General features: G+C 29.5%; 4 protein-coding genes across 4 annotated transcripts; 2 read left to right on the forward strand and 2 right to left on the reverse strand.

The window, feature by feature from the left end:
• Window positions 1-353: 353 nt before the first annotated feature.
• On the reverse strand, window positions 354-1,433 carry LOC107404829 (dehydration-responsive element-binding protein 1B). Its single transcript, XM_016011832.4, has one exon. It carries the CDS (start codon window positions 1,305-1,307, stop codon window positions 600-602), a length of 708 nt encoding a protein of 235 aa, XP_015867318.2. The 5' UTR covers window positions 1,308-1,433; the 3' UTR covers window positions 354-599.
• A 13,908-nt stretch (window positions 1,434-15,341) lies between these two features.
• On the reverse strand, window positions 15,342-16,443 carry LOC107434885 (ethylene-responsive transcription factor ERF027). The gene has a single exon (XM_016046393.4). It carries the CDS (start codon window positions 16,425-16,427, stop codon window positions 15,417-15,419), a length of 1,011 nt encoding a protein of 336 aa, XP_015901879.3. The 5' UTR covers window positions 16,428-16,443; the 3' UTR covers window positions 15,342-15,416.
• A 3,781-nt stretch (window positions 16,444-20,224) lies between these two features.
• On the forward strand, window positions 20,225-22,879 carry LOC107434873 (sugar transport protein 1). Its single transcript, XM_016046378.4, has 4 exons — window positions 20,225-20,393; window positions 20,771-21,096; window positions 21,260-21,889; window positions 22,260-22,879. The coding sequence occupies exons 1-4, from the start codon at window positions 20,264-20,266 to the stop codon at window positions 22,701-22,703; spliced, it is 1,530 nt and encodes a 509-aa protein (XP_015901864.2). The 5' UTR covers window positions 20,225-20,263; the 3' UTR covers window positions 22,704-22,879.
• A 13,158-nt stretch (window positions 22,880-36,037) lies between these two features.
• Window positions 36,038-38,017, forward strand: LOC107404832 (protein DETOXIFICATION 49). Its single transcript, XM_048464324.2, has one exon. It carries the CDS (start codon window positions 36,154-36,156, stop codon window positions 37,726-37,728), a length of 1,575 nt encoding a protein of 524 aa, XP_048320281.2. The 5' UTR covers window positions 36,038-36,153; the 3' UTR covers window positions 37,729-38,017.
• The last annotated feature ends 34,072 nt before the right edge of the window (window positions 38,018-72,089 follow it).

Consider the following 72,089-nt stretch of genomic DNA (forward strand, 5'->3'; position numbering starts at 1 on the left):
TTGGGATTTTGGTATTTTAATGCTCATTAGTAACAATACTTTATTAAATCTCATGAGATTATACATTCTAATAATGATTGGTTATATAGTCTAAATCTTTTAACTCGGTTTGAATGTTATCTAAATTGAATATATAATTCCAAAAAGACTAAATTCTTTGAACGTAACACAAAATTTTTTATTAAGTTAGTTTGACATCCATGGAACTTTTTGTAGTGATATGTGTTAGTCGTCGAACGTGTTTACGGACTGCAATAATTACAAAATTGTATCATAATTTTGTCTGTTTGTATCATTTTATATTTTTTCAAGAAGACCACATTCTTTTTTGGCCAACAAGGAAGAGGAACACATTTATACTAATAAAAAATATGCTTGTATTTACCATTAAAAACAATTTCATGATTTCTTCTCTTTTTCTAAAAACCCCTATACGTCCAATACAATACAACGCAAATTTGAATATCTCCAATCCAAAGAAAATTTGAACATCTTAAGAATGGGAAACAATCACAAATCTTAATAAAAAAAAAAAAAAAAACAAGTGAAATTATTAAGTCACACTAATCCTAGTTATTCTTACTATCATGTACAACAAATCAAAAGGAATAACTCCAAAGTGAAACTTCTTCAGCATTTGCATCATCATCCCAATTGATTAAATCATTAGTCAAATAATGAGGTGGTGAAAGTAGAAGACCTTCTGCCATATCCGTAATCAACCTTGGCATATCAAAAACAGTCTCTTCATCCATATAAAACGTTTTCTCTTTCGTCTCCATTTCCTTCGTGGTTGTTGACTCTTCTTCTGCAGTAGTGCACTCACCACAAGCACCACCGAACTCCTTCGGCCGGAACTCTTCGGCGGCCTCGTTGGCTGCCTTCCTTATCTCCTTAGCATCCTTCGAAGCCGGAACCGGTAACCTCCATGCAGAGTCCGCGAAGTTCAGACAAGCCGATTTCCCTCTGAATGCCAAAGCAGCTACATCATGTGCTCTAGCAGCCATGTCAGCAGTCGGATAAGTCCCTAACCATATCCTCGTCTTCTTGTTTGGTTCCCGGAGTTCACAAACCCACTTGTTGTTGTTCCTCCGACGAACTCCTCGATAAACCGGATGCCTAGTCTCCTTAAAAACCCTCCTTCCGGCTCTCTTCTTGGGCATATTCGAAGCCAATATAACTTCTTCATCTGAATGAGAAGCTCGACCTCCGGCAGTCGTTCCGGCGTCCGACATCGATGATGTCTCCGGGGCGTCATTCGCGGAGTAGAACGGGTACGGGTCCGAAAAATGGGTAAGAAGTTCCATTATTTCACTTTTTTTTTTTCAGAAAATGATTAGAACAGAAAATAGAAGATTTTCTAAATGGAGTAAGTGTTTTGAAAGGATTAGAGATTTAGTTCCAGAAATGGGATTTTGTTTTAAAAAAATTGGGAAGTGAAGTGAGAGTGTTTATATAGTTTTAGAGAGCGTTGGATACGTGGGACACGTGGGGTGCGAATTGGACACGGAATGGCAGCCTGTCATGGTTCACACAAGGAGTCCAACCTGAGTGTTTCCTTTTTGTCAGTTAATTTTGAGTTTGACTTGGTAAGAGTAAGCTATGTTTCCCTTGTTTTATTTATTTCTTCTTTGAGTGAACTTAGTGTATACCACGTGTCCTTTGCTGCTGACGTCGCTTTTTTTTTTTTTGGATTATAGCTGCTGATGTTGCTTAACTGGTGACTATGTTTTAGTACTTATGTCCTTGCTGGAAACATTAAAAAGATATTAATAATAATATGCCACGTTTTCTTTCTTTTTTTCGTAGAATTTTATGATGTGTGCCTGCCAGCTCAGCAGCCTCAGCTACTGTTAATTAAATTTCCTTTTTTTTTTTTTTTGGATTTTGCATATCTTTTAATTTGATATTTTAAAAGCAGTATATAATTGAGTTTTAGGATTATGAAAAAAATAAAAATAAAAATGAAACTGATTGCTGTCTTTCGCATGAATCTTTTTTATTTCATTTTTAATTCTTTTTCAATGATTTTTTTTTATTTGTGAACGTCATGAGGTCGGTAAAGAAGTGCTTTTTCGGCGCCGTAACATCTTTGATGCCGTCTGTTTTTGTGTCTTCTTTTTATTTATTTATTTATTTTAGTAATTGATTTTTTTTTTTCAATTTTGTGTTTAATAAAATAAGCGTGTTAATATACTCAAAAAACAAATGTAAGTGTGTTTCTATGTGCTAAAAAAATTTGAACAGATTTTTGAAAAACAATTATAAATAGTTTAAACAGTTTATAAACATGATTGCAGTTCATTTAAATCTATTTAAATGGTAAAAAATAATGATATAGTGGTAAATTAAATCTTTTTAGTGGTTAGGATAATCTGTTAATTCTCTAAAATTAGAACCGGCTCCTTTAAAGGTCTTTTTCTTTTTCTTTTTCTTTTTTTTAAAGAAATTATATTCAGATACTCCATTAAATTTTATATAAAAAGATAAAAATTCTGAAAATTTTACCAAAATATTTATAAAGTAATGAAAAATTATTATTTTATTGATTAAAATATTAATATAATAAAATTAAGAATAAATAAGTAAACTTTTAGATAAATAACTTTAATTAAAAATAAAACAGTACATGATATCATCTTATATCATTTAGTAAACATCTTTTTGATACCCTTAACTAGTAGTTATTCATATATATATATATATATATATATATATATATATATATATATATATGTAAATCCAACAAAAATGAGGTTAGTTAAATTTATGTTTATTTACTATTGGATACTCATTATTGATTAAGAATTAGATTAAAGAAATCATAGAATATTCCATATTTGAAAATTTGTTGACAAACTATTATAACAATTAAACTACTTATCTATATAGGGACCGCCAAGAGCTTTATAGATGATCCCATATTTGAATCTTTTGATTTTTAATATTATAATCGTAAGGTGGTAATTTTGTTATTTTTAATTTATTATAACTTACTTGAAAGTCAAATAAAATTTTATTTCTTCTAGAATTTTAAAAAGTTTTGGTCACGTTTTAATTCCAGGTAGAACAAACAACGGCATACTAAGGATTGAATGATGATGATGATTATGATAATGATAATGATGATACAATGATGGAAAAACTAAGTTTTTTTTTTTTTAATAAACAAAAAGCTACAATTATCTGCAATTGCTTGCTAATTTGGTATGCCATTTTAAAAAATAAATAAATAAAAATAAAAGGCACAACTTATCTATTTTGTTGTTCCAATGGGAAGGGACAAAATTTGCCAATGACATTTTTAATGGTGCTAAAAATACAATTGACAGAATTTACAAATAGACCCCACAATAAAAAAAAGTTTTGTTGAACCCATATATACCTATTGAAAATTAAATAATTAAAATAATATTTAAATATGATTTAAATATGAATCATAATATTTAAATGTGAATCCCATATATATATATATATATATATATATATATATATATATATATATATATATTTTACTTATTATGCACGTTCTTTCTTTCTTCAATATGAACCTCATAATTTGATTAAAATACAATTTAGAATTTGACAACACTATTTTTATTATTATTATTTTTTTATCATTTATCATCGAAATAATAATATCAAAAATTAACTTTTTAAATTGGAGAATTTTTATGATGCCAAATTTTCACAACGACAAGACAGTGAAATGAAATTTGGAATTTGATAATTGAAGTGCTGGTTTGACAGCACTCAGGAAGTCACGACAGAAGTAGATATTCGGTGAACGTAGTGTGTGAAAATACAGAGACAGCTTATGAGACTCGGAAAGAACACGCGCACAACGTGGAAATTTCCGTTTTGATATTATATTTCAGGCTTCGTTAAGCAAAGCAGCGAAGCCCATCGTCATGAGGAGAACGTAATGAAGCGTGAAGAGGAAACCCCCTCCTTCCCCTCTTTTTTAGAAATCTTATGGGCTAAGGAGATAAGATTCTGGGCCAGTAAGCAATGCGTGTGTTTATGGGTTTTGATGACACGCTCTAATTTCAACTCTGGATCCAACTGAGGCAACACGGAAAACCCACCGTCTCTCACTGTATCAAAGAGAAAATTACAATAAAAGAAAAAAAAAAAAAATCAATTCCAAAACCATGTAAAAATAGAGGGTAACATCTTTTCAGACTCTGATTTGGATCTTTACATATGTTTATTTATTTGGATAGAGTTGTCAATGTTTGAACTTAAAATCTCAAGAATCTTATCTATAAATTTATCATTTCTCTTTTAGGCTTAAACCATATATAAGTGAGAGTTTTAAAAGAATTATAAATGATATGAGATATATCTTTCTTAATGTCCTAGATTCAAAACATAACAACTCTTCTCAGAAACGAAAACAAATACAAGGATCCAAAACACATGAGGGAATTATTACAAAGTATTTTAAAAAATTGCTTTCAAATGTCTAGAATGAATGTCAAGTTGATATAGATTACACATTTTAAGTTTTTTATAAAAGTAAAATTTTTTTAAAATTAATATTTTCTAAAAGAAAATAAAAAATTAATAGTCTTTTTTCATAATACTATTGGAGAACAATTTTTAATTTAACTATACAGTTATATCACCTAAATATTAATACTATTAATTTCTATACCATATACATTGTAATCTACATTTACCATTAGATATGTTTAATTTTCTAATGCCCATTTACACCAAATAAGAAATTGGTCTAAAGATACACTCAAACTTTAGAATTCTTGCTAATAAATGATCATAATAAATAACTAAAGACAACCAATTTTATCTTAGCCCATATATCTTTACCATAATTATGTTTGACCTATTAGGATAACCAGTAAGACATAATCGACATTATGATATTAAGCTAAAGTCTTTTATCACAACAATTGGATTTTCTTGGATTTGTTTAGCTGGATTTAGTTTTCAGAAATTAAGCTTAAATGGTTGATATGATAGTTTTTTAGTATTTTTATTCATATTGATAATAAACACATTGTATGCACGTATTTATAGATATGGTCAGTTCTCAACATATGTTAATGTGTTAAGTGCTAATATGTAACTGATATTTCCTAAAAGAGAAAAATTAATAGAATATGTAGTTAATTAATAACCTTTTTGTATAATAGTATTAGAAAACAATTTTTCATTTACCTTTACAGTTATGCCACCTAAATATCAATACTATTAATTTCTATACCATATACACAGTAATCTATATTCACCTTTATATACCAACTTACACCAAAGAAGAAATTGGTCTAAAGGTACACTCGAACTCTAGAATTCTTGCTGATAAATGATCATAATAAATAACTAAAGACGGCCAATTTTATCTTATCCATATATCTTAATTATGATTATGTTTGACCTATTAGGATTTAACCATTAAGATATAATTGACATCATAATATTAAACTAAAGTTTATTATCACAGCAGTTGGATTTTTTTGGATTTATTTAGCTAGATTGAGCTTATCTTCTAAAATTAAATTTGAATTTTATGTTTCAGAAATTAAATTTGAATGATTGATATGATAGTTTTTTATTACTTTATTTTTTTTCATATTGATAATAAACACATTATATACACTTATTTATAGTTATGGTCAGTTTTCAACGTAAACGTTAAAGCATGTTAATGTGTTAAGTGCTAAGATGTTGACAAATATCATCTTATTATTTAATATATAGATATAAGGATGTATTAATTTAATCATGAGGATATAACTCATAATTTTCGAATGTTTATCTATCCTTGGATATGTTCAATCAAAGGCTAAGATGATTTATCAAAAGAAATTTGTCAAATATCTTGTAGATTAAATGCTCCTCTATATATATATATATATATATATATAGGATATATATATAGGAAGAGTATGCGCAATGCGTAGCATACTCTTCTTTTAAATTCTCTATGAAATTGTCTTTTTTATTTTAATTAAATTTATTTAATTATTTGTTGTTTGACTTTTTATATTGTACTCAAATATATATAAAATCAAATTTTGCTTTGAAATAAATTTTAAAAAATATACTTTTTTTTTTTAATATTGATAACAATAAATTGAACATAATAAAAAAGGGTACATTGTTATAGTCACAAAATTGCAATCTTTATTACATTTAATAACTCTCAAATAATTGATAAAATGATATATGGTAATAATTTTGAAATAAATTTAAAATAAAAAATATTTGATTTTATTTTATTTACTAAATAAATCAAATAAGTCAAACACATAAAATATATTTGTATATATATAGTTTCCTTAATTAAATATATTTTAAATATTTTTACATATACAAATATAGTTATATGAAAATAAATAAGGATATCTTTTTATTTGAATATAAAAAATATTATATCATAAATAATAATTGTTAAGATACCAAATTATAAGTTTATGCTCAAAAAAAATTATTTGATCTTATTTTATTTACCAATTAATATATATTTTTATTATTATATTATAATATTATATAATTGATTGAAAAAATATAAGAGTATTTTATCTTTTATGGTTGTACCTGAAAATATATAAAATTAATTTTTGTTTTGAAATAAATTTAAAATAAATATACTTTTTATTAATATTGATAACAATAAATTGAACATAATAAAAAAGGGTACATTATTATAGTCACAGATTGCTATTGCACTCAATTAACTCTCAAACAATAGATAAAATGATATATGTAATAATTTTGAAATAAATTTAAAATAAACAAAATATTTAATTTTATTTTATTTATCAAATAAATCAAATATATTTGTCTATAAATTAGTAAGTGACATTTTTCGGTTATTTAAAATTCGGTATTGAATATTTTGTTGGTTTTTATTCTCTCATATTTTTGTAGTTACTAAAGTTTTTATTTTTTATTATTAATTTAAATTTAATTTTTTTTGAATAGATCCTAATCATAATCATCTTAATTATAAGCATAGACTTGAACCATGCTATAGGTTTTTGATTGAAGTTGACGATGCTGAATCAAAATATGCTGGAAACTAATTGAAAAGAAAAAAATGCTTCTAACAAAGATTCATCACTGATTATAGATTCATCTTTATCTATTAATTTTTTCAAGATGATGAAGAATAAAAAGATAAAAAAAAAAAGACGTAAGAGATTATTTAGGCTGAGGACATATAAGAAATAACAATACGATTGTTCTTTCTTCAACATGTTAAACGAAGGTTTGAAGCATCTTGAAAGAGGAAAAAATGAGTCTCTTTCACAATTGTCCAGATTATGCCATATGAGTTCAACTTTAGGTACCCAAAAAAAAAAAAAAAATGTTCATCTAATATAATATAATGTAACCGACCCAACTATTTACACTCTATAAAAAAAAGTTCATCTAATATAATATAATGTAACCGACCCAACTATTTACACTCTATAGCCAGTGTAATTTTTATTTGTCTTTTTCGTTTCTTTTTATTTTTCTACCTTGTTAGAATAGAAATTTTTTTTGAAAATATAAAAACTAAAAAATAAAAAATAAATTGAAACTTTGATTCCACCAATCACTTTTGCTGCTATTCAACTCTGGCAACTCGAATATAAGATCTCACATCGGTTGGAAAGGGGAACGAAACATGCCTTATAAGGGGCTGTGGATACCTTTCCCTTGAGAGATCTTTTAAAACCGTGCGGGCGGGGTCCAAAGCGGATAATATATCATGCGGGTGGATTGGGCTATTATAGTTGGTATCAGAGTCAGAACCCGAATCGGTGTGCCAGCGAAGACACTGGGCCTCAAAGGGGGTGGATTGTGAGATCCCATATCAGTTGGAAAGGGGAACGAAGCATGCCTTATAAAAGGTTGTTGATACTTTTCCCTTGAGATGCCTTTTAAAACCATACGGATGGGGCCCAAAGTGGATAATATTTTATGTGGGTGGACTGGACTGTTACACGAAGTTGGTTATAGAACTCACAATGTTATGGTTCTCTTTGTTGTCTTCTTTGTAACTCTAATAAAATATATAACAATTTGATTCAATCTAATTGAAATGAATGAAAGAAAAAGATAACAAATTTATATGGTTTTTGATTTCATTCAAAGACCGAAGATTTATCATTTTTTCTATGCGTTAGTTGTGATAAACTATTAGCACAAATAGGCTTTCAATGTAAGTTTATAATTATATCATTTATTATAGAAGACAGTGTGTATATATATAGATTAGTAATAATATATTATATATATATATATATATATATATATATATATATATATATATAATATTTTACTAATGATTATTGACATGCATATTAATTGTAGGTCATAATCAAATTATATATAATATTAAAATAATATATATATAATACATCAGAAATTATATATAATTTGATACTGATTTATATCATAATGTACAAGTTAACATATATGGTAGTAAAAAATGCATATATTTAATACAATAAAATTAATTATATGCAATGAATCAAAATATACATTTGAATTTGATTTTGAATTATATAGATAGAAAATATTATAAACACATTTGAATTTGAATTAAATTATATAAATATATTTGAATTTCAATTTGAATTTAAATTTTACAGATGGAAAAAATTAAATAAGTAAATATTTTTTAAATCCATAAATAATTTACCTTAAAAGGTAAAAATATGTTTATAGGATAAATAATAATAATAATAATAATAATAATAATAATAATAATAATAATAATAAAAAATAAATAAATAAATTATATTATATTATAAATATTTAATATATGAAAATTAATTATTTGCAAAGAATTAAAAAAAAATTGAATTTTATAGATAGAAAATATTGTTAAAATTCATTTTAATTTTAATTAAATTATATAAACGCATTTGAATTTGAATAGATGGAAAAAAATTAGATAGAAAAATTCTATAAATGAAAAAAATTATATAGGTAAATATTTTTAATTTTGAACTCTATGATTGAATAATATTATACATAGAATCCAAATTTATAATTCTTAACAAACCTTTATTCTATAGATTGAAAAGAAAAAAATATTCAAATATACTTATTAATAATAAAACTTTTAAATAAGTTTTCAAATACAATTAATTATTATAGATTATTTTTAAAATTATCTATTATGCTAATACATGCCTTGCATCATACAAATATGAATGCTAGTATTTATATAAATGAAGTTTTGATTTAGTGGACTATTTGACTTACCTTATAATGCATGATAATGATGTGGTGCAATACTAAATGGGTGCAAAAAAAGAAATACAATTTTTTTTTTAAAGAAAAATCTAATGTTATTTACATGATATGCGACAATTTAATAGATTTAATAGATTGCGATTAAAAAGTTCACTTTTCCTTAAGAACTAGTTTTTGTATTAATATTGCCATGTAAATTTAACCAATTCTACACTTAAATGGTTAATTATAAAATAAATTAGGTGATCCATTAAATCATAACTTTATATATAAATTAGGAAATTCCACAAAGAGGCAAATCCGTTAATGTTCACATGAACTTCGGAGTGTAAGGTTGTTTTGTTGAACCCTAAATCAAATGTGAAACCACTTAAATTTCATAAAATCCTTCTTTTCTTTGGTGATTAAAATCCAAAGAGAGTAATCATGTTGGGAAAGATACGTGCAATGATGAAATTCAAAATTTTATTCTTTAACAATGTCCTACAACAATGATTTCAATTACTGAAAACTTAAAGTTATATTGATAACCACCTTGAATGAATGATAATGGATGATTAGAACTCCCATAAAGTAAAGATAAAAACGAAATTTAAATTAATAATTATAACTTATACTGACAAAACCAAAGTAAATGAACATAATGATTGGGATCATTAATGGAGAAACTTTGTGTCCAATCTAAGTACTGATTGCTAAATTTGAAACTGTCCCTCGCAAATTAGCATTTGCAAAGGGGGGCCAAAATAGAAAGAGAGCTTTCAACATTCGATGTTGTGTCAAAATATAAAATAATAAGTAGCAAAAAAGAGGTTCCATATTGTGTGTCAGCCACATTGGATGCGTGTTCCCCATTCTTATTTAAAATATTTTGTGAACCATTACAATCGACGTTAAATTTTAATAATTAATTGGGCTTATTACCGTTTGTTTCTAAGGAAAGATTTTTAAGAGAGTTTCTGGTTTCTCCTTACTCTAATTGGAATATTTTGGCCATTAAAAATTTGTTTTTTGAACTTCAGAAGTAAGTGTATGAACTAATTGTTGAATAAAATATGATCTTTTATATAGTAATTGTTTTGATGACCACAATGGAAAATAATGATTGGGAATCACGTTGTGGAGGATGTCCAATATCCTAAATAATGGGTTTTATTGATCGCTAAGCTAGTGGGCTTGAAAGTCGAAAAAGTATATTTATTACCCAAAGAAGAAAGTCCAAAGTATGTGTATTAATTAATTAGATCATATATATTCAGTTAATGGAGAGTTTTCCATACCTTTCCAACAGTGGATATTATCTATAATTGAATAGTTATAAAAAGTTACATCTTATTTATCTATTACTAAATTAGATCCATATAACACATAAGATTTTTTTTAAAATTTTTTATATTTGTATGTATATAATAAAAACGACATTTATAAGATTTAGCTAATAGTTTTTATCATCATATGGTTTCATTTCTTAGTCATTGATTTATAGATTTAAAAAAATATAAACTATATTTTGTTTCCATATAGGATAAATCATTTTGTCCAAATAGAATTTAATATTAACTAAATCTTTATCACTAATTAATTTTTAAAGCTATGCAACAACTAATAAAAAATGTCTTAATACTAAATTATTATGTCGACGTAATGTGGGCCTGATTTTATAATTATATTTGGTCTCTTGACAATTACTTTTCAATTTACAACGAAAGATATAATAAAATGACAAGTGTAGAATTTTTCATATCTCTTACTAGTTTTTCATGTATTTTAATGAGTTTGCATTATATAACAGATTTTAGAATAGATAAAAAAGTTGACTTAAAAAAAGTTATTGTCTTATAATTAAGATAAACATATTTAATTAATTTGATCATTTATGCAGTTTAATAGTTGTAAAATATACAGCATTCATGTTTATTAGTTAATAAATGGTAAATGTAACTTTTTTTCGTTTCTAAGCTGATTTTTTTATTTAGCACAATTAAAATTGATTCTTTTATATAGTAATACCAAACCAAGCTTTATACGACTTGACATGTCACCTATCATAGAGATGGTTTGAAGATGAACAGTTCTATATATATTGCTGTATTTTGGTTTTGATATATAATTTGATGGGGAAATTAAAACGAGGCTATATTTGGACGTCAGCTTCAAGGATGATACTTGTAAGAGAGAGAGAGAGAGAGAGACATTATCTATCAGTGATTGTGAGGAAGAATAGAGAGAGAGTGGGGAGGGGAGGCCAGCTGTGTCGGCCATAGATGCATCCCATAGTCAAAGAAAAATTAAAACTCTCTTTTTGGATCATTCAAAGCAAGATGGATATATTTCGGCTTCCTTGGCTTTGCAATTTATCAGAAAAGAAAGTAGCAGTATACCCCACAGGCCAGAGGGACATACTTTTCCCTTTGATTTTGTGGAGAAAAATGGTGTACAAAGACAAGACCGACTGACATTAAAACCTTTTTCAACATTTTTAAGCCCCACGGTCCCCCCTCTCTTAAAATTCATAGCCGACTTCTTTTACGCTTCATCTCTCTCTCTCTCTCTCTCTCTCTCTCTCTCTCTCTGTATAATTTGCTTCTATATATTATGTGTATATATATCTATGTATGTCCAACATACCCAGTAGAGAATCTTGCAAGATATGTATATGTATATGTATATGCCTTTCATGTGATCTAGAAAAAGAAAGAAAAATTAATAAAGTTGTGATTCAACATTGCTGGTTCATTGATCAGTCATATGCGCCGTATCCATTTAATGTTGATGGCCAGCAACGTGATCTTATTAATAAAACTTTGGTTTATACTTGTTATATATATGAGAAACCTGGTTTTATGAGCATTAAGCTTTCTATTATATATGTGGATCTCATTTTTCTGACATACTGGAAAATTATTAAGCCTTGTCCCAACTTCCATTAATAAAGTATGTAACATATATCTAATTAGGGTGATGATATTTACATAGGTAAATACATATACATACAACTAGATTCAGTTGGATATTATATATCAAGTTGATCTCATAGTTTTACCTTGAGATATTTTTTTATTCATAAGCGAATTATTTAAAAGGCTGAGATTTAAAAATAGATTAATAATTTTTGAAAGTCTATATTGAATTTATTTTGCCTTATCATATAGATTATTAATTTATTTTCAAATCTTAAAAGTTGAAGAGGAGTTTTTAATAATAAATTATCAAGTCAAATTCGATGTGAGCATGATTTTATATATGCCTGCTTATATGCATGTTTGATGTGAGTATGATTTTATACATAAATGCTTATATATTACATGCATGTACACACACACACACATATATATATATGTGTGTGTGTGTGTGTGTTATAGGGTTTTATATGTTTCTTAAACCCTTATAGTTCATAATAAATTTTAAAATCTCATCGGTCCAAGTAATTGAAGAGCTGCTAGAGGGTGATCTAACAATAAAGTTGTCAAGTGGACATGTGAATGTGATTCCATATATGTATAATATTACTGATTATATGATGGTACTGACATTAAATCGTGCAGCTAGAAAACCATATCAAACTTGACCCACATATAATTATTATTTTAATTGGATCAAAATATATATCAATTAAAAAAAATAAAATAAAAAAGAAGCAAAAGTATCTTCATGAACTTACATACATATACGTGCATACATTCTCTATATACTCTTCTGAATATAAATATATACTCTAACAAGAAAGATTGGGATTAATGAATATGACTTAAGATATAAGAAAGGCTATTCCATCGAATATAATATTTAATAATTCGTTATGACCTTCAGATTTATTTTATTTTATTTTATTTATTTATTTATTTTTTTGTATAAATGAGCAACCTGTTTAATTAATTTGACCACAGAAAATTCAACACTTGTTCAAATAAAAAAAAAAAAGTGGATATCTTTATTATTTAAAAAAGAAAAAAAGTGTGTTTTATCACCTTTTAGATATAGCTGTATGGCCTAGCTAGAGATAGCTAGCTAGGGTCTAGCTTGGTTTTTCTCAGGTATAAAACCATATTGTCCTCCTGTTATGGCATAAAAGTTGATGGTGATTCCTGATGTTTAATTAATCGGTTTTATTAGGTGTATCGAGATATTTGTATTTCAAGAGAAAACGAGCTTATTTTTGTTCTAGATTTTGACTCTTTTTATGAGTCAAAATTCTTAAAATTGATGATAAAATTTATGCTTTCTCCCCCTTTATATCGCTAATTGTGGTGTCCTAGACACGTTTAATGGGACCCTAAAAGATATTATTCGGGACGCTTTGTCTCCATAAAGAGAAGAATTTCTGAAGGTTCTCATGGGTCTGCTTATAGAAGTTCAAAATCATAAGTTGATTGGTTCGTAATTAAGAAAAGAAATTAATTAGAAGAAAAATTAACTTAAAAAATTTGAAAAATAAAATATCTTTTGCAATGCGTTTTCTTTGGAGTATAAAAGTGTTGTCTAGTTCTTGCTTCAATGTATTTTCAATGAATCTCAATTATATATTTAAGATTTCAAGCAAAAGTTTAAAAACATAACTAAAATGCCAAATGTTTACTAGCGTGAAATGCATATAATTTGTTTGTGTCAAATGTTTATTAGTATTAGTTATTGAAGTTTGTTAGGTATTTTAAATAACTTAAAAAAAAAATACCTCATTAAAAATCATTTAAAACTATTTTTAATTTAAAGTATGTTGGTTTGTCTTTTTTTTTTTTTTTTCTTCTTTAAATTTGTAATTAAGTAAGACGTCCAACAAATTCTTATCTATATTATAGTAAACAAACTACAACTAAAAACTAAAAATTAACAAGTTAGCAAACCACATCATAATTAACAATTTTAAAAAAGAACTAATCATTATAAATTAAATTAATTTGGAAAGAAATAGCTGGAAGGCCAGAATGTAATACCAACAAAATATATAAATCAATTTATTTTTTGTAAGTTAAAATATATAAAGCAAAAGCGAAATTTAATGGAAAAAGTAGTTCGTAATAAAAAGGGGAAAAAAAAAAAAAAAAAAAACCTGTTCATGGTCGCATGATTGTTGCCCGACAGTTTCACAGTGCAACAGTTAATCAAAAAGACACATTCTACTTGTCTAAAAGGAAATGCAATAAAAAAAACACTAAAAAGAAAAACCAATTAAATTTCATTTTACTTTCAATCTTTCATCAAATAGACATTGACATTTGATGGGGCCAAATGGGACCCAACTTAATTTTGACTCATAATATTATCAAATTCCTGTACGTCTGAAATGTTAGCATTCATTGCCTATATAGTGAATGAAATCATTATCTTAAACAAGCATGTTTTTAAAATTTCTATCGTTAATAATTTACTTATCTTATCGTCCATATGCTTTCTTTTTCTGATTCACAATTTTATTTTTTATTTTTTTAAAAAAAGAAGAGAAAAATTACCCCAAAAAAAAAAAAAAAACTTGAAGATAAGATAATGTTTGAATTTCAGCACATATGTAAAAATATTTTCCTAAAAATTAATTAACATCTTTAGTCAAATATCTTTTACACCCTCCATCTCTTTCATCTTTAGTCAAATACGCAAAAAGATTCTCCTAAATATTAATCTCTCTCTCTCTCTAGCAACTCCACCCATTAAATATTTATTAATTTCCTGCTCCAACAAAATTAATGATGAATCTTAGCAACCAATTAGGAAAAATCCCAGCAAAGCAAAACTCAAAGAAAAAACCAGAATAATATTAATAATAACATAAAATTATATACTACAAAACCAGCACAACTATATAGTACATGTGTTAGAGCAACATATATATATATATATATATATATATCCTGCTCGATCAAATTCGCTATTTGGCTGAACTGATTTTGAAACCCCTCTAATATCTTTAGCCACCATTTGGATTTCACTGTGATATAGCCCCCCATGTCATCTTCTACATGCTTCATTCAAGGTGTGCAAAGTAGTTTATAAATTAGAAGACATCAATTAATTAATTACATCTTCTCAACGTACTTTTTTCTCTTTCTCTCTATGTCCTCTTCCAATCATTGACAAATATATATATATATATATATATATATATATATATATATATATATATATATATATATATATATATATATATAAATATATATTTTATGTTTGTTAAGTTTCGTCAAAAAAAAAAAATGTTATCATAATCAAGAGTAGTTCCATAAACTTTCAACTCCATCCGAATAATTTCCCGGCGAGTCATCGGAGGAGCTCATTCTGGGCGGAGAAACCAGCATTCCTTCAGCCATATCCACCAGCAAATTAGGCATACCAAACAGCTCTTCCTCATCCACAAATTCTCCTCCGGACAACGACAAACGATCGCCAGATAACGTACCATCATCCTTCTTAGACGACGGCTCCGAATTGCCTCCCATCCCTTCTCTCCAATCCGCCATTTTGGCAGCGGCCGCAGCAGTCGCAGCTTTGCGAATGTCTGCGGCCGAAGAAGAACCGGGAACTGGATACTTCCCCACCAAGGAAGGGAAGTTGAGAACCGCATCATTCCCTTTGAGAGCAAGTGCAGCCACGTCGTAAGCCACGGCCGCCATATCCGGCGTCGGGAAAGTCCCCAGCCATATCCGGGTGGTTTTACGGGGTTCTCGGATTTCCGATACCCATTTGCCACTCCTGCAGCGGATTCCTTTATACCTAGAGTGTTTCCCGGAAGAGCTTGAAGCCATGGAATTAGTGTTTGGATGAGTATGATGATGTTGAAGATGGTGTAAATTAGGGTTCAAAGCAGAAGAAGTTGAAGAAGATGAAGGAGGAGGAGGTGGAGGAGGAGGAGGAGCAGGAGGAAGAGGAAAAGGAGGAGGAGGAAGAGTGGGGTCAAGGGAGAGAAATGGATGAGGAGGAAAGTCAAGGTATGGGAGAGAAGGTAGGTGGACATTGGGCTGGTCTACAACTCGGCGCACGTTAGTGGGAGTATCTGAGTCACTCATATTATATGTTATATATAAGGTAAGGATGTGAAGGATACTGAACAAGAGAGATGTAGAGAGAGAGAGAGAGAGAGAGAGAGAGAAATTTTGGTTATTGAGAGGGTGTTGATGTTTTGAAATTAGGGTGATGGGTGATATATAAGTGGCATGTGTTATTTGAATAGAAAGGTAAAAAGCGTGGGAATTTCGTGGGAAGTGATGTTCATACTCCATAGTATCCACTTGGGTATGTACTGGCTTTTTAAATTTTAGGGTTTTTTTATTTTTTATTTTTTGGATATTATTATTGGTAAAATGATATATCAGAGAGATTGTATATTTGTTTTTAATTTACATAGTACCACGTTTTTTTTTTTCTTTTTTCCTTCCTTCTGTCCTTGATATCAATGAAAGATGTATATATGTATTAATGGTGATGTTGCGCACACGTATTGAGTACAAGCTTGCAATTAGCTGTTTTCTTATGCACCTTTTCGCTCCCATTTTTTTTTTTTTTTGTCACTTAGTTATTCTTTAGTTTTTTTCAAAGAACTATTTTGTTTGTTTGTTTTATTTGTTATTAATCTTTGAAGCTTTTTGATGAAAATTAATCTTTAGAGCTTAGTAGAAAATGAACTTAGCTATGTATGTCAAGCTTTTAATATAGAATAATTTTATTTTTTCAATAATTTAAATAATATACAAGGGAGTGAGTTCTATTTCATATAAAAGTCAGATTATATTCTTCATCAAAAAATAAAATAAGAATATATATGATACTTATTATTATATTATAAGGTCATGTACATGTGGAATGTCTTTTAATTAGTAATATAACTTCTCAAATAAAAGACTATTCAAAAAACAGGTACGATACAACTACAAGTACTCCTGTTTATTTATTTATTTTCTTTCAAAAAGTTATGTGTGGTTGGGATATGCATTTGAGCATCATCATTCCTTATAAATGCATCTTTAAGTCTAGCATAAAAATTAGTGGCATGGGCATTTAATTTTTTTTTTTCAGAGAGCATGGGCTTTTAATTAACTATTTAATGAATTAATTAATTCTGGAAACCTAATTAATTAATACCAAATATATGCAGTTTTTTCATTTAAGGAAAATCTAATCATATTTTTCGAAGGGTTTAAATTAATTTAAAGTAAGTTTTTCTTGGAGCCTTTTCTACTAAGCACCCATTTTTCCTGCTGATTAAACCTCTAAAAAGGTACATATATTGAGTACTTAGCCACCATAACCACTGCATATAAATTCTAAGTCTGGTTGCGTTAGGAAGTGTGGAAGCGTTTGACTTTTGCCTTGATAATGTAATACTAAAATCTTTAATAGTTCAATTTGTTAATTAGGCTGAATCTATTTTTAAAAGCAAATTTAAAAGGTTGATTTGATATATCTTTAGCAAATTAACTATATTGATCTCTAAGTAGATTTCGACATGCTAATACATATGCAGAGTGATTTTTTGGCTTGAGTTTTGTCTGTCTAATTACCTAATATTAGGTACATCTTATTCTGATAGCCCAACCAAGTCCACCAAAAATAGAATTATTACCAATTAAAAAATATGAGCATTACTGTATTGAAAACCTATACACCACATGTTTTCATTCTGCCTTACGCATTAATATTCTTTTTGCACCTGAAATTCTCTCTTGGGCTCCCCTCTTGCCATTTTGCTTACAAACATCAGAGGAAATTAAGAAATTCCAAACAAAACTAACAAGTTGTTTCTTCATTTATGGTTGTTAGGGTTTAAAAAGGAAAAACCATGTTTGTGTATATTATTGGTTGACATTATTTTGTGTTGACATTATTGTGCCACCAAGTTGTGTAGAGGTCCTTTGACCAAACGAGGCTACATAAAAGTAAAAAGAAGCAAGCATGGTTCTGACCGCCCCCACGTTGGACTATGTCGTACATGGTCTTGGGATTTCTATTTTTTAATATATATATATATATATATATATATGTATATATTATTTTTCAAACAAGTAGTCTATCCAATAATATGTTATTTACTAAGTGATCTGGTAAAATCAGATATTATATTTTATTAGTTTGTATTGAGTTTCATTTATTTTTTTTTTAAAATTTAATTATCTATATTTAATTTTTTAATCAATAATATATTATAATGCAACATTTTATCATATCATTTACTAAATAAGTAAACAACTTAAAACCTGTAGCAATAGTCTCTTAGCTAAAACAAAAAAAGAAAAAAACAAAAAAAGAAAAAAAAAGAAAAAGAAAAATAGACGACCAATCTTTCCTTTCATTGTATCCTAGCTAATCAAATTTGTACTTTTAATATGGTCGGCTTTATGTGAATTTTATGATTGTTTTTTGTCCACCCTTAGTGGTAGAGATTTAATAGTTCCGTTTTTTTGTTCGCGCAATAACTGTCCATGTTGAGTAACAATTACAACTACAAAATAAATTTTTAAATAAATAATGAATGAATAATTTTGAGGTATATTACTCAATTAATTGGTAATTTTATGATGTATGTATAAATGAAATTAATACAGTAAAATGTTTTTATAATAATACTTTATATTAGAATAACCTGTGTCCAATCATAAAAAAATTATTTCTAATTTTGATAAATTATAAATAAGAATAAATTCTACATTGCAATAAGTTGTGATTTTTTTAAGTTTAGAAAACTTTACCTCCACATCATAATAATTATCTATATATTATAAAAAATATATGATACCTTATATTCAAAATTCAATCTAACATAAAATATTTATGTAAAGTTATTTAGAGCAATAATTTATTTTTATAGCTATTAAAACATCTATAAACTTGCTGGTATATAATAATTTACTAATATAGACACTTTTTTGTTCAAGTTAAAATATTTTTAACTACAATTCCATTAAGTTTTACTGTAATTTATATTATTTAGAACCTTATCTCCTTTTTGTAAATTAGGTACAACACTATACTAAATGTATTTCGTTATTGGTTTGCGCAATTTAAGAATTTCTCAACATTAAAATATGCAAAATTATAAGTGGAGGTGATGATAACTAATATAATGACAGTTTTTATATCTAATATTATTGTCTATATATTTGGAGCTTTTGTATACAACATACTGGCAAAAGAGACATAAAATTTTATACATCTTAATTTATTTTGCTAAAAAATTATGAGTATAACCCAATTTATTATCGTGTTTTTTCCTTCAACCTTAATATGTAATTTGTTAGCTAGTCTTTATTTTAATTTCTCATTTTTTTAATACCTAGACCTATTAGTTTTACCTATATAGGATTTTTATGTGTTAATTTCTAGATATACGTATGACATATATGTGCATAGGTATTATGAATAGTGCTCAAATTGATACTGTGCCCTTCTTTAATTTTGTGGGTCGTGGCCATTGGTAGGTCACGCTAAGTGATTCTCCTGCAAGAAAAAAATGTCATGAAACTTTATCTTATCTTTACATAAATTTAAGTTGAAAAAATTTAAAATATATACGTATAAATCTAAAATTCTAAATTCAGAATACTAATTGATGGCATACAATTTGAGTGATTAATTAAATATTGAAAAAAAACTTACATAATTTATAATTGCCAAATATATAAAATAAATTGAAATTGCTTTTATCAAAAATCAAATTTTGAGTTCAAAAATCCATTTATAATTGTTCTCTAACGTTCAAGGAAGAACTAGTAAATATATGTATATATATATATGGATATAATATTGGTTATTTAGTTTTTTTTGAACATTAATATTAGTTAGTTAGATATAAGGATGAATTTTATCCTGGACGTTTTACAAATATATAATAACAATAAAACAGTTAAGATTTCATATGATTTCTCATATTTGGATAAACATAAAATTGAAAGAAGATAAAACACAAATCCAATTAAAAAACCATAGCAGAGATTAAGTACAAATAGACTTTCTTAGTTCCTAATCTCTATAAATCTAACAACTTTCCCCAAATAGCTCTTCATTTTCTTACTTCTTTCTTCATTAGTTTTCCATTCCTGTTCCACGTTAGAGTAGCAGGGACATGGCTGGAGGTGCTATAGCTACTCAAGGAGGGAAGCAGTACCCAGGAAAACTCACCGGTAGAGTTTTTCTAACTTGCGTTATTGCAGCTACAGGAGGTTTGATTTTTGGCTATGATCTTGGTATTTCAGGTAAATATGCTTTTTTTTCAATTATTTTACTGTATCTGTTTGGTCTATGTTTCTACTGGTTTTTTAATGTCTATCCAACAATGATACTGAATTCAAATCTCTTATAATTTCATAGTTTTCATACGATTTTTTTTTTTTTTGGTGCACTTTGTTATATTAAAATGATTCATTTACTTTATTTGGAAATGTTCCTCAAATATAAAAGTGCTCTATTACATGTAAATTGTAATAAGATTAAAAATAATAATAATAAAGAAAAACCCACTATTCTATATGTTATAGTAATTTTTTTTTCTTTTTTTGGAATATTGACAATTAATTTGGAAATTATTTTATTTTTAACATATACATATTGGAAATGTTTGTTTTACACACAGGTGGAGTTACATCCATGGATTCGTTCTTGAAGGAATTCTTTCCAGCAGTATACAAGAAGGAATCTTCAGTGAAACCCACAGACAATCAATACTGCAAATTCAACAGCCAAACGTTAACACTTTTCACTTCATCCCTTTACCTAGCTGCACTCCTCTCTTCCATCATCGCAGCGCCGGTGACCAGATGGTTGGGTCGGAAAACTACCATGCTTTGCGGTGGTCTTCTTTTCCTAGCTGGTGCAATTGTCAATGCCTTTGCTCAAAATGTTTACATGCTCATCGTCGGTCGCCTTTTTCTCGGCTTCGGTATAGGCTGCGCCAATCAGGTCTCTCTCTCTCTCTCTCTCTCTCTCTATCTATATATATATATATATATAACCAAAAAATTATACTAATATTTCAAATAATTTATATCAGTGTTATCAAAAGTTATAACTTTTGGATATTCCGACTTGATAATTATGTATTTATTTATTTATTTTTATGTAGTCGGTGCCAATCTACGTGTCTGAGATGGCACCGTACAAGTACAGAGGTGCTTTAAATATGATGTTTCAATTTTCAATCACCATTGGAATTCTAGCGGCGAATCTGCTCAACTATTTCTTTGCTCAAATAGAAGGAGGTTGGGGATGGAGATTGAGTTTAGGTGGAGCTGCTGTTCCCGCCATTATCATCTCCATCGGAGCTCTTTGCCTTCCCGAGACACCCAACTCGTTGATCGAAAGAAACAAGTACGAAGAAGCCAAGCAGCAACTCCTGAGGATCCGCGGAATTCCGAATGTCGACGATGAATTCAACGATCTTATAGCTGCAAGTGAGGCATCCAATGAGGTTAAACATCCATGGGCCACTTTGTTGACGAGAAAATACAGACCTCAGCTCGTTTTCGCCGTCGGAATTCCGGCTTTCCAACAACTCACAGGCATGAATGTGATCACTTTCTATGCACCGGTGCTGTTCAAAACCATCGGTTTCGGAAGTAGTACCGCGTTGATGTCTGCTGTTATTAGTGGTACTGTAAATGCTGTCGCAACGCTTGTTTCCATTTTTACTGTTGATAAAGTTGGAAGAAGAACTCTCTTCCTAGAAGGAGGTGCCCAAATGTTCATCACCCAGGTAAAAATAATAATAATAATAATAATAATATTTTTGTAAATTTAAAACTTTTATTAATTTTGAAGTAATTCAAAAAATGAAATTTATAAAAAAATTCAAATAAGTTTTCAAGACTTTATTTTTTTTGGATGATTTGTTAAAGAAGATTTTATCATCAGGTTTTGAATTCTATCATCAATGGTCATTAACAACTAAAATGATAAAAAAATTTCAAACATTATAATTAGTTATTTTATAATCTATAATTATTATTGAATTACAATGCCATTTTAATTCCAAAAATCTGAACAGATATATATCTATATATTGATATAAAAGAAAAAATCTTCGATGTTTCTCTTATTAATATATAATTTTTATTTTTTTTTAGGTTATTATTGGAATAGGAATTGCAATTAAATTTGGATTGAGTGGAAACCCTGGAGAATTACCAAAATGGTATGCAAGTGCGTTGGTGATATTCATCTGTATATATGTTGCTGGATTTGCATGGTCTTGGGGACCTCTGGGTTGGTTGGTTCCCAGTGAGATTTTCCCACTTGAAGTTCGATCTGCTGCTCAGAGTGTCAATGTTTCAGTGAATATGATCTTCACCTTTGGCATTGCACAAGTATTCACAGCTTTGCTCTGCCATGTGAAGTTTGGTCTGTTCCTTATCTTTGCCTTCTGTCTGCTAGTGATGAGCTTTTTTATATACAAATTGTTGCCTGAGACCAAGGGAGTCCCCATTGAAGAGATGGGTGTTGTCTGGAGGAATCATCCTTATTGGAGAAAGTTTGTCAAAGAAGAAGAAGATAATAAGGTCTCTATTTAAATATTTAAACTGTTTGACAAATTTTGTAATATTTTAGCTTGACTTTGGTTCTTTTGTTTTTTTCTTTGCAAATTATTACCATTTTTGGTTAAAGTTGTTTGGCTCTTTTATTTATTTTTGGTAATGGTTATTTTAGTAAATTTTTATTTAAAAGCTCATAATTCAATTTTTTTCTTTTCTTTTCTTGTACAATAATTTCTAAATTAAAGGGGAGATGGATATGGGTTTGAGGGTGGGTCTTTGGGCATTACCACTGACCAAAGTCACTCAAGAAATCCTGAATCAGTTCAAATTACCAGATCAGATTGCATGAAATCAGCTATATTATCAGGTTAATGTAGTTTGGTTATTATTATTATTGTTTTCTATGGTGGTATAATAGGTTTCAAAAGTTGCCTAAAAAGGGGGGTTCCATGCCCAGTGTAAAGTGGCCTGAAAGTTAAACAATGTTGGGCTCCAATTGTATTTTGGGTAGGCCTTTTGGGTCCTACGTGAACCGTATAGGCCCAGTTTGTGATTTGCCCAAAACAAATTGAAATTATATACAAGTTCCTAAAGAGTTGAAACCTTTGAAAATTGTACTCATATGGGCTGCTCTTTATATATAACCCTCTTTTCTTACCCCATTGCCTCTTGCACAAATTTTCAAATATATCTTTCGTCATATTACGATATATAGAGATATATATATATATATATATATATATATATATATATATATATATAATTTTTTTTTCTTTTCTTTTAACAACAGAAACATATAACTTTAATTCATTCTTAAAATAATATAATTCATACATTATGCATTATTTAATAAATACTTTTAGATTTGATTATTTTATTGATTAACTATTTTTTATCAAATATAATTATATTAAAACAATCTAATCAAATTTATGAATAAATCCTACACTACTTAAATAAGTTATATTTTTTTTATTTTTGCTATAAAAAATTCAGATTTTGTTTTAGTATAAAAATATGTTTAATTCTAATTAGTTGAACATATGTTCATATAGAACAATTTAACAAATGTTAAGTAAAGAAGGGTATTTTTGAAAATTTATGTAAATTGATCGTTTGAAAAGAGTGATCCGATTCCTTTTGCCTCTAGATAGAAAGTGACATTTGGCTTCAAAATTTTTGACAATTTCTTGGATTTTAGGAGCCAACGTTCTAAGAGTAATAAGACATTTAATTTTACTCATGATTGTTATGTCACGGAATTAAAATTTTTCATCCATGTCAAACATTTGGATGGACTTCTGATCTTGATCATGACAATCTTTAATATTGTTGCTAACCATATCGACATCCTTGTTGATTGTTTACGGTACCTCTTTGCATGGAGATTTCCATATGAATTATTCTTGATTCCTTTTATTTGACAATGATGGGTCTTTAATATTCCTACAATCAATAGGACTCGAATCGAGTCCTTTGAAGAAACAAAAGCAAAACGTTCCATAATTCAAATCCAATGAAAATATATCCCAAAAAAAAAATTATTTAGAAGTAAATTTGTTTTAATTACCTCGAAAATAAATTTGACAATCTGATATATGGAAACGAAAAAAAAAAAAAAATTGTTTGATTACACTTTTAAAAAAATTTGGAAATATACGAAGATGTTAAAGTAGAAAAGCTTCCAATGTTTTCTGATCCAATTTTTTTCATTAACTTAGGACTGTTTGTGGACAAAAGACTTTGCAAAATTTTCCACAAAATTATCGGAGTACAGATTACGGTCTTTAGAATAATTAATATTTTTATATAAAACTATTTTATGTTCCCAGTCATATACGTTTTTGGTATGAAGAATTGTCTTCATGTCGGCTATGGTAGAGACCACTGCTCAAAAGTTTGACAAATTAATTTGCAATATATGTCGATTTCTTAATGATCGACATGCAAAATTGACGGTTATAAGGCTAACTATTTGGATCCTCAAAATCTTTTGTGGGTCAAACTAAAATGACATATAGTCTATTCTTACTTTTATAACGAGGAAGACTACATAATTAAGAATTTTCTAACCATAATGTTTAAATGATGACTAAGTAAGCGAAATCGACAATATTTTGGAGTGAAAGCTTCTAGTTAATACTAAAAAATCTCGTTTTCACACTACTAATTCTTTTCATCTAGACTAATGTTCCGTACTTTACGCTGGAATATCCTAAACATGCATGTTTGATAATCGTGACCGAATTTGACAGTTTCGGTATTTTTTTTTTTTTTTTCTTTCTAGTTGAACAGCAAGAATTGTTTGAAGCAAAAATAGTAATACTACAAATACTAAAATATTTATCAAATTTATTTATCAAATGATACGTGTTAAAATTTGATGTACTTATATAATCTAAATGTGAATGAGTGAATTCTTAAATGGAAAAATAAATTAAAAAAATAAATCAATTAAATATTATCATATCATTTATTATATCATTTAATAAATAATTTTGATAAATCTAATATTATTGATGTACTTAACACATAAATATATGCCCTTTATTTCTGTCCACAAGTAATATAATGCCATAGAGAAACAAAATAAACTGAACCAAAGGAAACAAAATAAAATTCTATTATTGGAAAAATGAGGATAGAAGATTTTCATGCATATTTAACAGTGTAAAGAGTGACTCTTTCAAATGTAGTGTGGATCCATTGCTAGTTTCACGCTTTGGAGGCTGAGATAGTAATGAGATGATTAGAATTTGTGACACAACTAATGTGCATACAAGCCTTGTTTCAAGCCGTGACAGAAGTTGGCTAATTACAAGATGTGACATATTTCGTAGGATAATTAAAGTAGGGTTTGATGCTTATAGATTTCCATTTAGCATGTGGAAAAGATAAGGTTCTATTCCTAGAATTGGATCACCAATGCATGTTTTGAGATAAACGTCACGAAAATTTTAAGGCATGAGTTTGGGAAATCAATCTTGATCACAGAAACTGAATAATATTATTGTATAAGTTATCTTTATCCCCTATTTTGAAGTTTTTGGTGTTCTTAAGTCTCTCTCTCTCTCTCTCTCTCTCTCTCTCTCTCTCTCTTTGAATTACTTGCATCTAAAGAGTTTTAACAGTTCAAGTGTTGAGACTAAATTTCAAGACTCTTTCCTCATACTGGAAATTTGTGCCAAAATGGTAAAACCAAGAGAATGAAAAAGCAAGAGGATATATAGAGCTCTTCAACAACATATAACTCCGCACAAGATTCAAAGAGAAGTATTCTCTTAAGACTAATATTCATTCTAAACATACAATAAAAGTCAAAACACATATACATGGCAGTTTTGATATATATGGTTAAGACTATCATGTAACTTATGAAATGAGATTTATCATGTCGAATGATCTTTTTCTCATTTAAGCTCTATTTAATCTTTAAAAATCTAGTGACATATGACATTTTACATATATATAGTCATTGATTCATTCTTCATATATTTCCCCTTTCTTTCATTTAACTCTTTCTTAATCTAGTGATATTTGGCAATTAACAAATAAAAAATCAAGAATCATCCTTTAGTTATCTATTTTTTTTTTTTTATGGCAACTTATATATCAATGTGTCAAAAAGAATTAAAAATTATAGTGAAAAACAATACTAGTTGACTTGAATCATTTAAGATTAAAAAATACATAATCTTAAAAGTATTAAAACAAATAATCGTACATTATATTAAAAGTGCATATGGCCGAGACTTAGCTTAGTTTGGTATTGTTATAGCTTATAAAAATATAAACTTTAGCTGTACTTAGAAAGAATCAGCTGCAAAAACAATCAATTATATGTTTGATAAATGGTTATTTCAAAATTGCTATATGATTCAAAATCAGTATTTAAGTATTTGGTAAATAAAATTGTTTAATTAATGCTATAATATAAAATGATTAAAAATACATTAGTTATCATCTTTTTACTTGTAGTATTATATTTTTATTATTATACTAACATATATTACTAAATATTTGATACATTTTTTTCATTGCAACTTGAGTAAACATTGATTTGAAAAAAAAAAAAGAACTATAGTATATTTAAAAAATGAAAAATATAAAATGTTGATTATAACATTGTTCAATAGAATATTAATAGAGTTAGGACAAAAAAGATATTAGTTTTTTAATAAGTCATAAAAATTGATATTTTAATTATGGATATTTAGACAATTTAAAATTATAATCTCAAAAACTAGTTTTTTGCTGCTTCTTAAAAACAACTGCTATAAAATATAATTCTTGTAAAATTACAATTTCCGAATTTTACAAAACATTTAAAGTAGTTTTGATAACTAGTTTGGAGCTTCAAAACCAATCAATCCCGAATGGAGCCTACCAAATGTCCATTTTGAAAAATTATAGTGTCTGTTTATCTATTTTCCTTATAGCGTAATATTTCTATTTACTGTTTTTGAACTTGTGAATATATATCTCATTTTGAAGCTTAGGTTTATTTATACAATCTTTCTTTTGTAGAAAAGGTTTATTTATATAATATTAAACGCTAAGGTTAAGGTTGTGAATATTTATTTCATTTTGAATATATTTAATGAACAATAAGTGCTTTTTTTCCTGTTGTTTTTATATTTATTAGGCACATTTATTACAAAGTAACCTATATATAAAAGTTTTGTAAACTAAAATAAAAGAGAAAAAATCTTTCATCATAGAATTGATTGAGACACACATGTCTAAAAATTTAAAGCATCTTAAATGATTTTATCTATTAGAGTTTATGTGGTATGAGAATTAGAACATATTGATGTAGCATAATATCTATTTAATAGATAATGTCTGTTAAAATTACTTTTCCATGTATCCTGTTTAAAGTAAAATTTTACTAATGAGGCATAATATTTTAAGTGGTTTGTTATTTATTTTATTTTATTGTTTTTATTGCTTATTTTCTGGAATTTTTAGAGGAAGGGAGAAAGTTGAAAAAAGCTATCTAGCCCACCCCACCCTTCCAGATTCCCCAAAAAAAGAAAAACAACCACTGTATTTCAGCAAATAATAATAACAAAAAAAAAAAAGAAAAAAGAAAAAAAAGAAAAGCTCCCCATTGAGAAAAATAAATAAATAAATAAAATCGCTTTCATATGTAAAAATGCCTCAATACCTAACAGAGTTTTTTTTATTTTTTTATTTTATTTTTTTTCCTTCTTCTTCATTTGTGATAGGTATGATTCATAAGTGATGGATTAGAATGTGATGATGATATTTGTTTGTGATGGGTACACCACTAGAACAGTAGATGTTGTTTAATAAAGGGAAAAAATAAAAATAAAGAGAAAAAATATGAAATTTGAGTAGAATAGAAAATAAGAAATTTGAAAAGATGAAGAAATATTGGAAGGCCAAAAAATAAATAGGAAAAAAATTAATTAAAATAAAAAAATTACTGACTCAACATATTTAATAGACTTTTTTTTTTTTTTTCTGCCATGTTAGTTTAATAAAGCTTCTTCACAATACCATTAAAGAGAGTTTTTACTAAACACTATCTATTTTATTTGATGTGGTAAATTTTTCTAGCAATAGACAAAACAATGGATTGGCTATTGGAAACGCTTTTAGGTAGAGAAAAAGAAATTTTAGCCAACTTAATTAAGTTCAATAATTAACCACTAATAATAATTAATGGATAATACTTGAATATTGCTCTTTGTTACCATTAGTAATGATCACCAGTTTATGTGATAAATTTTAATTTGGACATTTAATTTTATTATAATATATATTATTTTTTACTAAAATCATAAAAGTGAATAATTTAATGATAACTACTTAAATTTTATTTGATATATGTAAATTTTACAAGTGATTGTTCACCAATGGTAACAAATAATATTTTTATAATATTTGTCTCCATACCAGTGTGGAGGCATTCCTCCTCATATGTGGCATTTTCTAAGTGATCATATGGTTGCTATATTAGAGATGGTAATCAATAAATTTTTTTCATTAATGCTATGGGATCCATATTTATTAATTTTTTATTTAACAATTAATTTTAAGTATTATCTAATTGATAATATTATGAGAGTTTATGTTTTAGAGTCATGTTATGGTAGCCTTAGCAAGATCTTCATCATTTCAAGATTTTCTTTTTCTTCTATTTTTACTCATACCCATGGTTGAAGATCACATGGCTATATTCAAACCAGAATTTGATCTGGAGAGATGAAAAACAAAATGATTTTGATTAAATGTATGTATTTTCATATTTAGAGAACCCACTTTTGGCTTGGATGTTAAGATTGGGGTTTTGTTTTGCTTTGATCATCTAGTTCTTCCACAATCAATTAAAAAATAATTTCGTTAGAGAATTTAACAATGGCAAAAGATACCATCCCCTTTTTTTAACTAAAAAATTGAATTTTCAATGCTTTAATATTGTGGTTTGGTAGTTCAGATCTTCATATTCGATTATTAATTAAAGGAAATTCAACCATGCATATTGTTGATGCCAAAATTTTGCCCCACGCTTAAGTTAATATTTGTGTTTAAAATTGAGTCTAAAAGAAAGTTGGGAGTATATTTTTCATCATCCTTATATCATTGTATTTTAGCATATCTGTTTAAAGAGAGTGTTGGCCCTTGAAAATAACGGTACCACAGATTATATCTTAATCATATTATAATTTATTCTTAAAGAGCCTCTCTAATAATTCTATGAATTGTTTTCTATATAGCACATAGTTTGAAAATATTTCAAGTCTATGAAGTATAAGGGAGGTGTATTCAATCTAAAATTTGAAAGATTTTAAAAGTATTTAAAAGTTTGGAGGTATTCGATTTAGATTTTAAAGGAATTTATACAAATTTAATATCATTTAATTTAGATTTTAATAAATTTTATGAAAGTTCATAAAAATTTAGATATATTCAATTAAAACTTTGTAGAATTTTTTAAAAATCTAACGGTATTCAAAAAGTCATTGATTTTAAAACATTTTAAAAAATTATAGATTTTAATGGATTTGAAAGGATTTTAACAATGAAATTATGAAGAAAACTGTAAATATGAAATTAAGCTTTAATTCCAAATATTTCATTGGATTCTTATATATTCTTTATGAAATCTATAGGGTTCCATTACAATCCATCAAATTCTTTAAAATCTATAATTTATTTTAAATTTATTAAACTGTAGATTGAATACACCCCCTTAAATGTCTACTTGGTAGACATTGAATCCAAAAATCATTCTCTAATGATTTTGTTTAAATTTCAATTAATTAATAATGTCTATATATATTTTTTCCTTAAAAAATAATAATAATTTAGTTATGTACATTTTCTTTTTGAAAAGTATCTTGATAAGGAATGTTTTGATGAGTTAATATACCTAAGTTTTCTGCCACATTAACTTAACAAAGTAAATAGACAAAGCCATTGTGGAGTTTTTTTTTTTTTTTTTTTTTTTTTTTTTTTGGTATTCTGTTTATATTTCTAATGTGGCAAGAAGAATATAACAATTTATTGAGCCATTAGAGATGCTCTAAGTAGATCATTGTTTTATCTAATATACATAGATATCATTTAATATCTAATTTATCTCCTTGAGAAGATTATGTAGATATTATCTAATTTTATCTATAGACCATCGATTTCAATCTTTTGGATAAGATTGAAGTTGAGATGAGATATCAATAAAATGAAACCCAAACTAATATTTAATTATTAATTAAATATCAGTTGAAATTTTTTTTTTTTTTTTTTTTTCTCTTTTGGGAAATAAATCTTTAGTTATTTCCTCTAGATGTGGACGAAGTTTTAGTTATTTCAACTAGATGTAATTGAAGTTATCCCCGCGCATTCGTTATTTGATTGCTTTACGTAAAAGCAACATAAATGTTGACACATACCCTGAGATAATTTTACCGGCATCACATATGATTCATTGAAAAAAAGAAAAAAAAGAAAAAAAATATGGCTATGATAAAAACTTAAGAAGAAGAAGAAGAATAAATGGAAAAGAAAAATCTTCAAATTGATAGAGAAATTTGCATTAAGGCTAACATAAAATCCCTCTAAAAGGATTAAGTAATACTTATAATGTATTGTTAAAGTAAATAAAATTGAATATGGGTTCCACATTATTATTAATGAATGCCACCGTACTAGTGTGAAAGTAAGTATTATTCATAATTAGTAGTGTATTCCATACATATTTCATGGAAATAAAGATATATCATTTGCAACATTCCTAACTTTTTATGTCTCAATGTTACTCCCATATATATATATAATCAGTTTTTTATTAGATTCTGTTTGAAATATATCAAAATTAATAAGAATTTAAAATTTTTTAAAAAATAAATATTTATCTATTGTTTATGAGGTTTTTGAGGTTGAAAAATATGGACTCATGGAAAAATATTTATTATTATAGGTATTGATGTGCATATTTTAATGCAAATTGATATCAAATTACATATAATTCATAGAATATTATTACATGTATGTTGCCGTCAAATTTAATTTAATTTGGCCGACTTGCACCATTATGTCCGCGTAGCCGAATGTATATCCATAGTTATACAAGTTGGAATATTATTTCTTTACAAGACGTGAATTGCATTTAGCTAGTTTCTTGTGATTTTTCTTGCCTTATTTTCCCTCCCTATGTCATGCATTTATGTGCCCATTCCTTTCGACTTTTGTTGTGTCTTTCTCTCATAACACAGATAGAATCGAAGCCCAAGACAAGGATGGTGACAAGGAGAGTTGTATACGAAGGCTGCCTATATGTCTTGCATGCATTCCCCCAACCGACCAATGCTATTTACTGGGCCATCCCTTCTCTCTCTCTCTCTCTCTATTTATGTATTATGTGTTTGTATATATACACTTTTATCCTTCATGACATAATCCTTTTTATTGAAAAAATTAAAAAATAATAAAATAATAAAAAAGGGAGACCTCACATTTCATCATTAAATAAAATAAGTAATTAATAGTCTCTATTTGAGACTATGATTATTTATGAATCCTTCTCTACTAGAAATTAAGTGATATCGAAATAAGCATCAAATTAGGATTTTTTTTTCTTTTTTTTTTTTTCCCCATTCCTTCTAACACTAACAAATATGTGATTTCTTAGAAACAAACATCATACACACAAATAATAACAATAATAAATTAATTAAATTAAATTAAATAAAACCGTTTTCATGTTTTTAGTCGAACACTATAGGAAACATTTTTATCTTTTTACAAGTAATTTTATCCATTTCAAAATTATTTGCAAACATATACAAAATCATCTGGGGGTAGTTCTCTTATAGCTAGACCTAGAACGTTAATTATTTGTTCACGGTATAATTACTTATACGTCAATTTATGTCGGAGTTACAAGTTATTTGTTTTATAAATACAAACATATGCAATCATGCCGTTAAGTGACAGACAATATCATGGGAATATAAAATTTCTTCAAAAATTATATTACAAGATTGCTTTTACTCAAAGGGCCCAAACATTTAAAAAAAAAAAAAAAAAAAAAAAGCCTTAGACTAAGTTTAGCCAATTGTATGCTAATCTAGTTGGTTAACCTATCCAATAATCATATAACATTTACCTTTCCAAACAAATTTTGACGGTGTTCTAATTCTCCGCTTGGTTTATCGTTTGTTAATCAACAAGAGTAATGATGGAAATGCGATTTAGTTTTGTCCATGAGGTTGTTGATAAAGTTGTATTGTATAAGCAAAATCAGAACAATGTATATATTGATTACATTAATTAAATTACTGCCCTGTCTCTGCCGACTAAACAAATATGATATCTCTGTTGACTAATTTATAAAGAAGAGCCACGAATTATGACTTGGAAATTTTCTCCTCGAATTTATTTTATCTCTTTATTTTTTAAGTGAAATACTACTAGTCTACAAGGAATAACTCACAGTGTGTACACATATGAAAAATGATAAATGCCTATATCTTAAGCACATCAGAGAGATATATATTTTTATTAAAAAATCAGAACAATATATATTTTTATTACATTAAATTACTGCCTCTCAGCCGACTAAATAAATATGATATCTATGTTGATTAATTTAACAAAAAGAGCCACAAAATATGACTTGGAAATTTTCTCCTCGAATTTACTTTATTTCTTTATTTTTAAATTGAAATACTACTAGTCTACAAGGAATAACTCACAGTATATACTCATATGAAAAATGATAAATGACTATATCATAAGCCAATCAGAAAAATGATTATTTGTCTAGTAACAGAAAAATGCTTGTTTATTTTAATTTTGCTGGGAATATTTTTACCCAAGCAAATCAATTGTATAAAGTCTTAAGAACATAAGTTAGACTTTTATGTTTCCCTCAAAAAAACCATTATAAAGTACGAGCATTTGAATTAATTAATTGATAAGAAATTTCGAAATGTAAAAATATTAGGCAAAGCGTCCTGCAAAAGGAAAAAATAAAAAAATTGGCAAAGCAGGACGAATCCAAGAAACTGGTTCACGGTTATTGAAGTTCTAACAATCTTCTGTGGATTCCATCCAAAATTTCAAATTTGAAAGATTACATATTTTTAAAAGTTAATATAAAATAATGACTTAATTGCATTTAGATATTCTTAATTTGTAGGATTTAACAATTTAAATTTTCAACTTTCAAAAATATCAATTTTATGTCCTAAATTTTTAAATTTGTTGCAAACCGGTCCAAACCCAATTTTTGACCAAACAAATTGATAATGGTCCTATTTTTTTGGTTTTTCATTGATCAACATCCTAAATTCTTTCCTTATAAAATCAATTGTAAGCTTTTAGATGAAACTCTTATTCATTTATTTGTTCAAAATTAGTGATTGAATCAATTTGCAACAAAATTAAAAATTAAAAGTTTGAATCATTATTTTTGAAAGTTGAAGGTCTATATAACAAAACATTATAAGTCAATACACCAATTAACCTTAAGATATGCTTTTAAATTGTTGAGAGAGTTGCAACAATAGAAGTTTCCATGGAAGGAAAATTACCAAACCCCACACTAGTCTAATAAAATAATTGCATATATCCATGTAATGTTTTATATATTATTTTTTCATACTGGGGGTGGTATATTCAAATTCGAACCTTCGTTTTTGTCAAAAATAGATGGTGCCTGTGGCATAGAGACTGAAATTTTAACATTTGTTAAAGAAAATAGTAATATATAATTTTCTTAAAAAATTTTGATGAAAGATTTGAAATGATAATTTTTCTCGGGAAGAAAATTACCTCCTGCATTACTCTTATAAAATAATTGAGTATATGCATATATATATATATATATATACACACACACATATAATTAATCTCTTAACCATCAAGGATTTTATCATTAATTTTTTGATTGCATCAAGAGCTCAAATTTAAAGGTGTTTTAATGGATTAAATGAATTTGGTGAAATACTAAAATCTTATGAAAGCAAATTGAGCTTTTTATGGGCTTGTTTAATCTCCAAAAATATTTTTACATCTTTACTTTTGAAACAATTCAAGAATTGGTAAATGATAATCTAATAGAAAAACCATTAGAATTTCATATATATATATATATATATATATATAACAAGTTAAAATTTTGGTGAATGTGCTTGATCAATTACATGCAATCCACAATAGCGCATCATATGTTATGTGTAATAAACTAAGCACACCTATACTATGATGGGTGTGTACATATATGATAGCAGAATTATATATATATATATATATATATATATATATATATATATAAAATTAGGCTCTATAATGTGGATATGATGGTAAAATTATCAAGATTTTCTTTTGTAGTTTTTAGATATTGAGATTAAAAAATTTATTTATGATCATATAAGTTTCTACATGGTTTACTTTGCTTTAATAAGATTTAATTTTAAATTTTAATTTATAATATAGTTCAAGGAATAATAATGAAAAATCTATTACTAAAACCTTTAGGTTGATTTAATGTAAGTATAATTATATATATATATATATATATATATATGTGTGTGTGTGTTTGTACACATATATAATTTTGCTAAAATCGACATCTATAGTTCATTATAATGTGAGAATTTCTCATCGAGTAACATGTTGCCAAATGTTTTTATCCCACAATATGTTGGTTGATGTAAAACATCAAGTTATAATAGAGAACAATCATCTATTATAGCAAATCTGTCTGTATATGTATATGCTTTTTTTACTGCGATAGACTTGAATTTTAAACATTTCCTAAATAAAATAGGTTATTTTGATTAGTTAATGTAAATGCATTAACTTAGAGACTGTCTTCTAGTTAGACAGTAAACTGTATACATAATTTAAGAGTTGTTTTGGAATAACATGCATTAAACGTCCACTAACACGACAACATCCTCTTTGATAAACCAGCCAAGTAATAAGAACAACTTACGTTAGAGAATCGGATTTGGGGTCCATATGAAAAAAAATATAAAAAAACACAGTTGTCCCTTGATACCATCCAAAATAGGTCCAACTGCGGCCTAGCTATATATTATTTTTAAAGCTATAGCTTTGCATACGTTTTAAACATTAAAAACATCAACCTCTCTTCAAACACTTTCGTTTCTCTAAATCAATTATTATTATTTTTTTTATTTTTCAAAAAAGTGGTTCCAAAATTGTCAATTATAAATCCATCCGAGGTATTAATTTTATGGCAAAAAAGAAGAAAAAAACAAAAAAAAAACCTACTAAATCTGAATCTATATAGCTAATAAAACGGTCCATATGCCAATCTAGCTATCACAAATTTTTTTTAAAAACAGTGGTAATAAGGTTATAAGAGAAACAGTCCCACCAGTACCGATCATCATCATGCTGGTTTTGAAAAGTACATATAGCAATTCTATCCATGTAAACCTTCTTCATGCCATAAGCAGAATCGGTGTCATTCAATAAGAGCAAGAGAAAAGAAAATATATTATGGGTTAACTTTGACTCAATAAATAAGGGAGATTGATTACGAGGGTCTCTAATTTTCTTTTTCAGTGGTTCATTTTGGAATCAAAAAATATTATCGAAAATATTATCTGTATGCGTAGAGTATTTTGCAGGCCCAAAAACAGTGACATGGTCGGTCATAAAAGGAAGCTTAGAATTTCAGTTGGAAATTGTGAGAAAAATAAGAGTTTCAACTCAGTCAACCGTATCATTCTGTTTCTTTTTATGTTTTTTTTTTCTTTTTTCTTTTTTATTTTATTTTATTTCTTTTCATCATCATGGTTTCCTACAAAAACAATAATGGCCGGTCCATGGTTAAATTCCATTTTAGTCCCATATTTTCTCAAACCCCTTTTGCCTTTAAATCCCATTAACGCTCTTTCATAACGCCAAACCCCTCTCTCTGTCTCTGTTTCTCTTACTCTCTCTCTCTCTCTCTCTCTCTCTCTCTCTCTCTAAAACTATGTGTAAGTCATCTTCTTCCTCACTTTTCTGCAATTCCAAACCAGAGCCACATCAAAACAACCATTCCTCAATCAAAGTACAAGAATCCGACCCACTCTCACCTTTGATCCCAAAAACACCAACATTTGAGGAACACAATCAGAACCCCAAAAAAACCAACCTTTCTCTTGCTTTTACAGAATCAAAATGCATATTCAACGTAGCTTTTCCTATGGTTTTAACAGGGCTTTTATTGTATTCCCGTTCTATGATCTCCATGCTATTTCTCGGCCGTCTCGGCGAGCTTGCTTTGGCGAGCGGTTCCCTAGCAATCGGCTTTGCTAATATTACAGGGTACTCTGTTTTCTCTGGTTTAGCTATGGGGATGGAACCAATTTGCGGTCAAGCTTTCGGAGCGAAAAGATTCAAACTTCTTGGCCTAACCATGCAGAGAACCGTTGCTCTGCTTTTGCTCACTTCGATTCCAACAGCATTTTTATGGTGCAACATGAAGAAAATCTTGGTTCTGTTTGGCCAGCAAGAAAATATAGCCACCGAAGCACAATCTTACATTCTTTATTCACTTCCGGACCTCATTGCTCAAACCCTTTTGCACCCTTTGCGAATCTATCTCAGAACTCAATCCATTACTCTGCCTCTCACATACTGTGCAATCTTTGCCATTCTTCTTCACGTTCCCATCAACTACTTTCTAGTTCATGTTCTTGATCTTGGAATCAAAGGCGTCGCATTGAGCGGCGTTTGGACCAATTTCAACCTCGTAGGTTCGCTGATTGTCTATGTGATAATCTCCGGAGTCTATAAGAAAACTTGGGTTGGGATTTCCTTGGATTGTTTGAGAGGTTGGAAATCTCTGTTGAGCCTCGCAATCCCGAGTTGCATATCGGTATGTCTCGAATGGTGGTGGTACGAGATCATGATTTTGCTCTGCGGTTTGCTGATTAATCCCCAAGCAACCGTAGCATCAATGGGTGTTCTGATTCAAACAACAGCTTTGATATACATTTTCCCATCTTCTTTAAGTTTTAGTGTTTCAACAAGAGTTGGGAATGAGCTCGGTGCTAATAATCCCAAAAGAGCGAAATTCTCAGCCCTTGTTGGTCTGTCTTTGAGCTTTGTATTGGGATTTTCAGCATTGTTGTTTGCTGTAATGGTGAGGAAGACTTGGGCAAGCATGTTTACAAAAGATGCAGAGATTATAGCTTTGACATCGATGGTTTTGCCTATAATTGGAATGTGTGAGCTTGGAAATTGTCCTCAGACAACCGGTTGTGGAGTTTTGAGAGGAACAGCAAGGCCAAAACTTGGAGCAAATATCAATTTGGGTTGCTTTTACCTGGTTGGGATGCCAGTTGCTGTTTGGTTGGGTTTCTTTGCTGGGTTTGATTTTAGGGGACTTTGGCTTGGTCTTTTGGCTGCACAGGGCTCGTGCGTGTTGACCATGTTGTTTATTTTGTCGAGGACCAATTGGGAAATTCAAGCTCAGAGAGCCAAAGTGCTAACAGGAACTGTCACTGTTGATGATGAAAAACGACAAGAAGAGGAGGAAGACGAGACAAGAGAACCAGTTTGATGATTTATTATACAAGACGAGACAAGAGAACCAGTTTGATGATTTATTATGTATACATTTATTATTATTATTATTATTATTATCAAAATCCCACGTTGATTAATGTAGTAGTATAGATTGAAAATAGTGCAATCAAAAAAAAAAAAAAAAGAGTATATTCATGTAATTAAAATCATGGGATTGTGAAGTAGGTAGAGAGCTCTTTTTGTTTATTCATTGTTTTTCTTTGTTTTCTTTTAGTTCACAATTGAAGTTGGGGGAAATAGCAAAATCGTACTTTTTTTTTTTTTTTTTGTTGCTTGTAACAAAATTAGGGGTATTAAAAAATATAACCGATCTAATGGAACCAACCAATCAAATAAAATTAACAGATCCAATCCAAATCAATTCAATAAAATTGAATCGAATTAGATTGAAATTTTTGAAATCTAATTGAATTGGTTCGGTTATCTATTTTGATGTTAAAAAATCATCAATTTAAACCGATCCAATCTAAACCAATCCAATTTTATTGGATCAATCCAATAAAATTGGATTGAAAATTAAAATTCAATTAAATTAGATTGATTATTATTGATTTTGATGTTTAAAAATGACTAATCCAAACTGATATATATATATATATATATGAGTTTTATTGGTTAAGTTATAAAGTCAAATAAAATACACTAGAGTAGATTATTTCTCTTATGGCATTGGATTTAATTGTAATATTGTAGAATTTTTTTTTAAATTTTATAAAAATTGAATATTTATTATATTATAGTATTGTTAAATTTTTTGTGGAATTTAAACTTCTATAATGAAATTTGTTGTATTGTTGATTATGTTATTATAATATTGAGAATTGAATTGGGTTAAGTAAAAATTAAATTTAATCCAAATTGATAGAAATAATGAATCAAATCGATGAAATTTAGATTTGATTGAATTGAATTTTTTCTAATCATGGGATTAGATTATATTAAAAAAATTTGAAAACCGATTTATATTGAATCGGATTGAATATTAACCAAATTCATTAAACTGGAACCGACGAACGAGCGTGCTTAAATATGTACTGGAACCAATTTTTGCTTTTTCCTTTGTTTTTTTTCTTTTGTTTTATTTGTGTGAAAAAACAAATATCGTTGTCATTTTGTTGCTAAGTGGCACGTTCTTGGAGGTTCACATTGGTTTTTTGCTTTTTGTTTATTAGAAGGGAAACAAGCACGGACCGATGTTGATTGTATTTGTTTCTTTTTACCAACTCTTGGCGGTGGAAAATCCTATTGTATGTGAAGTGCATTTCATTTTCTTTCTTTCTTTCTTTCTTTTTTTTTTTTTTTTGGCCTTTTTTTAGTAAATTCGGAAGCGAAAACTTTAGCATGAGACTTTAAACCGAAAATCTTAAACGTTTTCATTAATGGAAATACATTTCATTATGAGTTTTAAGAGTGTGTACTTAGAAAATATCTGAATAAAAAAAATTAAAAAAATTGTAAAAGCGTTAGGATTGGAGCGTGATGTAACGCGCCAAAATGTGCGATCTGTTTAAATTTGTTGGTCAACGCGTAAATGGAAATGGGCGTTTTGTCGGTTGCTTGGATTTTCTAACGCACGCAACCGGGTCGCTTTGTTGTTACTGCCGACTCCGTGTACGACCCGTTATCTTAATCGGGTGACCCGTTCCATTCTCTCTCTCTCTTTCTTCTTTTTAAAATGGGGGCATAATTGTAATTGGGCCGGTTCGGAATGGGTTGTTGTAGGAGTATTGTCCATGCTCTACTGATGTAATGCCTGGTAATGTGTTGTCGATGTGGTAGTGGATGGTCAAAATTAGTATAGTTAATTTCAATTAATATTCGTTTCCTTAAATAATGATAAATGATTTTTATTTCTTTGTATAACATCTTTACACTAAATTCATTAAGACCGGTTCTATCACATCAATTAGTAGGTATGTTTAATTATATTATGTTAATTTATTAAATATGTCATATCATTTATATTATTTCTAAAATTCAATATAATTAAACTTTAAATTGTTAAGTTAGTTATTAACAAATTTAATTTTTTTAAATATTTAATCCAAAATAAATAAATTCTTTTAATATGAATTTATTAATATATTTAATTTTTTAAAAAAGAATTATCTTATTCATTATATTTCTCAAATAGTTTGAAGGAAAAAAAAAAAGGAATACAAATATTCTTTTTTATTATTAATTTACTTTAAAGAAAATAAAAACATTATATGGACTATTGCTGTATTTTTATACGCATTTTGGCAAAATTGGTATATATATATATATATTATTTTTCTTATAAAATAGTTGCAACCCAAAAAGAAGTATAAAAAAATATATATTTCTTTTATTTTCAAAAATTAAAAGGAAAAAGATGTCTCTCTCCATTTATGATATTAAGCTCAAAAAGTATGTCTGTGTGTATATATATAGGATGAAATATAATACATAATAACATTTTATATCTGTTGGATGGAATATGAAATGCAAAACAATGTTTATTAAGGTAGTTTTTAATGAAATATACATATATTTTTTAAGTTTGTTATTTTTTAAAATAAAACTTAAATAATGAATTTTTTTTTTTGGCATACAATAACGTAACATTCTAATTCGAGAAAATACTTACAATTTGAACTTTTAAACAAGTTTTGACCAAGATTGAACGGAGTCACAATGTGGGCTCCACGTTGACATTTTGCTATGAGAAGAATTTTACTTTGACCGAGACACTGTGGGGAATTACACAACAACTCGATTTAGTAAAATAGTAATACATCAAAATCGAAGCTAAGACTAGAAAGTTATAATTATAATAAAGTATGGTGGTGACTGATCGAGCCCGAAATTGACTTTTTATTTGTATAAATCTTGATTTTGACTTATATACCATGTGATAATGCTCTTCAATACAAGTTTATAGAATAGTGTTATGGTTAACTTGGATTTACGAATAAAAAGTTACGAATCTGTAAATTTGCACTTATTTTTCTAAGACTAACTTTATAGGCTAGTTCTTATCAAAAAGCATGTAAAGAGATTTTTGAAAAATATCCGCAATGAACACCATGTGTCACCAACTTACAAGTGCCATGTGGCACCCCTATTTTCTTTTTCCTTTCTCTCTCTCTTTCTCCTCCCCCACCCAACGATCTCCCCTCTCTTGCCCTTTCCCTCTTTCAGATTTGGTCAAATTGGCCTTTGTTCTTGCCAAATTTCTACACACACGCTAGCCTATTCAAGAGCCCATATCTTAAAACTATTGATCCTTGATTTTTAGGCTAAGTAGCTACCAGATGGGCCGAGATCTGTCTTTCAAAGCTGGCAACTGAAGTTCCTATTTTCCATCAATTTCACTTGACTTTGAATAATATCGGCCAATCCATATCCCCCATTTTTGGACTACCTAAGATTGATTTTGAGCTCCATTTAGCTCAATTCTCAGCCATTTTGGAAAAACAAGGAATTGAAATTTGACGAAAACTCTTCGACCGTTTTCAGACCGCTGTCGAGGAGATAAAGAAAATTGAGCTAAGAACTCTTAATCCTTGCTTCACAAGCTTTCATTTGGTATATAATTTGTGAATTTTGGTTGAATATTTAAGATTTTACCATTTTTGAGCTAGTTTTGAAATTACTGTAAAAAATTGACTTGTGTTGGAAGTTCTTACTAGGATAGTTTTTGTATATAAGTTCCTAGTGATTGATAGGGCATAATGAAATACTCAATTTCATAAAATTGAGCATGAATAGGAGAAACCCCAAATTTTCAAACAATAGGTCATTCAGGATCACTGTATAATTGGACTTCCTTGGAATCCAACTCTGAAAACTCGGAGTAAAGAGAGTGAGTTTTAAAAATATTTAATGTATTTTGGTACCTTTAGATAATATTCCTGATATATAATAGGCACTAGGAGGGACTTGCAATGAACCCTACAGTAGAGCAAACATGGACAAACGTCATTACTATAAGTGATATATCTTTAGAATTTTTATTTTGGAGTTACATAAATATTGGTGTGTATATATATATGTGTATTTATTCATTTGTTTAGTTATTAAAAGTTGGATTTAAAGGGGTTATTTAACAAATTATTATTAATTAAGTATTTTATAAAATTCCAAAAAGAGTTTAGATGCTTAAGTTTATTTAAAAGTAACTTTATTAGTTGATTTATTGTTTTAATTGCAAAATTTTTATCATATATTTTAGCTTTAATAAATAAGTATGTTATTAAAATATGTTTGCATATTTTTATACATTAATATGTGTGTGTATAAATGAATATATACTTATGATTACTGTAAGGTTATTTGTTATTAATTATAAATTAATTAATTAATTTATCTATGCTGATGTAAGAAAATTAAAAGTTGTAAAAATACTTAATATTAAAATGATGTTACCACAGCATATTTTCTTAAAATTATATCTTGGGTTTCAAAAAAAAATTTATTTAATTAATTATTTATTCATTAATTTATTTGTTTGTTTGTTTAAAATATTTAATTACAGTTTTATATATATAATTATGAGGAATTGATGTTTTCGTAATTTGTATTTATATGACTAGTTAGTATATAGAAGCACTATACAGTATTGATGTTTCATACTGTTATGTTTATTGATCAGCGCACACGTTATATTTAGTCATCATTCTTGAGCTATGGTAAGTGAGGATAGGTAGGTAATTTGTAGTGATGGTGCCGAAGGACTGTAGGTTTAACAGTTTTATAGGTGCTAAGGTGAACAAAGGTAGGTAGTTATTTCTACTATGATGACATTAGTCACTTCCTTATCCGTAGGATGGCATGTTATTTAGTACCAATACCATTGAAATGTTAATGGGACCGCATATAGGTTCTTTTCTCCCCCTATCTGTCAAGTGGTGTTTGGGACATCAAGTATTAATTGGCAACACTAGTATCTCGTATGGTATATCAGGTATCATTTCAATGTGTATATATATATATATATATTATGTTATGTGTTAGGTGTAGCATACCATACTTGGATAGCAACCTGATTAGACTCATGAAAGATTTATTATCGTATTTCTGTTGTCTACGTGATCAATAGATTTGATGGCCATCATTGACAACTATCTCTGACCATACTAGTAGTATAATATCTGCGATCGACCAAAATCATGGGACTGTGCATTGGTATATCATATGAAATATTAGGTGTATTAGCCTTCGGATAGATATTATAACCTTTGTGTGTGTGTATTAGCCTCTGAGCAAGTATTGCACTAGTAACCAAGCCTTCGGACAAGTACTTCAGCCTTCATGCAGGTATTATTGTAACACCCCCTCCCAAAGTGTACCGAAATTTTCTTCACGTTGACCGAGATTAGCTGAGTTTGACCGTTGTTGATTAGGCTGGGCCAATTTTGACTTTTTGTTCCGGATGGAATTCTATGTTGACTAAGGCACTGTTATGAAGTACGCATCATCTTGAGTTTATAGACTAGTAGCACGTCGAAAATGGAGCTACCGTTTGAAATTTATGAGCAAGACAAGTTGTGGTCCAAACTGTCCCAGAGTGCTAAGTTTGACTTTTTATTTTTGTAGAATTTTTCTTTGACTCTTGTATGGTTGTAAAGTACTTGTCGATACGAGTCCATAGATTAGTGGCACATCTGATTTGGACATTTGGTTGAAGAGTTATGGACTTGCAAATTTTTTCTGATATCATATTATTTTCATGTGTAAAACGTGTGCACAGTCTGTAGCATGTGTCACCTCCTCAGATAATCCAGTGAGTGCACAGTGGCACCCATGGGTGGCTTTTTAATTGGGTAAAAGAGGGTGTGTGGGGTGTGTGAGAAAAGAGAGAGAAAGAGGAAGGGGAGAAAGGTGAGAGAGACACCAGCAGCCACCTCCGATTGACTTGTTTCTGGCCACCCACCTTGTACACGCGCCTGAGCACCACCACCATCCCTTCATTTCTGGTCGACCACCCAAGTTTCATGGCAAACTTGCCGGCGACGCACCCAGATCAGCCGTTTTTTGGGCGAGTGACCCGTTTCCTTCTTCAGTAGATTTTTCCCAAACCAGCTACCTATTTTAGTCACCGCTGGTCCCATTGGCTTACCCATCCCCTGATCTACCTCCTCACCAAAAATCACGGCATTGGCCACTGGACGCGCCACTGACGACGAGTCTCTCCAGTCGGCACGGGAGCTTGCTATGAAATCTCATTCCGGCAAGTTCGCGGTGATCACACCTACCATTTTCCACTAATTTGACCCCCTAGGTTGGTTTCCTTCAATTCGTGACTGATTATGAGATTTGTGGACATCAAGCTTGAAACTTTTCCTGCGAAATTCCGACCACTGCAAGTTCGATCTTCGGTAGGTAAGACTCAATATGTGATTCTCACTTCATAAACTTCGTTTCAGTATATTACTTGTGAATTTTGGATATTGTTTGTGTTAGCTCCCTTGGGTATCCATGTATAAAATACTCGAATAAAATATTAATTTATTTGATATTATGTACTGTTGATATTTTAGGAGCATGTGTGAGTTGTGGATCAATCCTATTGAGAATCTAGATTGATGCGTGTGCTTGATGTGAGTGATCCACCTTCAAAGTTATTTCTGGATGTTAAATTATATATGTTTTGTGTTAATTAAATATTTAATTGTGGTATTTTATGTGTTGATTAATTTTCAAATTTTTATTTAAAAATTTTGATACCAAATTTGGGGTGAAACAAGATATATGTGCATAAAAATTATATTTTGATTTTTTGAGAAATAATGAATAATCCACAATAATTTAATATATTTAATATATTAAATTATTGCGGATTATTCATGATTTATAAAAATGCATTTATATAAATTTATGCAATTGTGGATTTTTAAGCGATTTTATTTATATTGAATTTCGAGGATTTGAGGAAATATTGTTTTAAAATTTTTATGCTCAAACAATATAATTATATATTTGATTATTTGTGGAATTGATTTAATTGCGGTGAAATTGATGGATTTCCATTCATGGTTTTAAGTGATAAGTTTAAGCATTTTATGGCCTTGTTTCATTAAAAATGGAAATGGTATATATATATATATATATATATATACATGATTTATGGTTTAAGATGGACTATGCAGTACTGGTATTCTGTACTGTATTTGTGATATGTTGATAAGCGTGCAAGTTGTATACTCTCTAATGAGATGCTATGGACCTGAGGGCAGACAAGTTTGATATATTGGCTATAGCCGCCCCCTTCATGGCCGGGATGATAGCTATAAGCATCGGTGCGGTTGGGATGTCAAAGTGGCTGGATGCAAGTTTCTCTCTTGAATCTCCCCATCAAGTGAGACTTGGGATGCTGGGTGTGAGGTCCCATATCGGTTGAAAAGGGAAATGAAGCATACCTTATAAGAGGGTGTGGATACATTTCCCTTGAGAGACCTTCCTAATAGGGAACGTAAAACCGTGAGGGATAGGATTGGGCTCACCACCTAACTTCCAAAGCAGACAATATCTTGGTTGGGCCTAAAAGGCCCGGGCCAGTGGGACTGGCAGGTGAAGGGGTGGGACCCCTAAACCACTGAGAGGCCTTTTAAAACCATGTGGACTGGGCCTAAAGCGGACAATATCTCATGCGAGTGGACTGAACTGTTACAGTTGGTATCAGAGTCAGTACCCGAATCGGTGTGCCAGTGAGGACGCTGGGCCCCAAGGGGGGTGGATTGTGAGGTCCCACATCGATTGGAAAGAGAAACGGAGCATGCCTTATAAGAGGGTGTTGATACATTTCCCTTGAGAGGCCTTTCTAACAGGGAACGTAAAACCGTGAGAGATAGGATTGGGCTCACCACCTAGCTTCTAAAACGGACAATATCTCAGTTGGGCTTGGGAAGCCCGGGCCAATGGGACTGGCAGGTGAAGGGGTGGAACCCCTAAAATACTGAGAAGTCTTTTAAAATAGTGCGGACTGGGCCCAAAGCGGACAATATATTATGCGGGTGGACTGGACTGTTACACTGGGTGCCATCAGGCATAACTGCTATATAATGTGGTGCGTCAAATGATTTTTATCCATACAATTTCCAAAATAATAATGTTTTAAAAGAGTATTTAAAATTAAATTGTATCTAATGGTGTTTTTTATCATTTATTCATATTAATGTTTTAAAAATGTGTTTACCATGGTTTTATTATTTAAATTGATTTGATGATTTAAAATGGATTTTATTGTATTTCATTATCTATTTCAAATTGAGGTTTAAAAATTAATTTAAATATTTCCTTAATTATTTCTCATATAAATTTTATTGTGATTTTGTTTTATTTTATTTATGATATTCTATTTACAATTTAATAATTGTTGTTAAGATTATTTTTATTTATCTTTTTCATTATAAATTAGATATTTAATTATTGAATTTTATTTGCGATTTATTTAATTAATTATTTCTCAATTTTTGGGGTATGTAGATATTGGATTTTGTAAAAATGTTTTAAAAGGGAAACATTTTCAACTGAGTGAACTGTGAGGTTTTGAAAGAAAACATTATTTTTAAATACTTAGTATTTATTTATTTATTTACTTATTTATTATTAATTGATTAAGTTTATTTTATTGTAATCCTATTATTATTATTGTATAATAGATTGGGTCACGCATTAAGATGATTAGCATCTCACGTTTTTAAATTCATTCCCTTAAGCCCAGGTTAGTAAACGTTGATCGTCTGGGGGTGAGCTTGACGTCTTTCCTGTTGCTGATAATTCGAGGAGTTCTTTCTTTCCTTTTTTTTCTATCCTGTAATATTACTTTCCATTTCTTGTTGTAATAACTTTTATATTGTGTTGTAACTCTAAATGCTCTGTATACTGTATTGGACATTATTAAATCTTGTATTGCTATAAATCCTTGTATTTTTATGGAAGTGTTGAAACTGTGGATCTAAATTGTAGTAAGGCGGAAGGAATAAGGAGATATTGTTAGAAGTGTGTTTTCTGTGTAAAGAATTTTGTGGTAAGTTCAATCCCTTAGGGAAGATTTATAGCAATACAGTCTTAGGGCAGGTAGTGTTTCCCTGAGATCATGTTTTATCTAGGGTTCCAGCGAGGGATCTTGGATGGATCCTGACAATCACAATCTTCGGGCAGGTACTTCAGCCTTCAGTCATGTAACGTAACCCTCAGGCAAGTATTCTGCATTTGGGTTAGTGTATCAGTCTTTCAGTCGAAGTGTTAACCTCTGAGAAGGTATTGCATTCTCCAAGCATGTAATCCAACCTTTGGGTAGGAGTGTTAGCCTTCAGGCATATGTGTTAGCATACAGGTAGGTTATCCAAATCCTTCAAGAGACTGTATAAATATTTATATTTATGTATAATATATATATATATATATATATTTACGTTAGTTTTAGATAGTGGTAATATTATCAGAGTTACCGTTAAAACCTCAACTGTTCAAGTTAAAATATTCTTTCTTTATGTACATTTTAATTGTAATTTATTTTATCAAAAATTATTTTGAAATTTATCAATATTAGCAGTACAATTTGTATCCGTATATTTTCTAAATGTAAAAAGGTAAACTAAATGATCTAGGATTTGGGATCCAGGTTTCTTATTATCATCATCATCTTTCTATCTGCATTTATGTGTTGGTATATTCATGAAGTGCTATAAAAATATGAGATTGTAGTAATTGGGAGGTGTGGGCGGCCATAAGTTTACACAAGTACCTATTTTTTATGCTAAATAAAAACTTGGAAAATGTTGGGGCCATGTTGAAGTTCAGGTATTAAGTTTCGGAAGGGGTCCAAACACATATAAAAGTATCTATAATTTATTAGTTATTACTTATGTTTGCGATTCTACACTTATTATCAAAATACTGTAAATTTATAGAAATTTGTAAGAAGGTGGGAGGAATAAGGCAGATATATATTTTCAGAGTGAGTTTTCTGTGCAAAAAAAAAATAAATTAGGGAAGTCAACTTTATAGGAAAGATGCTGCAAAATCTTTTATAGAATTTTCGATGAGGTTTCCCCTAATAATGGCCATCCTAGAATTCTGATAGGTAATCTTGGAAGAATCCTGACAATAAAGTAAATGATATTATTATTATTTAAAAGGAAACTAAATGTATTAATAAATGGATTAAATAAGGGAATTTGTTTGATGACAAATAACTTAACAATTTAAATTTTAATTATTATGAATTTTAAAAACTAACATGAATGATATGTCATGTTTAATGAATTGGTGTAATATATTAGGACAGGCCTACGGTTGACATGGTAGACCTATTCTATTGAATAATTTTTCTTCAAAAAGACCTAATTAAATAGAGTTTTACTATTTAAATCAACTTGAAAATTAGCAAATTAGCTTCTTTTTTTCTTCTTTTTTTTTTAGTTTTTTAAATATAAAAAGAATTAAAGAATTATCATGTATGTGTATATATATGTGTGTGTGTGCGTGTGTGTGTGAGTATTCCACTCGTAATTAGTCACCCAACAAATAACATTTTTCTCTCAAATATGTAAGATATTATACCAAACCTGGTTGAAACTTACAGATAACAAGCAAACCTATTAATAAATATATGTGTAGTGGAATTCAGAGAACTAAGAACAAAAAACAATTAAGAACACATAACACGATTTAACGAGGTTGGGCCAAAGATTGCCTATGTCCTCATGCTCAGGTTCTGAGCTTCCGCTATTTTATTATCCGTTGAGGAAATTACAAGCTTACAGGTTCTCCAATGGTGATTCACACAGAGAACACCCAAAAACCAACCCGTTAGCCCCTTTTACACCCTTTCTCAAATTGCTCACAAGGTTTCACAAAGAAACTTCAATTACCCTTACAGAACTCTTTGAAGAATTGAAACAACAAAGAAAGAACATATCTTTCTCTCACAAACCCAGAAAATCAACTCATGAAGAAGGTTCTGCAATTCTGTATTTTTCCTTTTCTCTCATGAAGAAGAAGAAGAAGTTAAAATCTAGTGTATATTAAACTGCCTTTTAACCCCCTGTTATAACCAACCTAACCACTACACCTGTTTTGCACGTGTTTCAGCTAATTGAAAACAAACTCATAAATGTCATCGTTCCTTTTGATATACTTCAACTCATTAACGAAACGCTGCCGTTCCATCCTCTTCTTTCTTTATCTAAGAACACAGGTTCAATCTCTGAAGCATAGTTGAACTTTATTTCCTCAGCTCTTGAGGATTAATTCCTCACATTTCTCCAACTAATCCTCAAGAGCTTAAACATAGCAGAAACTTTAAGAACCGTCCTTGCAAACTTCACCTTGTTCCACATTAACCTACCCCAACTCCCAGCAAGGTTTTACATAAATTAAACCTGCTCACAAGTAGGACTTTAGTTCCCATATCTATGGGATTGAGCTCAGTTGGTATTTTCTCCAACACAAATTCTTTCCTCTCCACCATATCACGAATAAAGTGATATTTAATCTATATGTGTTTAGACCTCTCATGGAACACAGGGTTTTTATAGAGATGCATAGCACTTTGGATGTCTGAATAAAGCACAACAGCCTTGTTAAGCACACCAAGTTCCGATAGTAGCCCCTTTATCCAAATAACTTCTTTAGTAGCTTCAGTTACTGCCATATACTCAGCCTCTGTAGTTGATAAAGCCACCACTGCCTGTAAATGTGACTTCCAGCTTACACAATTTCCACAAACAGTAAATGCATAAGCAGAAATTGATTTTCTCTTGTCTCGATCCCCAGCATAGTCTGCATCTGTGTAACCAAGCAGCTCAACTTCATCTTGACTGCCTTTAAACAACAATCCTTCATTCATAGTAAATTTTAAGTATCTCATGAGCCACTTCACAGCATCCCAGTGATTTCTCCCAGGATTAGACATAAATCTGCTGAGAACACTTATAGCATGTGCTAGATCTGGCTTTGTACTAACCATTAAGTACATAATAAATCCTATAGCACTAGAATATGGCACACCACTCATATCTTCTTTTCCTGTTCAGTAATTGGACATTGATATATAGATAACTTGTAATGTCCACCCAATGGTACACTAGCAGGCCTTGCTTCACTTATATTAAACTTGGAGATTACCTTCTGAATGTATGTAGTTTGTTGAAGCTTCATTTTTCTATTTCTTCTGTCTTTAACAATTGTCATCCCCAAAATTTTCCTAGCCTGCCCAAGTTCTTTCATATCAAACTCATAACTGAGTAGTTGCTTCACAAAATTAATCACCTTCGCATTTGGTCCTACCAGTAGCATGTCATCTACATAGAGAAGTAGATATACAGCATTTGCACTCATTGTATCCTTGAAATACAAGCAGCTGTCAAGATTACTCCTTACAAAGCCAGCCTTCAATACAAAAGTATCAGACCTCCTATACCATTGCCTTGGGGATTGCTTTAAACCATAGAGTGACTTCCTTAGCAAGCATACAAGCTCTCCACCCTTTCTAGTAACTTCATATCCCTGTGGCTGCTTCATATAAATGCTTTCTTCCAAGTCTCCATGAAGAAAAGCAGTTTTTACATCTAACTACTCTAATTCCCAATCAAAATGTGTAACCAAGGAGAGCATAATTCGAATAGTAGTGTACTTCACCACAGGTGAGAAGATTTCATTGTAGTCCACACCTTCAACCTGTGTGAACCCCTTTGCTACCAATCTTGCCTTAAACCTCACTGGATCAGACATAGTTAATCCTTCCTTGACTTTATAGATCTTAGTTAATCCTTTCTTGACTTTATAGATCCATTTGCAATCCACAATCCTTTGATTTGAAGGAGCTGAAACTAGATCCCAAGTATGATTGTCATGCAGAGACTTCATTTCTTCATCCATGGCCTGTTTCCATTTCCTTGCTGCTGTAGACTTCATAGCTTCGTTATAATTCTTAGGTTCATTGTCTGAAAAGTCTTAAAAACCAACCAAAGCATGTGCAATGAAGTCAGCATAGCTATATTTTCTGTTGGATATCACTCTTCTTTTAACTCTATCTCGAGTCAACAAATATCCAGGTGAAGCAATTGTTTTTTATGGTGAAATAGCTTATTGCATTTCCCTCTCATTATCCGAACCTGATTCTGAATGCTGTGGAGTTTCATCCTGATAAGTATCTTATTCATTATCCTTTAAGGCATCTTTTTCTTGATGATTTGGTATGTCAATTCCAGGTATAGGCAGCTCTATCTGTCTGCTCTCTACTTGTTTCTTACCATCAAAACCTGCATTGTTAGTACTCTTGCAAGGCATAATATTTTCATTAAAAATCACATCCCTACTAACAATGACTCTAAACCCTTTACTTTTTCTATCCCAGAGTCTATAACTCTTGACCCCTTAAGGATACCCTATGAAAACGCATTTCAAGGCTTTGGGTTCAAGTTTTCCCTCTGATTGGTATGCATATGCTGCACAACCAAAAACTCTCAAGTGATCATATTTTGGCATCTTCCCTGACCAAACAAACTCTGGTGATTGAAAATTCAAAATTGTAGATGGAGACAGATTTACAAGGTGCATAGCAGTCATAACTGCTTCACCCCAAAACAGCTTTGGTAGAACCGAGGAGACTAGCATACACCTTACCTTGTCTAACAAAGTTCTATTCATCCTTTTAGCAACACCATTTTGCTGGGGATTATGTTTTATTGTCCTATGTCTCAAAATGCCTTAAGTTTTACAAAAATTGTTAAACTCCCTATTACAAAACTCAAGTCCATTATCAGTCCTTAAGGCCTTCATAGACCTGTTGACTTATTTTTCAACTAGCAACTTCCACTCTTGAAACCTACTAAAGGTCTCATCTTTTGTTTTTAACAAGATTACCTAGACCTTCCTAGAACAATCATCAATTATGGACATAAAGTACTTGTTTCCACTTTAAGTAGAGACTTTAGCAGGGCCCCACAGATCAGCATGTACATAATTCAGTACAGACTTAGCTCTTTAAGTTGAAACTAAGTCTATATTGCTTACCTAAAATACAATTTTCACAGAAGTCTAGTTTTCTTATCTGATCTTTACCAAACATATTTTGTTTATTCAAATAATACAGGCCCTTTTCACTAATATGTCCTAATCTATTATGTCATAACACCGTATTATCAACAGGAGTGTGAACAGCCGCACTGTAAGAATTAAAAATAGCTTCACCAAGTAAAACATATAGGCCATTTTTCTTAATACCCTTAAATGCAACAAAAGAGCCTTTCGATATTCTTATTTTACCACTTTCAGTTTTAGAAGTATAACCTGCATCATCAAGCATACCAAGGGAAATTAAATTTCTTCTCAAGTCAAGAACATATCTTATAGAATTTAAAGTTCTAATAGTGCCATCATACAGTTTAAATCGCACATTGCCAATACCAACTATCTTGCATGAATGGTCATCTCCTAAAAGGACCTGTCCTCCTTCATACTCTTTATAGGACTGAAAAACATCAAGAACATGATACATATGAAATGAGCATCCTGAGTCTAGAACCCATTCTAACTTGTTTTGCTCACTGTCAGCAACAAGAACCTCCCCAGAATCTTCATTAGAAGAAACAGCAGCAAGATCACCATGTTCATGGTTCTTGTTTTTATCATCTCTCTTTTTCTTATAACAAAATTTCATAATATGGCCTTCTTTCTTACAGTAGTAACATTTTTGACCCCTTGTTCTATACTTAGATCTACAATGGTCTCAGCTCTTCCCCCTAAAGTCAATATTTCTAGAATTCCTAGTGGCATTTCTACCCCAAGCACTAAGCCCTTCACTCTTTGACTCATACTTTAATTCTGTGTCCCTGGACTTCCTTCACTCTTTGACTCATACTTTAATTCTGTGTCCCTGGACTTTAAGGAACTGACCACTATATCCAAAAACAGAGAATCACGACCATACTTGATGGTATTCTTGACATCTCTAAATGATTCAGGCAAAGAGTTTAATAAAATTGCGGCATTATGTTCATCACTAAATGTAACTTTGCAATTAGCAAGATCCAAAATTATTCGATTAAACATGTCAAGATTAGAGTCTAAATCCTTAGAAGTATCCATTTTAAAGCCAAAGAATTGCTCTAGTAACAAAATTCGATTTGGAAGAGACCTTACCAAATAAAGCTATTCTAGTTTGTTCCAAATCTGAGAGGTGGTTTTTACCTCATCTACTTTCTTGAGGACACTATCAGAGAGATGCAGGATGATTGTACTCAAAGCAATCTTATCCATTTCTAATTTCTTGTCCTCTGGGAGATCGACAGGGAATGACTCGTCAATTACCGTAGCAACTTTCATCTGCACGAGAACTGCCCTCATCATCTTCTACCATAGTAGGAAATCTCCTTTGCCATTGAAGATTTCCACTTTTATTCTCGAAGCCATTGTTGCTTATACAAGAAGCTCAAGATTCCGAGAGTAGAATCTTTCTAAACACTCGGAGAGATTTGAAAGAATGAAACTCTAATACCACTTGTAGTGGAATTCAGAGAACTAAGAACAAAAAACAGTAAAGAACACACAACATGATTTAACGAGGTTCGGCCAAAGATTGCCTACGTCCTCATGCTCAAGTTCTGACCTTCTGCTATTTATTATCTGTTGAGGAAATTACAAGCTTACAGGTTCTCCAATGGTGATTCACAAAGAGAACACCCAAAAACCAACCCATTACCCCCTTCTACACCCTCTTTCAGATTACTCACAAGGTTTCACAAAGAAACTTCAATTACCCTTACAGAACTCTTTGAAGAATTGAAATAACAAAGAAAGAACAGATCTTTCTCTCACAGACCCAGAATATCAACTCACGAAGAAGGTTCTGCAACTCTGTATTTTTCCCTTTCTCTCACGAAGAAGAAGAAGTTAAAATCTAGTGTATATTAAACTGCCTTTTAAACCCTGTTATAACCAACTTAACCGCTGCACCTGTTTTGCACGTGTTTCAGCTAATTGAAAACAAACTCCTAAATGTCGTCATTCCTTTTGATATACTTCAACTCATTAAAGAAACGTTGCCGTTCCATCCTCTTCTTCTTTATCTGAGAACACAAGTTCAATCTCTGAAGCATAGCTGGACTTTATTTCCTCAACTCTTTGAGGATTAATTCCTCACAATATGTATATAAATATATATAAGTTTAATATATGGTCTTGGGTTTTATTGCTATATATATATATATAAAATTTTAATATATGGTCTTAGGTTTTATTGCTATATATATATGGTCTTTGGTTTTTAAGGATGCATTTAAAAGTTCACTTTTATTTACTCTTTAGAAGCATGAATGATATAAACTTATTCTCTTCTCCTTTCGATCTAGTTTTATATTTGAAAATCTTATGATAAAAGATATTGTTAAATTTTGATTTTTTAACATATATGAATTGAAAAAAAAAAAAAAAAAGACATATGTGAATTGAAGTTGAGTTTTTTTTCTTAGTTACATGTCTGATGTAACTATCTAGATTGTTCTTTTATATAAATATAGATTGTAGAATATTCTATTAGGCGATAATTAGACAACTTATATTAATTGAGTGTTGTCTAATTATATGTAATTATAGGTGAAATATTTTGTATATTATATATAATATGGCACTAGTTGAATAATATAAAAGGGCCAACGTTGTCTAGTAAACAACGACTGTATATATACAGTCATTTTATCGTTTGACATCCACATCTTGTCAAGATGTTGATACCATGTAATTTTCACTGGATTATATATAATTATAAATGAAGATCATATATAAATCGATATCAACTACATGATATTTGTATTTTGCATAGTAAAATTTTTCAATATATATATACACACGGTGGAAAGATTCATTGTCAGAATCATTATTTGAATTGATAGCACCTTTGCTATTTAGGACCATATATGGACTATTCTTAAAGGAAGAAATTAATTTTAAATTCCAATTTGATTTTTCCAAAAATAGTGTCCTTTATTATTATTATTTTGGTGAAACATGGCGTAGTCTTCCTGGTGTAACTCTAACGGTAAATACCACTCTAGCAATGTGGTGGTGACATCACTTTATTTATTTATTTATTTATTTTTCAATTTGGAGATATTATTCAGAAATTTAAGTTCGAATTTTTTTTTAAATAGTAATTTTAGTATTAGGCGGTTTTGCGACAAATAACATCATACAGTTATCCTCTTTTTGTCACATTGTTAAAAGAGATCCTTTTTAGGATACAAAATATCTAAGTTACTAAACGCATGGGTTGCCTCAATTTGGAGAAAATCTTGTATGCATCCATGTACCAGCTCAATTAGTGTCTCTGCAACGCTTTTTATTTTAGTTTTCCTCAATATTTTTGAATAACCAAGCACGATAGAGAATTTCATATTTTTTTCCTTTCTTTTTTTCTTTCATTTTCCTCTCAATTTTTTTCTTTTGAATTTTTTGACATTCAAACTAAGCATAACTCTAGAGAGCTTTGAACACAAGCTCGAAAAACAAACCCACCTTGTCAAAATCTCTTCATATCAGTTATTTATTATTTTTTGGGTTTACAGCTTCCTTTCTTCTTCCATAGTTCTGGTCCATGGGTTCTGCATCTCCATAAGAACAAAAGCTCTTTGACTTATAAAGTTTTTTTTTTTTTTATTATAATAATCTTTATGGGTTAATGCTTGTAAATTGTCCCACAATCTAAAAATGGTTGGAAGTGAGTAAAAACAAATGGATACCCAAAGATAGAAAGGGAAAATAAAAATGAAAAAACTTTGCCCACAATTACAATCGGTTTTAGAGTTAGAAAGTCCAGCTTTTCTCTCCTAAGGACTAGGTAAAAGAAAAATAAAATTTTTCAGAGAGAGGAAGTCATGGCAATACAAGCTTGGGAAAAGTGGGTAAGTTTTACTATTGGAGGTTAAGGTTCGTGTGCTAAAAAATCATATTGTGCAGTAGCAAGAGAAAATGGCTGAGAAAATAATGAAAATTGCAGTGAAATTTTAAGAGGCTATTAGTGGAATAAACAGGAGGTGATGAAAAGGAAGAACAAACGCGCGTGAAACATCATCTAAGTCATGTGAGCTGTTTATGACATGGCAATTTATTTTACAGGTGTCACAAAACCACTTGGATTGGTACCATCTGAGCTGGTACCATAGATGCATACAAGATTTCTCCTCAATTTGGCATCTGTATATGTAGACACAAAATCTCATCACCTAAACCAACATTGTAGACAATGTGACAAATGGCTTTCGTAACCTCTTTTCAACTTCCAGCTCAATATGTTCCAACTTCATATTTATTACTCAGGAGACTTCCAACAATAGTTACCAAAAAAAGAAAACAGTGACTTCCACCAATCTTCTTTTATTTTTTTATTTTTATTTGTTTATTGGAAAATTGGCAGAACGATCCAAATGGCAAACACAGAGAAACCCTTTTTCTTCCTCTCTTCGAGAAAGTAACACTCCTATTTCATATATATATATATATATATTTATATATATTTAGCATAACTCCTATTTCATGTTGAATAATTGTAAGATTCTGATCTTGATAGCTGACCTTACACGCATTCGTTCAAATTAATAAATAAGTAAATAAATAAAATTAAAACCCAGAAAATTAATATATAAAAAGTTTGACAAGCTTAATCAATGGTTTAAAAGATTGAAATTGCTCGTGTGACACGTAAATTTAGATAATAAAGAAATCGAAAAGGGTACAAAAGCAAAAACGTCGTTGTTGGGGTGAACGTGGCCGGAAAATAATTTAAACCTTATCTGAATTGACAAAATAGTGGTCTGTGCCGGCTTAATACGTATTAGCTACACAGCATATCCACTTTTGTCGAACTGGCTATTGCAATCCAAATTATTTTAAATTAACTTTTTAAGTAATTATTCATTAAAAACTTTATTCAATTGGTATGCTACTCGTAGGTTTAGTTTAATAGTAAAATGACTGATAATATACTTTTAAATCTCATGAATTTGATAACCTCTGACTAAAATTTTCCCAACAATATAGTTTAAAATATATTGTAATTTTTTTTTTAAAAAAAAAGTGTATTGCATTAGGTAGTTAAGAAGATAAAAACAAAAATAAATAAATGATTAGAGAGTTATGTTGTCAAACTAATTAAATTTTGTTTGTGGTTGAGGATCATAAGGTTGGACAATAATACGTGTGCTTTTTCTTTTCTTGTTTTTTGTTTATCTTATAAAAGAACAAAAGATTAATAAGTACATGTCCCATAAGACAAATTGTACTCTTAAATGAAAAAAATATTGTCCTTCAATGTACCCAATTTATATATATATATATATATATATATATATATATATTTCATAATATAAATAATTTGTTAAATACATTAACTGACATAAAATTAGATTCAAGTAATTTCAGAATGATTTTGATAATTGGTATGGCATGAGTGTAAATGAGTCGAGTCAAGCCGAGTATTATATTTTTAAGTTCGGTGTTTAAGTTCAAAAAATTTGGAAATAACCTGTTCAAAATTGGCTCGACTCGTTAATGAAAAGCTCAAAATTAGTTTTACTTGGTTCGTTATAATATAAAAACTTAACAAATTGAACATTTATTTCATTAAAATAATAATTTTAACATTAATAATAACAAACTCCATTTATTTTATTAATTCTACTATAAAATTTATTTATTTTTAAAAAGTTTATAAATTAAAATATAAAAATTATTATTTATACATTATAAATATTCAATTTGGTTAAATTTGAAATATAATTTTTATATAGCTATATATAAATAGCAAATTCAAACTGTTCATAAGCTTGATTTATTATTTAAGATCATCTCACGAGTTTCATTTCTTATTCAAAATTAGCTCGTTTTCATCACAAATCAATTTCAAACAAGTTAAAATCGAACAAAACTCGAGCTGTTTACGAACTATTCAAACCCATTTCCAACGAAATCATCGATGTCGATCATTGCGCTAAGTACTAGAAAGTATGAAACCTATATTTGGCTTTGGATTAGGACATATGCTTTTCTTCAACTTCCTCAATAACGCAGAGAAAGCATTGTTTTGATTAACCTAACAACTTACCCAACCAAATTACTTTTCAAAAGAAAAAATGACAAAAGAAAGATAAAATTAAAATCTATTTTTCCTTTTATACATGTTGAAATGAATAAGAATATTCTTTAATTAATAGTAAATATTTATTTACATCCTTTGAGGCTTAGGGTAAATACAAAAACGTTATAAAGTTTATAATAATATCATCCATGCCTTGTAGATGAGTCTAAATTACCCTTCTACCCTTAAGTTGAATTACTTTTAAAATTCCTTTTATTTTATGTGTTGCAATAATTAATTTATTTTTATTTAAACTATATGATAATCTTATACATATATATTTATATATATATAACTGTATGATAAATTTAATTACATAAGCTTTTTATACATTTGATAAATATATTTAAAAAATTATAATTGATTTAGTTTAATATATTTGGCAAATTATAATATATTTTAATATTTGTAGTAAAACGTATTTGATAAATTATCATTTGGTCGAAAAAATTATACGATTAAAATCACCATATAGTTTTTTTTTTTTAAAAAAACTTAGCTGTTATTTAAATAAAATTAATTCGAATATGAATTAATAAAACTTTGAAGTTTACAAAATAATTATTGAAAAAAAAAAGAATTGAAATTTAACTTTAATAAAAATGAAAAGGTAATTTAAAAAATATAAAAAGATAATTTAAAAGATGTGAATGATATTATTACAAAGATAAGAGATATTTATATATTTAAAGTGTAAATGAAATATTCTTTTACTAATATTAAACGCATAAAAACACGTGCTTTGTAAAGCATTTTTTTAAATAAATAATAAAATACAATTTAAAATGTCCTTTAGAGCACACTTGCATCATGCGCACATCGAATTTTTTTTTTTTTTTTTTTTAAGCTATGCGCACATCGAATTTATGAGCCCAAGTACATTGTTTTATGTTTAACGAGTTCCATTGTTATTGATAAATATATTCTCCAGCAAATGCATTAATGTTTGACCAAGTTGGTATTAATTTATTTACCAAATACATTGAAAAGAAATGCTTTATTATACATTAATTAATTAATTATTTTAAAAATGTCAATGTTCAAACAAATAACATAATGATAATATAATAAACATGCTTATCACTTGGTCATGCAGGCATGCATGCATTAAACAGTATAATATATAATTTGGGTCTATATGAATTACATATAATTAAACTTGATACTCTAATAATTATGTAATATTGACCTTGAAAGATATACACTCTTAGAGCTTATCCAAGGATATATCTATATTTATTATATACAAATAATGTGAGGCAAAACATGATAGGTGCTCGTGCATCTTGCACATTTGATGACATCAAACACGAGGCATGTTTAGCCGCCCACACCATCCATACATGGGACCCTTATCAACGTATAATAGGTAAGATCCTTGTAAAGTCAAACCAATCCGGTATTAACAAAGTATAGTAGAAATAGTAGTAGAGGTCCCGAGTATTAAACTAGGACAATGATTTCATAGTGGTTTTGACTTGTTCATGGACTAAAGGACAATTCTTAATAATCGGCTAGAACCTTTCGATTAAAGAACTCATTTTTTTCAGTTATCATATAATTTGATGAAAAATTATGTCTTTTGTCGCGATTCAAAAAATTTATGAGTGAGTCGGCATCAAATAGGTATATGTCTGATCTGTTTGTTATATATTTATTGGGTCGTTCTAATTTGATTTGCAAGCAAAAATTAATGCACATTTAAGTTATATACTAGCTATATGCATGGTAGAGCTACTAGAATGAAATAAGTAAGGTATGCTCGGATACATGCAACCAAAGGTAAAAGATCAATTCTTAGTATTTTTTATTTCTTCAAATGGAAGTAACAGAGAATCAATTTAAAAAAAAATTAATAAATTAAAAATAAAAGAGATAGAATAAGAATGATTATAACACTATGTTTGGATTAAAGGGAGAAAAAGGACAAGAAAAGTTTAATAAGGAAAGGAAAGGAAAGGCAGGGAAAATAAAGTATTTACTAATAATAATTGTTCTTTGGATGATTAATAAATAATGAAAAAAATTTATGAAAGATAATAAATATTGTTATATAATAATAAAGATATTAAAATATATTTTTTCCTTTCATTTCTTATCAGTTTTGAATAAAAAATAAAACACATAAAAATAAAAGGGTCGATTTTTTCCATTTCCTTCCTTTTATTTTTCTTTCCACCCTATTTTAATCATCCAAACAAGAAATTTAAATTATTTCTTTTTTGTTTCTTCCTATTCTCTCAGTCAAAACATTGTATAAATGCATTTTTGAATTTTTTTAGAATAATTTTTTAATTTGAATTGACGATATCGTATTGGATTCGTATTAGTAAAATTTAATAAATTAATTGGTTAAATACAATAAAACACCACAAATAAATTAAATTTTTTGAGGGGGATAATTTCATAATTATTTATCATAATTTTAAAAATATTTAGTTTATTATTTAAGCATGTATTGATTTTTTTAATTTTATTTTAAAAAAATGAAATAAACATGTCCATTTTGCATGATCAAAAAAAAAAAAAAATTCATTTCATCCTTGAAAGCTTAAGCCAAATTTGAATTTTCAAATTTTGTATATATTATTAACAAGTTAACATGTTGAAAAGCAAATTATGCAATATAAATGAGTCTGAATTTATTTATTTTCATATAATAGTTTAACAAGTTGTATTTGGATGAATTAAATTTCATAAAAATGACATAGATTCAATGCAACATGATAAGCTTAAATTTAATATTTCTCAATGTTTTGGCTATTCATTGAAAAGTAAATGAATGATCATATGCTTCCAAAAAATTGATGAATATTAATTTCTTGGGAGTACTATAAGACCCATTCGTTTCTTTAGTAATTTAACTTTTCTTTTATCAAATCTTCATAAAAATTTTAAATGAGTATTAATTTGACTCAAACTAAAGTTCGATATATGAAAGGATTGAAACTAAATTCTATAGCGATTTTGCAGATAATAATCTCTATCCAAAAGTTCCTAACAATTCCTCACCATGTCAAACTCGATGCAACGCATATGCATACTATATATTTTCAACCATTAAGATTTAACAGGTATTTGGCTTCTCTGACATTAGATAGGATAACAAATTTTCACCAAGTATAGTCAAATTTTTCTCAATGATAATGACTACTAATCTTTCAAACCATTAAAAAGTTTGACGTTAGTTTCGTCTTATAGCGGATGCCGAATTACCAACAGAAAAATTCTGTCACTTTCTTCAATGAACTTGTCACAACAAACTAACTAGGAAAAGGTTAAAAACAAAAATTCGCGCCATACATAGCTCATAGCAGGCATCATGACAGAGCAAGTTACGTCACAGTTTTCTTCCTTCAATTGAAAAAAAAAAAAAAATGAAAATCACGTGGGATTTAATTTCTAATGTGAAAGCCATCAAATTGACAAAAAATGTAAAAAATAAAAAAATAAAAAAACTAACAACAATGTTAATGTCATTCAAATTGGAAATACCATTTATATTATTGCGTTTCAAGGTAAGACTCCTCTTTATTCATTTATTTTTCAAAAAGCCATTTATATGTTTGAATATTAATGCTTAATATGGAAGTTTGTGTTTAATTACTAATGTGTACTAAATTATTTAGGTTTTCTTTTTTTCTTTTTCCCTTTTTTCCTTTTCTATCATATATTTTGAAATTAGAAGAACAACAACAAAAACAAATAATCAAACCAAGCAGGTTCATGAACTGTGAAGGAGACATAATCGAGTTCCCGTAACTTAAACTATTCCAAATCAAATTGACTTGTATTATTTATCCACATCCAATTATATGAATTGCTAGAGAAATTCATCACCAAATTTCACAAGGCGGTGGTTCTAATTAGTAATTAGATAATTACCAGTCTCATTTTCACATATGGATGATAGTCGATTTCAATGTAAAGATTGATAGAAAGTTTAAATTTCTTAGGGTTCTAGAGAATTATTAACATATTTAGTCAAGATTGCCCCAGTAGATGGGCCATGACCAGGCAAAGATAGATACAGATTGACTGGATTGTTTACCAAAAAATATAAATTTACATACGGGAAATTTCTATTTGCACTATTCAGAAAACTAGATGTACACCCTTTCATGTGAAATTCCCAAAACACCATCATCAAAATGAGTTGTACATAGCTGCAATTCTAGACTAAACTGTATAATATTTATAAAAACTAAAATGTACCAAAAATCCTTATCTTTCTCACTTTCTTCTTGTTTGAATTTCCAAATAGGGTTGCGGTTTCATCCTCCAAGGAGCCACCATCATTATCAACAGGAGGAGTTGTCGACGTCTTGCCATAAGAACTGGTAGACTTGCGGCAGGCTTTTGACCATTTCTTGTCACTAATGCTCTCTCTCGAATCAGCGTTAATCTTCCATGGAAGAAAGAAAGTTGTTTTGACAAAAAAATAAAAAATAAAAAATAAAAAATAAAAAATGAAAAAAAAAGAGAGTAAAAATGGCATTTTAATTAGAAAATAAAAATTTGGACTATATAGTGCACTGCTTTTGGTATTACAGTTATAACATTATCAAAAATGAGAAGTTATTTTCACAATTTTAAAATAACTCTATACAATATTGTTATTTACAAACTAGCATTTAAATATATAAAAAATATAAAATAACTTTATACAATATTTCTAATACATAAATATCCACAATTAATAAAATCTTAACTAAACCAAAAAAACACACTTTTTTTTTCCATAAATCGCTTACAAATTAAACGTTATTCCACAAAACCGCTTCATAGTTTGGATGAAATTAATAGTCATAAATATTTCAAAATTTTTCTTTCCAATTAGAACATTTTTCGGCAATGAAAAGATGTATTCGTTGGAGAACTCGGTCTCAAAATTATGAGGTGTTCGATCATATACTTCTGAACACATTTGAAATGTTCAGTCACATACTTTTAAACATATTTAAGATGTGTCTATCTAAAAACCTTCAGTCACATACTTCTGAATGCATTTGAGATATTCAGTCACATATTTCTAAACACATCTGAAACATTTATATCTAAAAGCTTTCAATCGTATAATTCTAAATATATTTAAGATATTCAATCATATATTTCTAAATAAATTTGAAATATTCAATCATATACTTCTGAACACAAATATTTTTAACTGGTAAATATCCTTAATAGTAATTTTAAATAGGCGTAAAAATATAAATTTATAACGGGACTGTATAAAGTACGTTTGGTAATACAACTAGAACTTCTATATCAAAATTTCACTTCTCTATTTTGTTGTGCAAACCTGGACACAATACAAAACCCTGTTTATTTGGGCCTAATACATAAGAAAAGAAAGCCCATCTTCTCAAAATCCAAACTCAATACTTTTATTTCTTCTTGCATTTTCATTATGAAAATCTCTCTTGTTTTTCTGTATATATTATCACTCTAGTCCTTACCATGTATTTAGTAATATAATTAAATGTATTATCAATATATAATTGCCAATTAGTCATTGTCATATAGAAATTCTACAAAGATTCAACAGTAGATAAATAGAAAAACACTTATATATAAGGAAACTTAACTGTATTATTTACTTTTTGGAACAAAGGATCTTCATTAGTACTAAACTTCATAAAATGAATACATATTGTATATCTATTGGTTTTGTAACTTTTCAATGAACTAACCTATCTAAAGCAAAATGTTAGTACCAAAAGATAGTAAATTTGATAAATAATATTAAAATAAATAAAGTATTCAAATATAATTCATAATACATCATCACTATCAAAAATAATTATTTAATGGTTCAAATTAATGACCATATCCAGATGCTTGTTGATTATAACAAATTCACATTCCAGCCTATCATGTTGGAGAAATTTTCTACGTAATTATAAATGACAAAAAATATATCTCTCTTCAATTTCAACAATCTGTCTAAGTAGAGGTTAAGATGAATTTACCCAACAAAATACAAACTCCAATTCAGAAAAATCAGCATCTTTGATAGCAACCAAGATTGTCAAATCTTGCACATGTATTGAAAATCAAAAGTCATACATCATGATTATACTGTAAAGCAGCCCAAAAACTACATAATGGATGGAAATACCATTTCTAATTAACCTTTATTAGTTGGTATTTATAAACCATAAAAATAATCAATGCACCCGAGTAGATAATCTAATGTAGCATTTGAAAACCACAAGTAAATGAATATAAAAGACTAAAATAAATTTCAATTGGCATGCAAAGTAAACTTTCACAATAATTTTCCTATTCTAGAAAATAGAAATTTAAAACCATCAAAAAGGAAATATTGAATCCGAAAAGCTTTATAGACAAAGGAAGATGATGTATCATATAATGACCAGAGCTCTTATCATCGTCAATCTCTGCAATTCAAGCACTCTGATCAAGCTTCATTTTCAATTTTGGGGTTTAGGGTTTATAGTTACTGTTGCAATGTTTGAATACTAATGGTCCATTTAATTACTTGTTGTTTGTTTATAGTTTTATTTAGTAGTATGGTGCCATTTTGCTCTTTCTTGTTAATCAAGTCATCGTTGGTTATGAGTTTAAGATAGCTTCACTATTCCCTTGCCACATCACTGTGCCACATCATTTAAATTTATCAAGCTTGCCACAAGAGCTTTGAGTCAGTGACCATTGTTAACAATGGCATCGTTTCGTCCTTTAGCTTTATATAAAAGCTTGGTCATCCCCAAGCTTAAGTTTGTCTTCAAATTTATACCATTATTGCTACTTATAAGCTTTGTGAGCTTGTAGTTTGTAATGGTATTGGACTAGTTAAGTTTAGTTTCCTTAGTCTTGCTTAATTGTAGTGATTCCTTATTTTCTTTTAGATTTCCTATGTTAGTTGGTATTAGAGTATTAGTTTTGATTCTCTTATGACTAGCTTCCATAAGGGTAGTTTTAGTGCTTCTAGTGACTCTTCAGTAATTAAAGCACTACAGGAGTACATGGTAGAAATGGAAAAGTAGCTAGAATCCCTCACAGGGGAGATTCATAGCTCTGTTCCATTCTTACGAACGAGATTACTCCGATTCCAATAGCCAATGGGTTGCAACTCAAATCAATCCTCGTACTCACTCCCCAACATTGCAGAACCACCAAACTCCATCACAACCTACTCAGCAAGGTTTAAATCTAGTTGAAACCCCATTTCCCAATCGATCTTTTACCTCGGTTCCTTTACATCCACCCTTTACTTAAACTAAAAGGTAATGATGACTCTTGATTCGAGCTCTAAAAAAGAATTAGAGGTGGATGGTGGTTAGAACTTTCATCAACCACCTTATAGGAAACCATATAGGTACAATGTTAACCATCAACACTTTGAATTTTAATGGCCAATTGGGCATTGAGGAATTATTGGATTGGCTTGTTGCTATGAAGGCTTTCTTTGAATCCTCTTTTGACCCAAAGGAGAAAAAGGTTGAAAAGGGGAGCCACAACTTGATAGGAACAATTAAACTGCAATAGATTGAAAGAAGGAAAGAATGTAGTTCAAACTTGGTCCAAAATATTATCGAAGGCTAAGTTTCTAGATCAAGACTATAATAGAATTCTATTTTAGAAGTACCACAACTATAAACAAGGTAGCAAGAATGTGGAATCTTACACTGTTGAATTCTGTAGGGTAAATGCTAGAAAGAACTTGAATGAAAATTAAGAATAGCTAGTTTCCAAATATCTCACTAGCTTAAGTTTACCAACTCAAGAAAAGCTTGAGTTAACTGCAATGAACGCCTTAGATGATTCTATCAAATTTGCCGCCAAAGTTTAGAGACAGTTGCAAAGAATTACCCCTCTAGCTCCCATAAATGGAAACCTCTCTTAGATTTCTAGAATGACAAACCAAAACCACCAACCTTAAACACTAAACCACCTGACCAGCAGCCTAAACCAAACACAAAACCATCTAAACGATAGCCAAAAATTCACCAACCTGATATTTATGCTCTAGGTCAACCCTTCAAATGTTTCAAATGCAACCAATCTGGACATAAATCTAATGAATATCCACTTATAAAGCATGTAAACTACACAGGAAATGTAGAATATGCGGAAATTAAGCCTACTAAATTTGTGGATGCAAAAGGAGGATCAATTTAAGATAATGACTTGGTTAATGAAGATTAAAGGGAACCATTTGTTGGCATTGTGTAAAAAAGGTTGTATACTCTAAAGCAATTATGGCGACCTCAAAGGCTAACATCTTTCGAAGTAAATGCATTGCCAAAGGAAAAGTGTGTGAAGTTCCAGTAAATGGTGGAAGTAGTAAGAACATAGTGTTTAAGGTTCTTGTAAAAGTTATGCAATTGCCAATAATGAAGCATCCTAATCCTTATTCTATTGGATGGATCAAAAAGAAATATGAAACTAAAATTTACTGAAATACATACTACGCCATTCAACATTGGCAAGCATTATGCAGATGAGATAGTGCATAATGCAATAGATACATGTCACGTCTTACTTGGCAAACATTGGTAACTTAATAACAAAGTGCACCATGATGGAAAAGCCAATACCTATTCTTATAAGTGAAGCAATAGAAAAATTATCCTTTTACCCTAGCAAAACATAACTTGAGCCTAAGATGACTTTAAATAATAAAACAACAACACAAAAACACATTCTAATGCATTTTTTACATCCAAAACCACCTTACTTACCATTTTTTAAGGCCAAGTTCATCTTTAAAACCAAAACAACAGTTAACTATCTTTATTATTATTGCCGCAGCTCAAGCAATGTTTCACATGTCTTCGAAATACAAAACCAGCGAAAAATACCATTTCCAGTTCAAAAACTACTTAACGAATTTCATTCCATTAATCTTAAAGACCTACCTAACACACAACCACTTATAAGAGAAATTTAGCATCAAATTGACTTCATCCCTTGTGTATCACTGCCAAATCAACCTCATTTATAGAATGAATTCTAAAGAGAATGAGATATTAAAAGGAGTTACGGATGATTTACTGTAAAAACATCTTATTAAGGTCACTGTGAGCCCTTGTGTAATGTTTGCCCTAATTGTACCAAAGAAGGATGGTTTGTGGAGGATGTATGTAGATAGTAGAGCCATCAACACGATCAGAGTAATATACAAATTTCTTATTCCAAGACTAGAAGACATGTTAGATAAACTTTGAGGTGCAAAATTTTTTTCAAAGCCAAATTTGAGGAGTAGATACCATCAAATCAAAATTTGATGAGATGAATGGAAAATAGTATACAAGACTTAACGAGGATTTTGTGAATGCTAGATGGTGCCATTTGGACTTTGCAATGCACTTAGTACTTTCATGAGGTTCATAAACCATATTCTAAAACTTGTAATTCGAAAATTTATGATAGTCTACTTTGATGATATCCTAATTTGTAGCAATTAAGAAATGGAACACTTAGAGCATTTATTGCAAGTTTTCTAAATCCTACAAGAAAAAAAGCTCTACTTAAACCTCAAGAAACCTGATTTCATGAGTTCAAGGTTAATTTTTCTTAGATTTGTTATTAATCAGTATGGAATTAAGGCAAATCCTATTAAAGATCAAACCATTCAAGATTGGCCAACTTCTAAAATAGATACTAAGGTAAGGAGTTTTCATGGCCTTGCCACATTCTATAGAAGGTTTATAAAGGGCTTAAGCAACAATACTAGGCCAATTATTGATTTTCTGAAGAAAAGTAACTTTCGATTGAGTCTAGAACAAGAAAAAGCTTCCAACTGTTGAAACCAGAGCTAAGTGAAAATTGATCTTATTCATGCTATATGGATTATATATATTCAACAATTTCCTATATGTTCAAAGTCTGGTGTATTGAACTAGGTAGTAGATGCACTAAGCAGAAAAAATAACACTACTAACTATCATGCAAGCAACAATCATTAGTTTTGACTTAATTAAGGATTTCTATGCAAAAGATGTAGATTTTAGAGAAATTTGGTACAATCTGAGCATCCATGAGCTAGCTAATGAATTCCATATCTATTAGGCTTATTTATTTAAAGGACTACAACTTTGCATTCCTAGAAGTTCATTGAGATAAAAGCTAATACAAAAGTTACATTCTAAAGGTTTGGTAGCTCATACAATTAGGAACAAGACAATTTCTTTACCTAAGGCTCGATTCTATTGGCCACATCTCAATAGGGATGTTGCTTATATATTTAAAGGTATAAAACATGTCAAGTAGCAAAAGGTTGCTCTTAAAATACTGGATTGTACAACCCTTGTTAATACCTTACAACATATAGGAAGATTTATCCACGAACTTCATTCTTAGTCTACTTATGACTTAGAAAAAGGTTTGATTCAATCCGAATGGTTGTTGACAAGTTCTCTAAAATGGCACATTTCTTACCATGTGAGAAGACCATTGATATTTCCGATATTGCAAACCTTTTCTTTTGAGAAATTGTTAGGCTACATGGCATCCCTTAAATCTATAACTAATGATAAGGATGTGAAATTTATTAGCCATTTCTAAAGAACCCTATGGAAGAGATTTAATATTATTTTACACTTCAATAATGTTTACCATCCTCAAACTAATGGCCAAACTAAAGTTGACAATAGGACATTAGGAACTTGGCTAGTGATAAGTTTAAGTAATGGGATTCAACTATAGCTCATGCTAAATTAGGCTACAACTCCATGACCAATCATTCCACTGGCTTGTGTTCCTTTTTTATTGTTTATGCTAAAATTCCAAACCTAATCCTAGACATTGTAGGTAATCTTGAAAAGGTTACCAAGCTAGAAACTAATTTAGCCAACAATATCATTTCAATTCACAACCAAGTCACTCGAGCTTTTGAATCCTTAAATCAGAAAAGCAAAGCTCAAGCTAATGCTCATCGAAGAACAAAAAGTTGTGGCTATTTCGCATCCTCAAACATTATGGATCGAGTGCCTATCAATTTGTCTGCTAGCAGATTTGAAGATCTTTTCCACTTTCAATGTTACTTATCTCTATGAATAATATTTGCCAGATGCTGCTTTTGTAATAGTTCAGTCCATCCACATATGAATATTGTCCGCTTTGGCACTGAGGAATCTTCTTACAACCTAGTCATCACTGGTTTAAAACGCATCCATAAGGGAAAGGTATCCACAGCCTTATAAGGCATGCTTCATTCCTCTTTCCGACTGATATGGGACTTCACAATCCACCCCCTTTAGGGCCTAGCATCCTAGCTGGCACACCGATCTAGATCTGTCTCTAATACCAACTGTAACAATCCAATCCACCAGTGTCTACTTTGGCACTGAAGAATTCTCTTACAACTCAGCCTTCATGGGTTTAAAACGCATCCACAAGGGAAAGGTATTCACAGCCTTATAAGGCATGCTTCGTTCTCCTTTCCAACCGATGTCGAATCTCACAATCCACCCCCTTTGAGGCCCAGCATCCTCGCTGGCACACCAATCTAGGTCTGGCTCTGATACCAACTGTAACAGCCTAGACCATCTGCATCTGAATATTGTCCGTTTTGGCACTGAGGAATCCTCTTACAACCCAGCCCTCACGGGTTTAAAATGCATCCACAAGGGAAAGGTATCCATAGCCTTATATCCCATAAGAAAAGTAAAACCGTGAGGGGTAGGATTGGGCTTACCACCTAACTTTCAAAGTGGACAATATCCTGATTGGGCCTGGGAGGTCTGGGCCGGTGAGATTGGCAGGTGAGTGGTGGGATCCCTAACCATTGGGATGCATTTTAAACCTATGAGGGCTGGGTTGTAAAAAGATTTCTCAGTACCAAAGCGGACAACATTCACATGCAAGTGGACTGGACTGTTACAGCTTTAACTTCTTCTTCTTTGCTCATGGTCGAGCTTTCCGATGGTGGGAAGAATGATGTATCACAAAAAGACCAAAGCTTTTAACATCATCAATCTATGCAATTCAAGCTTTCTAGCAAAGCTTCACTTTTAATTTTGGGTTTAGCGTTTTATTTACCATTGTAATGTTGAATGTTAATGGCCCATATGTTTACTTGTAGTTCATTTATAATTATTTTAATCATTTGCTCTTTCTGATTAATCAAGTCATAGTTGGCTTCAGTCCACCATGGCTTTGGTGATCCCTTGTCACATCATTATGCTAGGTCATTTAAAGCTCATTCCATTGGTCAAGCTTTCCACAAGAGCTTTGAGTCAATGACCATTGTTCACATGGTGTCGTTTTGTCCTTTAGCTTTGTACTAAAGCTTGGTCATCCCTAAACTTGAGTCAGTCTTCAAATTTCTGACATTGTTGTTGTTTATAAGCTTTGTGAGCTTTTGGTTTGTAAATGTATTGCATTGGTTGAGCTTGGTTTCCTTACTCTTGCTTAATTTTCATAATTTCAACTATTTTCTTTAAGATTTCATACATTATAAAAGGAAACAAATAAAACCTTACCCTTTATCTTACGTGCTTTAGATATCATAAAATCACATCCCATGCTTAATTTTTAAAAAGAACTTTTGTTTTTGAAAGTTTCTACTTCCATTTTCTTCAGATCTACTTTCCTTAATCTAACTCTTTCTAAAGTCTAGTCAAATAAATAATTCTAAGTTTGTTAGATAATTGTTGATATTTTCCTTTGAACTAGCAATCAGAAAGCATTGAAATTAGAAGATAGTTCTAATATTGGTGTCTAGCATTTGAATTAAGATAATACATGATGAAATAAATCCATAGAAATACCTAATAGTACATAGCCCCAACTTCTACATGCCATCCATGATCAAGAAAATGCTATTCCTTAGCATGTAATGTTGTTGTTACTTATACACCTAATAGTGCATAGCCTAAACTATTAAATTAGAAAGCTAAATGAATTTTAGATGCATCAAATCTCATTGCTAGGCAAGACTAAAGTTGTTCTTCCATTTCATAACTTTAGACCAAATATTTGTATGTACATAGCTCTCTAACTTTAGGACCTAATTTCATAACTTATTACTTCAATAAAAGAAGTCCAAAATTCATACGATAAGTATAAGAAATGATATTAGAATTATCATCTCATATTGCTAATTAGGAAGAAAATAATATAATAATTTTGGTTAGAGATAGGAAATTTTTTATTTCCATATGCACATACAGTGTTTCTATAAAGAACCTAGCTAGACCTATTGTTGATCACAATCTAATTTTTCTTCAGCTATTCTGTGAACAATCATCAAATCTAAACCTACAACAATCAAATATAAAGATTGATTCATCAAATTGAGAAACACGATGAAGTAGATGAGGGCTTTGCTTAGTGCTTCAAGCAAGAAGGAAATGAGGCTTCAATTTGCAAATTCTTCAATTTACAAGCAAATGAGAGAGAAAGCTTCAAAGATTCATGGGAGATTTAGGGTTAGAAGAGCTTCATATCTGATCAAGAAATTTGGTAGACCTTTGGATCAAGAAAAGTTGTAGAACTTTTGAGCTTTAATTCAAAACAAACTCTCTATACATTGTCAAGATTTCTCGGAAATTTGCCCACAACCTATAAGGAAATAAAATGGGCTTTTATCACATTGCCCATATGTTTGGCAATGGAATATTTTCAATAGGAGTGAATTATCCATTGCCAATACTCTTGTTTTTTTTTTTTTTTGTAATGTTTCTTTTATTCCACAAACCCTAACTCAAATAAGCAAACAATCTTGCTTGGTTTATTGTATTGATATTATTATTTTTTTAGAATGAAAAAGAAAACAAAAATTGGTATAGTTTATACATGAAAATCACATGCTGAATTTGATAATTTATAGAAGGCCATTATGGTATTTTGGCCCTAGTATTTAACTAATTATATATACGTAGCATGCCAATTATAGGTGTGTTGGATTTAATAAGGTTATTAGCGTTTATAAGAGCAATTCGTCTTTAAAGAACTGTCAACTACTTGTTTTACTAATGATATTTTATAGGTCGCCTTATTGCCATGAGAAACTTTTCCTCTTCTGCGTTAATTTTCATTTATTTATTATTGCCATGAAAAAATTTTCGTCTTCCGCGTTAATTTTCATTTATTTATTATTGCCATGAAAAACTTTTCGTCTTCCGCGTTAATTTTCATTTAACTATTCTTTTGCCTTTTTTGAATCTTTAAATTTTTATTTGCTCACGTATTTTAATTTTACTCTCTTTTCACTTTTTTTAAGCCCATCTCTCCTCTCTTTCACGGGGTCTTAGAAC

Source organism: Ziziphus jujuba, chromosome 6 (assembly GCF_031755915.1).
Source record: "Ziziphus jujuba cultivar Dongzao chromosome 6, ASM3175591v1".
Classification (NCBI taxonomy): Eukaryota; Viridiplantae; Streptophyta; class Magnoliopsida; order Rosales; family Rhamnaceae; genus Ziziphus; species Ziziphus jujuba.

Bases quoted from the DNA above. Each gene is read 5' to 3' on its own strand.
- LOC107434885 (XM_016046393.4), bottom strand. From the start codon at position 16,427: ATGGAGTATGAACATCACTTCCCACGAAATTCCCACGCTTTTTACCTT.
- LOC107404832 (XM_048464324.2), top strand. From the start codon at position 36,154: ATGTGTAAGTCATCTTCTTCCTCACTTTTCTGCAATTCCAAACCAGAG.
- LOC107434873 (XM_016046378.4), top strand. From the start codon at position 20,264: ATGGCTGGAGGTGCTATAGCTACTCAAGGAGGGAAGCAGTACCCAGGA. The intron at 20,394-20,770 runs GTAAATATGCTT...TTTTACACACAG, and splicing joins CTATGATCTTGGTATTTCAG to GTGGAGTTACATCCATGGAT. The intron at 21,097-21,259 runs GTCTCTCTCTCT...ATTTTTATGTAG, and splicing joins GTATAGGCTGCGCCAATCAG to TCGGTGCCAATCTACGTGTC.
- LOC107404829 (XM_016011832.4), bottom strand. From the start codon at position 1,307: ATGGAACTTCTTACCCATTTTTCGGACCCGTACCCGTTCTACTCCGCG.